Genomic DNA, 72089 nt, shown 5'->3' on the forward strand with positions numbered 1-72089 from the left:
GTTCAATTTTTCTGTCCTTGAGTTCCTACTTTTGGCCAGGCACTATATACAAAGGAAATACAAACCATAATAATATCAAGGTTGGAGGACTTTACAGCATAGCCATGATGCAAACTGGAAAACAAACCATTTTACAAAACAATAAGATAAGCAACTCTCATGGTTATATTCAAGGTAAAATGAGAGCAGAGAAAAAAAAGCAGGCAAGAAAAAGAGATAACATTTGAGTTGAAATTTGAAAGATGAGCGAGTAGGAGTTTTTATACAGACATTTCAGGCAGAGTGAATTATATATGCCAAGATGTAGAGGAGGGGTGTGAGTCAACAGGGCATGTTCGAAGTATTAGAGACATTCAGTATTGCCTATGAGACAAATTGTGTAGGAGGCATGGGGGATGGGATGTGGGAGACGGTGACCTTGGCTGTCATGCTAAGCAGTTTGTTCTTTATCCCAAAGGCTCAGGGAGCCCTTGGAAGACTTTAAGCAGGGAATGATAAACTCAGATTAGCATTTTAGATGGATGGCAGGGCAAGACTGGAGGAAAGGTAGAGGAAAGTAAAGTTGGCCTTTCTCCTTATATCCTTATACACCATTATATTATCTTACTCTAGGTTTAAGACATGTTTGAGGGACTGAATAAGGGCAGTGGTAATGAGATGGAAAGCAGGGAAAGTTAAAGAGTTGCTTAGGAAATACAGTGAACCTAAGTCAGTGATTGGCTAAGGGGAAAGGCAAGAGAGACTGTGTAGTTTTTTTTAGCCCTTACTGCATTCTGTATATTTCTCATTTGAATTGTTTTATTAAACATTGAACTTTGGCATTTCGTATGCTCTCAAATAATCTATTGACCAGAATAACCTATGTGCATTAGTTGAAAAAGTTTTATTTTGAGCTCTATCATCAAATCATACATGGACTTCCACTAAATTTCCATTGGTTTAGATTTGGAGTGAGAGATTTTCTTTCAGAGATCTCTGGAGTACCTCAGAGGTCTGTATTCCTGGTAGACTGCGCTGAGATGACTTGCTTTTCACAAGTTTTGTCCATCAGGTGGGTGGTCTCCAGCTAGCACTCTTAAAACTGTTGAGGTAGTCTTATTTATAAGCATGTAAACTCTTTTAAAATATCTAATTTGTCAGATCAAACACTCCAGGAAGTCTCTGAGTTCTTGTGGTCTTTTCAGCATACCATAAAGATGTATGTTACCTCTGGCAAGATTAGAAAACATATTGGTTAATTGTAAGACATTCTGATTTGAAACAATTAGATCTATGAGATTCCTGTAATTATTAACACATGAAACTTTTTGGCAGTTTTAAAAGAAAATTTTTTTGAGAAAATGCTGTAGTTGGCGTGATTCCTGTTTTTAACTTGTGTTCAACATTCTCCTTTTGTTCCATCCTGAATCGTTGGAGGAGTGCATGATTGAGCCTGTCAATTTGAATATGGTTTTTAGATTTCAGGATATGGTAGAGATATTTTTTCCTCTTTTCTTCACATGACTGTAAGAGTTAAGTAGCTATTTTGGATGATATTTTCGTTCCCATTTTGTGAGGCATTCCACTTACAATATTCAGCTCTTATTCATTCCAATAATAATAACAATGATAATGCTAGCTAACATTTATTGAAATATAGGTATATTTTGGTGCTAGATACATTGTCTTATATGATTTATCTCATATAAGCTTCACAATAAGACTATGAGTTAATGTTATTATAGTCATTTTACAGAAGAAGAAACTGAGGCATAGAAAGTTTGAGAAATTTCTTTAATGCTAAATAGATAATACAAACAGAGCTGGGATTTGAAACCAGTCTGTCTGACTCTAGGATCTTAATCACTTTACTATATCAGACTTTCTACATTTTTTTCTTAAATGTGAGTGTATATATACATAATCTTAGAAACAAACATTTTCAAGACTGGCAATCAGATAACTTCATCTTGCACTTTGTTTCTGGTGTTTCTACCTACGTGTGTAATTTTATAGCATCACTGATTTGCTTAAGGTAAAATTCTATTGGTTGAAACAGTAATAGATGAACATACGTGTGACAAACAGGTAGGGTTTTCCTTAGATAAATAGATTCAAGTTTTAACTTTTACAGGGTTTGGGCAGAAGAGTTCTAAAATGTGCATTTAGCTTAGTGAGAACCTTTTAACAGTGACAAGTCTGAAATTTTCAACCTGTAACCACAGCTCTGTTGAAAACCTCAGGCACTTTTTTCACTTTAAGTACATAAAATTTTTTTAAAAAGTAGGTGTCTTCTGACTGGGGGAATTGCAAATATCCATTTTTATTCAAAAACTTGAATTACAGGTTATATCTTACACATATGAGAAATATGGCTTAATTCCAAAAATTTCCTGAAGTGTTCAAACTCAGAAAGTAGAGAATATCGCTAAAATTCAGGGACATTAGGGATGGAAACTGGCTGCAAGGAAAATTGTGAATTAGGCAGCTTGCTGTCTTGGTTATCAGCCTTTCCAGTGCACACTCTCTCCTTTTTGTCTGGGATAGCAAGTGTCTTTGGGCCTCACATCCACTAAGATTGTCTTCCTGATTCTTTGTAAGTCTGACTTCCATATGATTGAAAATAAATTATGGGTAAGATACCCTTCCAATGATATTTTTGTTGTAAAGAAATAGAGATTTTACCTGAAGAGATGAATATTTAACAAATTTTAGGCAGGAACCAGGAAATAAAGGTAGTTATTTATGCTCATGAGGCCTTCTGGTCCTTCTAAAAAGCACAACAATATTTGTCTATATGTAGAGCTGGCCCTGTCTCTTTAGCTAATTCTTCACTCGTCAAATTAGTAAGTCAACCACATTGAAGTGTCCAGTGTACACAAAGGAGGTCATAGCAATGATTCATGTCCTTTAATTTCAAACTAATGTGAGATAAAGGAACTAAAGATAATAAAAATTACAATTAACACTTGTTTAATGTGTCACAGTTTGCAGAAAACACTTTTTATATGCATAATCTCATTTCATTATTTCTGCTTTATAGCCAACAACACTAAACTTCAGAAAGAAACTGAGCCGGTCTCAAGTCATCTGCAAACTGAGGGCTTGAACCATTGTCACAGCCTCCTACAGTTCTTGGGAATGGTAGGTAAGTAAATATTTATTTTCTTTCTTATTTCTCACTTGCTTTCTGCCTTCTTGCCCCCATTCATTGTTACCTTCCTCTTGTCTTTAAACCTGTCAACTCATCAATTCTCCCTGCCTATGATTTATATGAAATAAAAACCATATAAATGTGTAATATCAGTAGTATCACATAAATTTTTCATAATAATTTGTCAAGAAAACTGTGTGTGAAGAAATTACATATATTATTTATATGTATATAAAAATATATATATAATCCTTAGCAAATATAAGTTCGCGGTGAATATTAGTGAGGGACTGTATGGTGAATGAATGAGTAAATCAACCAATTAGAGCAGTAGAGAAATCTAGGCAAATTGAGAGCTTGTCAGCCCAAGAGAAGTAATGGTGTTGGCATCTGGAAGACTTTTTGGCCTCCCCCCGTCTCCTAATGAATGCCTAGTCACTGTCTAGTGAAGATCTCATTTACTTTGTCCCTTAATGAGCCATTTACTCAAAGACAGCTTTCACAAATAAAGCCTCTAATTTGGAACTGAGTTTCTTATATGTTTTAGTTGTGGGAAGTCATAAAAATTAGGGCAACATCTGTATAATCAGGAAATTGTCATTTTTGATCTTGCTCCTTCCCTCTGCCATATGCTTCATTGTGTTGTGGAGTCTGGAAGGCAGAGGCTGATGCTGTGCATGTGTTGGACAGTAGGATGGTCTCATAGCTTGGGGCCTGGGAAAAGTGACCTTGCAGCTTGGTCCTTCAGCATCATCACGTTGTCTCTATGTGAGGCAGGGATGGGGAGGAAGTGACGATCTGGGGACTAGAAGGCCCAGCGCTATGACTGGGAGTTGGGGACAAGAGACAGGTGAGAGTGTTGTATAGAGCAGAAAGCGCAGAGAGGTGTGTCAAAGTTAAGCAGGCATGACAATCAGACGTGTCACATGAGAGCCAAGAGGACACAGCAACTGAGGCAGATAAGAGTCAGAACACCTGGGTTCAAGGCTCAGCCCCACAGCTCGTTTCCCATATGGACTCAGGCAAGTCCTTTTGTGTGTAACAAACCTCAATTTTCTTGAAGTACAAAAGGATATCGGTATCTTTGCTTCTTGTCATGAAGATGGTCTCAAAATCAGAAGAGATAATGTAATCCACACTTATTTACCAAGACCACTTGAAATATAAAAGGGGATAGATCCCAAAGGAAAACCAGGGTGTCTTACCAGTAGAATTGGCAAAAGATACTGTGCAAGCAAAAACAAAATGTGTTCGCTAGTGGAGAGGACAATAGGGATCTCTTTGGTAGATTTTCCTTATTAATAAAATAATAATGAAAGCAGTGGGTTAGCAAGTGTTCAAAAACTGGTTCCCCTCCTCCCTAAATACATACACTCACATACAATTATATAATTATATATTTATAATATAAAGGATATATAGCCCAAAATTTACAAATAATAATACAAAATACAATACTTTTTATTGGAAATCTCAAGTGACCAAGTGATACCCATAACATACTTTCATTGATTTTTGTCAAATTTTTATATCCATAGCCAACTTATGACTGCAATTGATGAATGAATATAGTTCCAACAGGTATGTTGGTTCACATTTATATTTATGTTAATGATTAAGATGAAAGCAAAACCAAAACCTCGTATGCTCGAACTTCATTTGTCTTTCAAAGACATGGGAGTTCTTTGCTGAATTAGCCTTCACATAAAGATAACAGCCTTCAAATACTGGTACACCTTGGAGATATTATGGGTTCAGTTCCAGACCACTGCAATAAAGTGAGTCACACAAATTTCTCGTTTCCCAGAGAATATAAAAGTTATGTTTATACTACTGTAACCTATTAAGGATGCATTAACATTATGTATAATTAACAATGTCTATACCCTAATTTAAAAATACTTTATTGCTAAAAAATGCTAATGATCATCTGAGACTTCAGCTAGTTTTTTTTTTTTTTTTCTTGAGATGAAGTCTCACTTTGTTGCCCAGGCTGGAGTGCAGTGGTGCAATCTCAGCTCACTGCAACCTCTGCCTCCTGGGTTCAAGTGATTCTCCTGCCTCAGCCTTCTGAGTAGCTGGGATTACAGGTGTGTACCACCACATCTGTCTAATTTTGTAGTTTTAGTAGAGACAGGGTTTCACCATGTTGACCAGGCTGGTCTTGAACTCCTGACTTCAAGTGATCCGCCCCCCATTGGCCTCCCAATGTGCTGGATTACAGGCGTGAGCCACAGCGCTCAGCCTAGTCATAATCTTTTTGCTGGGGGGGGGTCTTGCCTTGATGCTGATGGGTGCTGACTTATCAGGGCGATGGTTGAGGTCATTGTGACAATTTCTTAAGGTAAGATAAGAATGAAGTTTGCCACATCCACTGACTTTTCCTTTCACAGAATATTTCTCAGTAGCATACGATGCTGTTTGATAGCATTTGACCCACAGTAGAACTTCTTGCAAAATTGGAGTCTATCCTCTCATACCCTGTTGCTGCTCTCCATCAACTAAGTTTATGCAATATTCTAAATCCTTTGTTGTCATTTCAGCGATATTCATAGCATCTGCACCAGGAGTATATTCCATCTCAAGAAACCACTTTCTTTGCTCATCCACAAGAAGAAACATCTGTTCAAGTTTTTTTTTTTTTTTTTTTTTTTTTATCATGAGATTGTAGCAATTCAGTCACATATTCAGGCTTCACTCCTGACTCTAGTTCTCTTGTTAATTCACCACATCTGCAATTATTTCCTCCACTGAAGCCTTCAACTCTTCGAAGTCATCCAGGAGGATTAAAATCAACTTCTTTCTGAGTCTTATTAATGTTGATATTTTAACTTCCTTCCAGGAATCATGAATGTTCTTAATCTAGAATGATTAATCATTTCTAGAAGGTTTTCAAATTACTTTGCCCAGATCCATCAGAGGAATCACCATCTCTCAGAGCTATAGTCTAATGAAGTATATTTTTAAATAATAAAATTTAAAAGTTAAAATGACTCCTTGATCCATGGGCTGCAGAATGGATGTTGTTTTAGCAGGCATGAAAATGTTAATTGTCTTATACGTCTGCATCAGAGCTCTTGGGTGACTATATGCATTGTCAATGAGCAATAATGTTTCCAAAGGAATGTTTTTTTTTCTGAGCAGCAGTTCTCAACAGTGGGCTTAAAACAGTAAGTTTTAACATAACAATAAGTTATGCTGTCAATAGACAAGTTGTTATCCAGGCTTTGTTATTCCATTTACAGAACACAAGCAGAGTATAATAGATTTAGCATAATTCTTAAAGACCTATGATTTTCAGAATAGTAAAAGAACATTAGCTTTAACTTCAAGTCACCAGTTGCATTATCCCCTAACAAGAAAGTCAGCCTTTTCTTTGAAGCTTTGAAGCCAGCCATTAACTTCTCTCTAGCTACGCAAATCCTAGATAACTTCTTCTTCTAATAGAAGGCTATGTCTACATTGAAAATCTGTTGTTGAGTAAAACTACCTGCATCAATTATCTTACCTAGATCTTCTGGATAACTTGCTGCAGCTTCTACACTAGCACTTGCTGCTTTACCTTGTGCTTTTAAGTTATGGAGACAACTTCTTTCCTTCAACTTTGTGAACCATCCTCTGCTAGCTTCATACTTTTCTTCTGCCACTTCCTCACGTCTCTCAGCCTTCATAAAATTAAAGAGAACTAGGACTTTGCTCTGAATTAGATTTGGCATAAGAGACTGTTGTAACTGGTTTAATCTTCTTTCCAGACCATTAAAACTTTCTCCATATCGTCAATAAGGCTGTTTTGTTTTCTTGTCATTCACACATTCACTAGAGTAGCAGTTTTTTTTTTCCATTAAAAAATGTTGTGAATACATAATAGTTGTACTTATGGGATACATGTGATATTTTGATACAAGCATACATTGTGTAGTATAATCAAATCTGGGTAATTGGGATATCCATTCTCTTAAACATTTGTGATGAGAACGTTCTAAATCTACTTTTCTAGCTATTCCACAATACACATTTATTGCTAATTATAGTTACCCTATTGTGCATTGGACCACTAGGTCAATTTTTTTCTACCTAACTGCATTTTTTCACCCATTAACCAGCCTCTCTTAAATCCCCTCTCCTTACTACCTTTCTCAATGTCTCGTAACCACCATTCTATTCACTACCTCCATGAGATCAATTTTTTTTGGCTCCCACATATGAGTGGGAACATGTGACATTTGTCTTTCTGTGCCTGGCTTATTTCATTTAACATAATGTTCTTGTTCTCCTTTTCCATCCATGTTGTTGCACATGACAAGATTTCATTCTTTTAATGGCAGAGTAATATTCCATTGTATGTGTATATCACATTTTAAAAATTCATTCATTGATTGATGGGTACTTAGGGTACTTAGGTTGATTCCATTTCTTGACCATTATGAATAGTACTTCTGTAAACCTGGGAGGGCAGATATCTCTTTGATATAATGATTTCTTTTCTTTTGGGTATATACTCAGCAGGGGGTTGCTGGATCATATGATAGCTCTATTTTTAGTTTTTTTGAGGAACCTCCATACTGTCCTCCATAGCAGTTATATTTAATTTACCTTTTCACCAGCAGTGTGTGTGCATTCCCCTTTCTCTGCATTCTCACCAACGTTTGTCATTTTTCTGTCTTTTTTTGATAATAGCCATTTTAACTGGGGTGAGATGATAGCGTGTTGTGATGTTAATTCACATTTCCCTGATGATTAGTAACATTGAGAATTTTTTTACATACCTGTTGGCCATTTGTATGTCTTCTTTTGAGAAATTTCATTCAGCTCTTTTGCCCATTTTTAATGACATTATGTAATTTTTTTTGCGATTGAGTTGTTTAAGTCCCTTATACATTCACAGTTAATTTCCTTCAATAAATTTGTATTTGCATTCACAATTTGGCTAACAGTTTGGCACAAGAAGTCTAGCTTTCAGTCTGTCCCAGTTTTTGATATGCATTTCTCACTGAGCTCAATTATTTCCAACTTTTAATATAAATTGAGAGATGCACAACTTTTCCTTTCACTCAAACACTTAGAGGCCATTGTAAGGTTATCAACTGGCATAATTTTAGTATTGTTATGTCTAAGGGAGTAAGGAGGCACAAGGAGGAGAAGAGGAAATGGCCCATTGGTGGAGTCAGTCAGAACACACACAGCATTTATCAGTTAAGTCCACCATCTCATATGGGTGTGGTTCATGGTGTCCCCAAACGATTACAATAGTGACATCAAAGATCACTGATCACAGATCATTATAACAAAGATCACTGATTACAGATAACCATTGTTATTGTTTAATAACAATTACAATTTTGAAATAGTTCAAGAATTACCAAAATGTGACACAGAGACACAAAGTGAGTACATTTTGGAAAAATGGCACTCATAGATGCTTGATGCAGGGTTGCTACAAACGTTTAATTTGCACAAAATATCCAATATCTATGAAGCGCAATAAAGTGTAGTACAATAAAGTTAAGTATGCTTATACTGGAAAAATACATTCTTTTAATGTGATGGCTAGAGATATGACATTCTTTAATGTTTAATCTGCTTTAGTAATATCTTCTGTATCACTTTGTGCTATAGACTGAATTGTGTCCCCTCAATATTTATATGTTGAAGCCCTAACCCCTGATGTAAATACATTTGGAGATAGGGGCTACACAGAGGTAACTGAGATGAAATTATGAGTGGGGCTGTATTACAAGACACATGAGAGCTTGCTCTCTCTCTCTCTGTGTCTCTCTCTCTCTATCATCCAAGATTACAGAGAGAAGGTGGCCATCTGCAAGCCAAGAAGAGAGCCCTTACCAGAAACCAAACCCTCCTGGACTTTGATCTTGGGTTTTCTAGCCTCTGGAAGTGTGAGAAAATAAATTTATGTTTTTCAAGCCACCCAGTCTACGGTCCTTTCTTTATTATTACTTTATGTAAGTAGATTAATTAATGCACATTCTTAAGTCTAGTTCAGGTTTTGGCAAATTATGATCCTCAGGACAAACCTGGCTCACCACGGGTGAAATTCTGCCATACCAATTTATTTACACCTATATGATATTTGATATATATATTTTATATATAGGATATATTTGATATATATTACATCTATGTGATATTTACATATGACATTTACATATGTATTTAATGCCTTTTGTGAAACAATGGCAGAATTGATGAGTTGTGATAGATATTACATAGCTTTAAACACCTGAAGTATTTGCTATGTGGCCTTTTACAGAAAACATTTGCTGACCCTGGTGTAGGCAATCAGGACTTGTAAGTAGCATTTGCTGATTTTCTTGGTATAAATATTCACACCATGGCAGATTTCAGACTGTCCATATAATATCACTGAACAGAGTTGGGATGAGATGTGCAGTCGTGGTGTTTCCGCCATAGTTAAACTAGATATAAATCACTTCAAAAGCACATACTATTAATGTGTTCTAAAATAATTGGAAATTGATAACTTTGAGTATTTACCTTTGTTTTTAACATTATTAACTTGCAAGTTTATATACTTTTTAATAATGGCTGTGTTGAACAAGTGGTTTGCAAATTTCCCACATAACTAACAGTTGACTCTCATGAGCCAATGTGAGCCAGTTTCAGTTCATCACAGCTCTCTTTAAATTCCAGGTAGTATTTAAGTTTTCTTTTAGAGCTACATTGCAGTAACCTTAAATCTTTATGTTTAGCATAGTCTATAACGTGGATTTTCTGAAACAGAAGAAAAAATATTAATTCAGAAATTTACTTTTGAGTGTTTTTTTAAAGGCACAAATTAGTTTCATATCTTTCTTCTAATTGTTTTCCAAACTTTCCTGATCATAAGTATCACTTGAAATGCTTGGTAAAAAGATAAAGTTGCCTGCCTGTGGAAAAGAAGGGATACAGGAAAAAAAAATTTCTCTCACCAGGTTGCCAAAGATAAAAATAATAGCAAAACTGTAAATCAATAAAAGTGTGGGAAAAACTTTGAGACTGTGTACTTTTAGTGTTAAATTGGAAAAACTCTTCTAGAGTGCTTCAAAATGTGAAATATTCATGGATTTGATTCAACAATTTCACTTTAAAGAGATAATGATACAAATGTGAACTCGATGAAGTGATTTTTTTTTTTTTTTTTGAGATAGAATCTTGCTCTGTCGCCAGGCTAGAATGCAGTGGCGCTGTCTCGGCTCACTGCAACCTCCACCTCCTAGGTTCAAGTGATCCTCCTGCCTCAGCCTCTCAAGTAGCTGGGACTATAGGAGCATGCCACCATGCTCAGCTAATTTTTTGTATTTTTAGTAGAAATGGGGTTTCACCATGTTGGCCAGGATGGTCTCGATCTCTTGACCTCATGATCCACCTGCCTTGACCTGCCAAAGTGCTGTGATTACAGGCACGAGCCACCATGCCTGGCGAAAGTGATGTTTTAATGGAAAAAAATTGGAATAAACCTAAATGCCAGTTCATAAGGCACATGCATACCAAAGAGCCATTCTGACAGGTAACTTACGTTATAACATATACCTTTATTATAATGAAATAGAGTTTGCCTGTGATTATTAACAGTTCCAGGTAAAATCCAGGGCTGGCTGCTGAACTTTTACACTGGGAAGTTTAAAATAGCATACTAGTTGAAAGTGAATGGTGAAGACTTCAAAGAACAATGTACTTCTTACCTGGATTGTTGCTTATTTAGGGTGGTTTTTGGTAGGAAATGCTTGGTGTTATTGATCAATTCCAAATTATCTAACACTTTCTAGGATCCAATTTTGCTAATATAAGTTTTACTACACTTTGCCTTATTTGGAGGCCTAGACCCCTCAAAAGCCTCCAAAGTCAGTTAATCATACTACATTGGCCTCTTTTAAGCTAGAAATTTTATCCTTATAAATGTTTTAAATTCTAAACTGAATATGTACTATGTGTTCTCCCAAGATTGATCATGTCTGTTTTTAGCCCCCTTTTGTCTTGGCCTGACACTGAAGAGACAGTGATCTCTAAGTCCCTTGAGCAGACTTTTTCTGTACTTATAGTGGACCCTTTTTCTCCATCAAAGCATCTTATTAAGGAGAAGATTACACCGCTGATGTATTACCTACCCCACATTTTGTCTTTAAAGACTGAGTCTAAGTAGGTTAGAGGTCTGCTTCTTAGATTGGTAGTTGGGTGCCCTCGGTGCACATGGGATAAACATGCAAAGCTTTATTCTATGAAAAATGATAGTCGATTTGGTTTATATTACAACCAATAATCATTCATTACAGAGTGTATTACATGTTTCTTTTGGCTTTTATGCTAAACCAGGAGAATTCAAAGATATTTTGAAATTGTTGCTAATAGAACTTAGGGATCTTTCACAATTCCTAATCAACACATCTCAACTCAGTCTACAGTAGGTTCATGTTTTCACTCTTCTGTGCCATTAGGGAGTTCATGGAAGCTTTAGAAACGTATTGGGTTGGAGTCCTGATTTCTGCTTTCTAGAGTGTTATACAATCCAGCTTGCTGTTGGATTCCTTTCCCTTATACTTGGCCAGCCCTCCCATGCTGATGTAGCAGCACACATGGACTTACTCCCTGACACCTTCCCATAGCCGCAGAGCTTCCTTAAGATTCACCTGTTAGATCTGTTCAAGGTAGTGCTGATCCCCCATGCAAAGTGTGTTTTCATGCTTGCTTGGGGGCTTTACTGAGTTTTCGAGGCAGACATTGTCTGCATGACTGATGTCCTCCAGTTTTGATTAAAGTAATTCATATAATTCAAATGAACTAATGTGAACATACACACCCAACTCACATTATCTTCCCATTCTTGTTTCATGGATGCTAAAGAGCAACTTAAAGAGATAGGGGCTGTAGCTAGCAGTTGGAGAAACCAATAGAGGAAGCTGGCATCATTTCTTCAGATACTGCTTCTCTGGAAATTGCTAAGTTTAGAGAGGACTTGAAGGGCACTAAAGTTCTTCCATGATTACAGATACCTGCAAGAGACTTAACCTGCCCATCTGTGACACCAGCACAGGTGACAGTCATATCCTCACTCTTATCATACCAGCAACAACTTTTTATTGATTTTTTTTCATGGTTCAGAGAGTAGAGTTTAACTGTTAGACTTATCTCTGTCCTCGTGTTGCTAGGCTATTTGGACTGGAAGTCATAGGAGCAGAAAATCTTGGTAATGTTGAAAAAAATTTCGGTTAACTTTCAAGTATTTCACTCAGTGGGTGAATCAAAAAATCATTTTGAATCTGAAGGTTCCTCACATAATAATTAAGATGACACATTTCAAACTCACCCTTCCTGACAAATGTTTCTTTAAAGAGACACTGATGCCTCATAGAAAACTTGCAAGACATGACACATCAGCAGAAATTGTTTTTGTACAGAACGTTTTCCAAAGATTTTTTCCTGAGTAATCACTGGCATTCCCCCCCTTTTTTCTATAGTCTTTGCAAAACCTTCTGTTACTTCATGCTTGTTGTTTTTTGTGCTGTTAGTAAAGGTTTCATTTTTTAAAGAACTTCCAAAACCACAGTACAGGTGAAATTGAGTTTAAAATAAGTCAGATGCTCTGATTTGAATACTGATTAGGATGAAGCACACTCATCAATAAACATGGAGCCACAATGACCTCAGGAGGACAAGGAGCTTGTGATGTGCATCAATTGTGTTTGGGAAATAGCTTTTACTTATGACTCTGAAGTCTGCTTAAATCCAGGTTTCCAAATGTAAAGGACATGAAGCTTCTACCTCACCCGCCAGCACTGCATCAGACAAAGCGTCTATTTTTGTCAGGAAGTCAAGCAGCATAATAACAACATAGTCATTTCTCTAGATCATCTTTCTCTTTTTCCTACTCCAAATTGCTTTTTAGGGGTTTTAGGAGAGGCTTTGCGTCCTGGATGTGCACTTAAGGAGGCAATGAATCATTATTCCTAAGCCTTATTCCTATTCTATTGCACAGATTTAAAAACAGAAAGAAAAAAATCAAAATGCACTAATTTCCTGTGAGAGGAGTAGGATGGTTTCATGCAGTATGACTAGATATTGATCCCGTAATAGGCTGATGAAGGGCAGTGGCTGGGAATTCAGTGCAATTTATGTGATTGCTGCAAGAAGGGTCGGTTTAGGTGCCCTGCAAAGGAGTCAGGGAGCATCTGATAGCGCCTAGCATTTCAGCCTCTCTTTGGGGAGCTCATGGGCACAACTTTTGTAGTGTGTCCCACTGGGCTTCACTGGCGAACAGAATGTAAGTCAGCTGGAAGCTCTCCCTCATCCTGGAAGCGCAGCTCCAACAGCCTAAGGCTATGTGCCATGGACTAAGATGGATGCCAGCCCCAGGAGGAAGAGGAGTGGGTGTGCAGGTCAGAGTGGGCAGCTCCATTCTGCCCCATTGGTAACTGGATCCCCAAAGGGGATGCTGAATTTGTGCAGAGGAAATCCTTATCTAGAAATTTGTGCCTGCTGGGTGCTGCTCTCCAACTCATGTACCCAGCTCCGGCATTTCTCTCTCGCCCCTTTCCTCTTCTTCCTAGTTGCTGTTACCTCTCTCATGAAAGCTAAGGCGCAGAGCAGAAATTTTCCTTATTTGTTCAAGGAGAAACCTTCCACGATGTGGTAATTTCAGTACTAATTTGAAACTGAAAAAAAAAAATAAAATGGTGGTGGAGAGGAGGTAGGGAAGAGGGCAGAAAGAGATTAAAGAGATTAAAGATTAAAAAAGAGATTAAAAAAGAGAGAAGCCACATGAAGTCAGGAGAAATTCCGGAAAGCAGCAACCCTTGGAGGAATGTACAGCTCTACTGATGCCTATTTAGCCACCCATCTGAAAGATCCCGGCAGGTTAATAAGCTTTGACAACTGGCAGCTCCATCTCATTTTTTTTCACAGCTTTATGAAATACTCTACAGACCCCAGCTTATTGATACTAATGTTGTAACAGCTGCCCTGGCTCACCTGGTGTGTTATCAAACACTGTGTGCTCAGCCCTGCCATGTGCCATGCCCTTGAGCTGCTTCCTATTCTGCACACAGGCCTGACTAGCAGGAGCCATCCTGCACCTCTTGCAGGTATCTAGGGCAAAGCTTTCAGCACAGGTGCCCTCATGTCACTTCCAAATTGGGATCCTGGTGATTTGTTCAGATTTGACACAATTTGGTAGGTTTCAAGGTGTAAAATGTCCTGAAACACAGGTGCTGCGGAAAAGATGTGCTTTGTTTTAGTCCCAGGTGGCTTTTGGCTACATTCTTACGAAGGAAATAACTCATGGGAAAGTAATTAAATGGGTTTGCCTCATTCAGAAAGGGAGAGGTGAGAATATCTTCTTTTAGCAAGTTCAGTAGGCACAATTGGGACACACAAAGTAATGCTTCACACTATAAACACAGCCCTGAGAAGTACATTGACTTACTTTTAAATTTTAAGCATTCTCCAAGACTGAGTTTATGACTGAGTTCTTATGAAACAGCAAATTATATTGGATTTACTAAAAATCACTTAATAAAGAGTGGCTGTGGGGAGGAGACAGTCCTACTAGTGAATAATCTCAATATTGATTTCTGTTTGTGTTTCCTAATGGAAAATAGCTGCAGTGAAATGCAACAAACATTGATGGAGAAACGTCATTATAGCTAGAGGGTGTTATGATAATAAATTAGTGATTATCCTATGATATCAACAGGAGCTGATAGAAGGCGCGCAGGCAAAGAGCAATGGCCAATGGATTACAACTATCAGTGACCTCAGATAGGGTACGGGCAAGTTTGGAATCATCTTAATCTTTCTTGGTGACCCTTCTTTACTATGTGGCTTTTGTTATGAAAATTTGGTGCTTTGACACAGAAATATGAAGACATTTATATGATACACAGAAGTCTGTACTGTGGTACAGTGAATAAAAGAGAATCTAGAGGCTGAAGCATACTTTGAAGGAAGATGGCAAAATGATGATATAATACATGTGCTACTAGGAAGAGCTATACCTCAGGAGAAATTTTTCTCCATGAATAGGCCTCTGTTCTTTCTTGCTCATGTGCTACAGTTCACTCTCTCATGGTGGAACAAGAGGCAGTTCATCTCATAGTTTTTGTTGATTTCCTCATCTGTAGAATGGAAATAACCATATTTGCCCAACTCTTAGGGTCACTATGCAGTTCAGGTGAGGTAATGGGAGAAAATGCCTTTGAAAAGTTATAAAGCCTCCTATAAATAACAGGGACTGCCTTAGTCCATTTGACTACTATGACAGAAATATCTTAGATAGGTAATTTATAAGCAATGGTAATTTATTGCTCTCAGTTCTGGAGGCTGGAAAGTCCAAGATCAAGGCTCCCAAATATTCAGTGTCTAGTGAAGGCCTGTTCCTCATAAATGGCACCTTCTCTGTGTCCCCACATGGCTAAGGGCAAGGAAGCTTTCTGGAACCTTTCTTATAAGGGCAGTAATCCCATTCATGAGGGAGAATCCTCTTAATTGCTTCCCCAAGTCCCAACCTCCCAACCTTCCTGATGCCATCACCTTGGTGATTAGGTTTCAATATATGAATTTTGGAGAAACACAAATATTCAGACCATAGCAGGGACCTTCGTATGAAGATCTGTAATATGTACATTACCTTGAATGTGCCCATCTGAAATGGGGTGAGGCAATATGAGAATGGTTGATGGATGTCTGTTTCCATTCTCAGCCCATAGCAAAGACAGAGTCATGAATAATAACATGCTGGAGCCATTCACTAATCACTAGGTGAATGGTTTCCTGAAGTCTGGAGGGATTGATCATTGAAGAATGAATATAATTTTACCAGATACCTAGAGGAGGTGAGAAGGGGCAGGGCACTGGAGGACCCGTTCACATTTCTGAAAGCTTGGGGTGCTTCTGCTATGAACAATTTCCCAAGCCTTTAGTAAAACAGACCCCTCCTACTTCTCTGTCCCATGTGTACCATGTGTGAGATTTTATAACAGAACTTACACCATATTTTAAAATGTACTATTTACATGTCTGAGGTGCTCTACTCAATTGAGCTCCTGAAAGTTGCAGAGTGTGATTTATTTTTAAATGGCTCATTTCTAGTACAATGCCTGGCATGTGGTGAGTGTCCAATATCTGTTTCTTGAATAAATTCATAAATGGGGTCAAAGGCATGGGAACCTAGAACACAAAATGTGAGACTAGCACATTCATGAAACCGTAGTGCTGCAAGTCTAGTTTGTAGGCTACTTGGGTTGGGGAAAACAGAGTTATGGATAGGAACTCATGGACAATCAGGTTAAAAAGGGAAGAGGGATCAGATTATAAATTTATGTTTAAGGAGTTGGGGTTTAATTTTATGAACCTTAGAATCTATAAGAGTTATTAAGTAGGAGAGTAACAGGATCAGAAAAGTCTGACAGTGAGGAACATGTATGGAAGGGAGAAAAATCAGAGGTGAAGAAACCAGTCAGGATACTATTGCAGTAGCCCTGGGAAAGATGATGGAATGATGGGTGTTTGAATGACAGCAGTAGCAGCTCTCAAGAAAGTAATAGGAAGGGAGAAGAAGGCATAGATTTGACAGCCATTTCAAGATGAAGCTGGTTAATTTCTGTAATACTTCCTCTTGATTGTCATAATACACACCTATGGAAGCAAATTTGGTACACACTGTGTTATGGGTTGCATTGTGTCCCCTACCCCACCCCTGCTCCCAAAGATATATTTAAGTCTTAATTCTCAGTACTTCCCAATGTGACCTTATGTGGAAACAGGGTCTTTAAGAGGTAATCAAATTAAAATGATGTCATTAAAATGGGTCTTAATACAGTATGACTGGTGTCTATAAAAAAGGAAAATCTGAACACGGAGAAAGATATGTCCAAGGGAAGATGATGTGAAGACACACAGGAAGAAGATGGCTATTGGACTGGAGTGATGCACGAACAAGCCAAGGGATGTCAAGGACTGCCACAAACACCAGAAGCTAGAAGGGGCAAGGAAGGATTCTCCCCTAGAGCCATCAGAGGGAGCATGGCCCTGCTGACACCTGTGTCTAGCCTCCAGACTGTGAGACAATAAATTTTTGTTGTTTTAAGCCCCTCAGTTTTCAGTACTTTGTTACAGAAGCCCTAGGAAACTAATGTATATACAATAGTATGTGAAATTGGGGGAAAAAACCTTAATACTGACTCACTGAAATAATTGCTAGTAACATTTTGCTACATTTCCTTCAAATCTTTGTCAAGCCTCTACCGGGAGTAAATGAAAATGCTTGATCTGCCACATATTATCTAGCACTGATTGTCATACTTTGTGTTTATTTTGCTGATTTTATAGGTAAAAATAATTTATGCCCTTTCCCACCAGGGCCCTTTGTATAAAAAATGTCAAATTATTACAGAGGATGAAAATCCCACTTCTCATACCAGTCACTCATAATTCCATACTTTTGTGTCAATTAATCTCAATATTTTAACATTTTCTTTCAGTTTTATGTAAATATTTTCACAATTGAGTTGTTATATTTAAGTAAATTGAATTTTACTTTTAAAAGGAAATATTAAATTATATTTACTTTCCCATGTCATGGAGGCTTCAGAAACTTCCTATTCTATCATCTATTATAATATTCTATTAATAGATGTACCATGACATATTAAGCAACTACTTAATGGGGAGCATTCTTGTTGTTCCCGTAATAAATACCCTTTTACTTTACAGAAATGATCTACATTTCTGATTATCTCCTTGGGACATTTCACAGAAGAGCAATTACCTAGTGAAAAGAAAATGAACAATGATAAGACTCTTGATACGTATTGCCACTTACTGCTTTCTGGGATTGTACCAATTTGTTATCTCACAAGCAGTATATGAGGGAATCTATCTCATCATTAGATGCTTTCATTTAAAAAAACTTGGCTAATTTGACAGAAAAAAAAACACTGTATATTATTGCTCTTTAAAGTTACAATTCTTTCATTAATGGTAAGTCTGAATATTTTCCTATATCTTATTTAGATATTTTCATTTTCTCTTTTTAATTTTTTCACATTCTTTGTACTGCAATTTTAGTCTTTTTCTTATCAGTTTGTTTGACTTTATTATACATTTAAGATATCAACCCTTCGTAATATTGTTGCACATACACACACACACACAATTTCCCTTTAATTCTTTCTTTTATTCTTTTACACAAAGGAGGTAATGAATTTTAGAAAAATAAATTTTCCTATTTTTTTCCATGTGTTTATATTTCAAAGAAATGTAGTAGGGTCTCCTAGGTAAACTAAACTGGGATCCTGTTTGACTGTTTGTGGATCTTGCGAATGGTGCCATCTCATTTGTGGAGCATGTATTTATTAAAACTGATATTTATTTTAGTTTGGGGAATTGGCTAGACAAAGAATGAGAAGGTTATCTTTGTCAGAGCTGCAAGCTCATTGACTAGTCTAGTAGAGAGAATGGAACAACACTGGTTTCCTCCCTGGTCTTGAGACCCAGTGGTAGTTCTAGGGAGTGAAGGGTGAGAAAAAGGATGGGGTAGATTTCTGAGAGGCACTGTGAGAACGGGGTGCCTGTAATGCTGCTTTTAGTTCGGGAAACAGCATGCAGCCTGAGTGGTGTGGAGGACCCTGTCTTCACATGCGCATGAAACCTGACACTCTCTGCTGTCTCAAAGTGTATGGCTTTACGAAACCTGTGGGAGAGGATTCTAGGCAGCATCATTCATTTTCCATGATTGGGCACCATCTACAGTGGCAATTGTGAAGCACTTAAAGATGGCACCATGGGCAGGCCTCATGTCCATAAGGAGAAGCTTATGGGAAGGGCAAACCTTGAAGTTGGTTTGTGAGCACATGCGAGGCTCTCCCTTAGAAAATTATGGATACTGGGAGATCTATGTTCAGAGATTGTAAAGAGAAAAGGAACCTGGGTGATTACACCTACAGGCGGGTGAATCCCAGAACATTATTTACATTTAGAAAACCTTCCACAATTCAGATCCAGTTAATATTGAGAGATATTTTAAATGTGGATTGACAAGATTTAGTGACTGATTGGCCCCAAGAGGTAAGAAAAGGCAGCTTCACAGGACTGTCTATGCTGGAGTTTCTAGTTTGAGCAACTGAATACATTCTTGCTTAAATCTTTCCTGTGGTTCCAAGATGTGTCCAGATAGAGGGTAGGAGAAAGGCCTTGGAAATAGCGAGTTGAGTTAAGAGAAAGATAGTACCAGAAATACTTTTGGAAGTCATGGAATATGGCGAAAAGTTAAAGCCATGAAAATAAATTAGATCAATGATGGAGAATAACATCTATTCATGCATTCATCTTGTCTTTTATTTCATGATTCATTCTTTGGCTTTTTCAGAAAAAAATTTAAATCTGTGAAACACAGAGCATTTAGAAATCTTAGTTTCATTTGTGAGAGATGTTTCAGTGGAGTGAGCAGAGAGAAGCCAGATTGAAGTGGGCTGAGAAGCAAATGAGAAAAGAGGAACCGTGGGCACAGAATTTAGGGTTTGGAAGGAAAGGGAGGAAAGAGAGAACGTTGTAGTCAAAAATGGGAAGCAGAGTCTTGGAAGTGATTTGATTTTGGATGGGAAGAAGGAAAGGAGAAGGATGTATATTTCTTAGAATGAGCATATGTACCAGGCATTGGGCTGAATGCTTTACGTACAGTATCTCATTTAATTATCCCCTAAAATCTTGTGAGGCATGGATTATTACTCCCATTTTGTAGAAGAGAAATTGAGGTTAGAGAGGTTGCCCATGGTCACATATCTAGAAATTAATATCATAGCTAGAAAGATCTGTTGGCTTTATACCTCTCTCAGTGGATACAGAGAAAATGAAAGTTTAAGAACAAGGTGGCTAAACATGGTCACATTTCTAGAAATTAATATCATAGCTAGAAAGATCTATTGGCTTCATACTTCTCTCAGTGGATATAGAGAAAATGAAAGTCTAAGAATAAGGTGGCTGATTGATGGAGAGAAACCCTGGAAGATGTTGAAAGGGAGGGAATCCATATATGACATTACCTTGTGAGAAAACAGCAGGAGAGAAAAAAAAAGAGTTAAATAAGGAGGAAGGAAAGTTTAGAAGAAAGAAATTGAAGAAATTTGTAATTTGATGGCCTCTATTTTTTAGTAGGATATTATGACATCTGTTGATAGATTTTGGAAGTGATTTCAGGGGATTTGGGATAAGATTAAAAGTTTGAAACAGCTGCATGGGGCATAGGGCTAGGCCACAGAGGGGGAAAAGTGATAGAACTGCAGGCTATCACCAAAGGCCTTGAAGTTGAAGCATGTTTAGAATGGGTCTAATTAGCATGTGCATGTGATTATTCATCAGCTCTGTCAGAGGCAAACAAGAATAGATGTCTTAGTTCCTTTAGAAAATACTCCTAATTCATTCATCAGATACTTGTTGAGTGCTAGAACCTGTGCTAAATGCTAGGGATATATGCGCAAATGAGTCAAGGGTCTGTCTTTTGTTAGAACACTGCCTAGGAAGGAAAGTTGACTTTACAGTTACAATATCAAGCTTTAAGGACTGTGTTAAACAACATTGCAGTGGAAGAAGCTGTCTAGGAAGTAGGGAAAGTCCTCAGAGGGCAATTCTTTCAGGTGGGCCTTGAAAGCATTCTAAGAATCTCTTATTTCTAACACTTGACTCAAGTGTTATCTTGGATGACTTTCTCCTTTGTCCTGCAACAATCAAGGAGTTCCAAGTGAGCTGTTTGTTTCTGGCCGTTCCTGAACCAGCCCAAACACGCAAGCCTCTTCCTAAGTACACTTGGCCTTAAAAAGGTGAAGACTCTCCCTTCATGTACTCCTATCTCAGAGACCTGCATTTAGTGTTCACTAGAAAGTATGAAATAGACCAGGTAAGACCTAACTTACGATGTGGAGGGCTAAAGTTAAATAAAGCACTCACTGTGTTTAGGAAAGAGGGAGAATTCACTGAATACCCCAGGGTAACCCAGGAAACTGGAACACATTTCCCTCCACTCTCCTCCGGGTATTTTGCTCCTTAACAGGAGGCTTCTGTTGCCTAAAGTAAATGCTATGTGATGGCTATTTGAGAGTAAGCTGGAGCGGGAAATGTGATTTTGACCGAATGTGGATAGCTAACGTCCTTCAGTGATTTTTATAGCCTTCAGTCAGTACGTTCCAGGCAGAGGCTATAGAACTGTGGACAAACATTCCTCTCTAGGTCAGACAGGCAGAAAACATTCATTCTATCTCATAATAACAAAACATCCTTAAAAGGTGGCCTTGGAATGATGGAGGGAGGCATTGAATTGAATAGCTAGTTCTTCCTTCCTTTAAATACAGTGCTAATATTCTTCTCAAAACTTTCTATATAAAGGCTACAGTATATTTTTTCCTTTTTTCTCTGAGAATGAATATTTTCTAGAATATGCTTTAATGGTGAAACAGACTTCAAGCTTCTCATTTGCATTGTTGTGCTATGTTCTTTCATAGTTTCATGAACAATAACCTCCCACTTCTCCACAGGCTGATGGGATAATTTGCTCTGCTAAGAAGATGAAAACCAAAATGTAGGGTTCTTTTTTTTTTTTTTTTTTCCAGAGTGTTGTTCAATGGAAAAGGTTCCAGCAGTACAGGCAGTGAAGTTTTAGGTGGTTTAGATTATAGCCTGGGATAAAAGATCTTCCAGTAAGGAAGACTACGTACATTGCATGTGATGGATTGTTTTAAACTTAAAATCCTTTAACAATACAGCTGCTTCTCCTGTGGTTTCCTGGCAGTGTTGCTGAGAGGAAACACTATGTCTCCCAGGCTTGGTTTCAACTTTGCCTGCTATTGGAATAATGATGGCAAGGGAAGATTCCCTCTATTCTTCACTTATGATCTGATGTTTCCTCAATTTCCTGTAGGATTTACAGTCATTATGATAAGGGAAAGTTTGACCATGGAAGACTGCCCTTGAGAGAGGAATTTAGCTCTGAGGGTCTTGTGCTTGAGTTTCAGGATTCTGACCAATCCCCTCTTCTTGGGTGCTCCCTCTTGGTGTCAGGGTTGAGAGCTGCAACATGCAAGTCTATCTTCTCACACTGTCCTCTGAAAGCTACATCACAAGGCCAGTAGGAGCATAGAGAAAAATCTGTGCAATTTTGTGATGTCCTGCTTAGAGGTATTGTCTGTGTTCATAATACTGGGTAGGTAAAAGGCTGTTCTGTTCAGCTTTTGCCTCTGAGACTAGTGCAGAACAGATAAAGGGAGACCCTTGACTTGCACCCATCCTTAGTGACTAGTGGTAGGAAGAGACTTGCCTTCATTTCTCTAACACAGTCATTGTTAACTTTTTTTCAGGGGAAGAAATTATGATTCCCCAGGGAACACTTTTATTAGTGCTCACAGGAGAGTCTAGGCAACCCTAGGAAAGCATAATGCCAGAACCAGTAATAAGGGATTATGCTTCAGATTAACTTTGGGTGTTCAAGGTTTGCTTTGCTTGAGTGACTGACTCATGTGGTATTCTAATGGGAGCATTCTGTAATCATTACTGTTGTGCTTTCTATAGGAAATGCCATAATCTTAACAGATGCGATTCATATTTATGGAAATGTCTAATGCTTTCTTTGAGTTTCACTAAGCCCCACACTCTGTAACAGTGAAGTCTGCAGGTGAGCACAGGGCACACCTGGTTTCTCATGCTGCAACTCTTCATTTCCAGTCTTCCCAACCCTGACTCCCTGGGAGAAATGCTGCAGTCAATTTGACACCTCAAAACACCCCCTCAGAACACCAGAGGAGTAGAAGAGATGTAGATGAGGCTGAAGTGACAATACACATTTGTCCTTCTGGGAAAAAAAAAAAAGCTTCTTTAATAGTTAATAACTGATTTTCTTCAGAACTCAGCAAGTCTTCTGAGTGAATTAAATCTGTTGCCCAGAGATTTCAGTTAGAGTAGGCAAGCCTGTGGTAACAAATAGATTTCTGTTCTCTGTTTCTCCTGGTAGTCCTGACAATGCTTCTTTGTAAAAGTTTTGAGGCTGTCATTGTTAGGTACATTAAAATTTGTCTCTGTGATCCGTTGAAATTTTTAGGTGAAATGACCCACTTTATCTCAAGAAGAACTTTGTGTCTTAGAATCTGTTTTCTATTTGTATTTGTAGTTTATATAGCCAAGCCATCTTTCTTTTGATTCGTTCTTATTAGATGCATCTTTCTCTTATCTTTTGTGATGTTTTCCTTTGTCGTTTAACATTCAGACTTTCTTCGTTCATGTTTTAGATGTGTCTTTCGTTCAGTTTAAGATCTTCCTGATTCTTGGTAAAGTGAGTGATCTTTGACTGAAACCTGTACATTTTGGGTATTATGAGATTCTGGGTATTATTTAAAACTTCTGCTTTAGCAGGTCTTTTCTGGCAGTGTTCTGGCAAGGGAAGTGGGGGTGAGGGTGAGACAGCCTTGTTACTGCAGAGTGGGGAGTGAGAGTGGAATTTCAGGTTCCCCATTTGGATTTTGCTTGACACTCAAGGATGGGTGCTCCTTGTTACTGCTGGGCAAGAGCGAGGGCTCTGGTTCCCTGTTACCCTACACTGGTACCTCCATGACTGGGACGTATAGAAGTGCCTTTTTACTACTCCCCACATCTAGGGAAATAGGCGATGGTGAAAATCTTGACTGTCTGCTAAGACTCCCTTACACCATCCCAGCAGGGATGGGAAAGGGCGATTTGGTACCGCAGGTTGGGGATGGAATTCCAGGCTCCCCGTGTGGTTTCTGATGACAGCACAGAGTGGGTGATTCCCTGTTTGTTGCTATCTGACACCACTCCTGCAGAGTGGGAGGCTGGAGTGCTGTATTAGCTTTATTGTAACCCAATAAGGATGGAATTCTAGGCTACCCACTAGTCCTTTGCTGGCATGGATAGGGCCACAGTGTTTTCTGAAGTGTTTGTCTGGAGTTGAACAGTTACTCATTAAAAGTTTTCACCCTGCTGGGCTGCTCCTTTCTTTGACCTTTGGCTAGAGCAAGCCGGTATTTTTGTTGTTGTTGTTATTTGCACTTTTGCTGTTTTCCAATTGCTAGCTTCTTTGGCAAGAAATCTGAGATATATGAAAGAAAAAGAAAACCTAGGGAGCTCTTTATTGTGTTGTCCTGGGTTCTTGAGGTCCTTAGTTGTTCTGCCTTTTTCTCTCCACTGTGTGGGATCATCTTATGCTTGTTTTATATTTAACGCTCAAACTTTTTAGTTGCACTTAGTAGGACAAGAAAGGAAAAGTAAGTCTACTCCATCTTCCTGGAAGAGAAAGTCTCCAACCTGCCTTTTATAAACAGCATTTAGCTTTTGTTTTTTCAAAATCCATTTTGAAGACGTGCGTTGTAAATGAAGCATTTAGTCCTTTTACATTTAATGTAATTACGATGCAACTGTATATACTGTACCGTCATATTTTGGGCTTTCTGTTTGTTGCCTCTCTTGTGTGTTTCTCTTCCTCTTTTTATTTCCTAAGATTAATTTTTCTCCTTTGTTTTTTCATCTACCTGTATAGAAATTATATACTTCATTTCTATTACTTTTTGTAATGACAATATACATGCTTAACTTAACAAAAAAAAGACCTTAGATATGTTAATTCTATTCACCCTTCTGTTTAATTTTTTTTTTTTTTTTGGTGATTGTCTATTTTAATTGTCTTATTTACTATATAACACATTGTTATTGTAGTTTCAAATAATTAATGTTTATTTGTGTTCATCAGTTTCTGTGTACCTCATTTCTTCTTAGTGATCAGGCCATCCCTCTGGGATCACTTGCCTTCTTCCTGAAATGCATCCATTTATGTCTCACTCTGGACTCCAAGTAGGCATATGTAATACTTTCTCATTTTAATTGTTTATGTCTCTTAAGCTTTCTGTTCCATCACTTTATCTTTCTATGCTACCTTTAATCTGGGTAAATTCTTCACATCTTTCTGCCAGATACAAGTTGTCTCTTTATCATTTTTTTGCTGTTAGACCTATCCACTGTGTTTTGAAATTTCACTCATTTAATTTGGTTTCTAGAGATTATATTTGGTTGCTTTTACATATGATTTTCCTATCATGCATATATTTGTTCTGGCTTAAAAAATTTTGAAACATATTAAACATAATCATTTCATGGTATATATCTGTTATCTGAATGAAGTCCTTTTGGATTCTATGTTCTTTCTGCCAGCTCTCAATCATGGCGCCTCTTTTCCTTTTGTTTTTAGTGAATATTTGTGAACGGATGATTTATGTGAAATAAGGACAGTTTATTTTGAGGAGATTTTTATTTGCTTTTGTCTGACAACTAGGGGCAATTCCATTCCAGGTTAACTAATTTTAATGATTAATTTGAAGCTTTTCCAAATACTGAGGCAGTGTGCATTTGTTCTGTGGTCATTTGTGAGGGTTTGGTTTGAGGTTCTAAATTCTCCACGAAGATTTTCCCCCTCTATTTTGAGATAGGCAAATTTTCTTGAAGGCCTCTGGGGTTGAGGGGCAGAGTATTCTTTTTGGTTGCCTATTGTACTTAAGGTTTACCTCTCTGGTGTTACAACTCCTAAAATCTCATGAGTCTAACATTAGGCAATGACCTCAGCATAAAAGGGGGCTTCAGTATTCTGCTTACCTCTTTGAGTTCTCGTTCTTAATTAGGATTTTTTTTTTTTTCTGCTTGAGATTTCTTTTTTTAATTCTAGCCAGCTCATTGTTCCTTTAAGAATGTTTAAACATATTTATTATAGCTAGAATGATTGGTTATTTTCAACAAGAGATTGTTCCAGATGCTTACCTCAATGTATTACAAAAACAGCAGCAAAACCATATTTGAATCTGAATTATATATAGGAATTATATTGGCCCTATTTGAAGCATATTTGTATTGTTCTTTTCATTGGTTTGGATTTTTCTTTATTTTTTCCATCTTAGCTTATGTTGATCCCTTCAGTTATTTTTCTTTTTATTCTTATTTGTCTACTTAAAGCCCACCAATTCTAATACATGAATGTTCTATGTATGTATTTCTTATGTCTGGGACTATGTCATAGTACCTGAAGGGCCAAGACAGTTATTTTTGTCTGTTTGGTTCCCAAAAAATCTTTGATTCAAAATATATTTGGCTAAGAACTGCCTTCCAGAAGGTTATAATAGTATTGTTTAAATAGTATTGCTAAGCCATGATAGCATTTACTTAAAAAAGTAATACAGCATTTTAAAAGATCGCAGTAAGTTGAGTTAGTCTCCTCACTCAAGGAACTCTGAAAGAGTTGATTAAAATCTTAATTTGTAAATCTGTAAAATCTGTTCATATGCAAACACTAGAAATATGTAGGTTTGACTTCACTATAAGATTTTATAGAGGCATGAGATTTGTTCAAAAACCTGAAGTATGAGCCACTTAAACATAACTTAGATGCTTATGTTACTAGAAACTTGATATAACTTCTGAAAGGATGGTTATTCAAAAACTCATTCATCACTTAATGCCTAAAGTTCATTCATCATGAGTACTTTGTGTAATTCTTAAAAAGAAAAAAAAGAAAAACAACTTTATCAGAGATTCAAATTTCTGCAAGGCACATTGTGATATGTCCATATGGTGCATTTTGCAACTAACAAAAGAAGAAGGAAATAACATCCTAATCTGTTTCATTCATTCATCTGCTCTCTTGATGTCACTCAGAAGATTTTCAACAGAAGAGCTTCAGTGATGGTGGAAGCTGCAAAAATAATGTCCAGAATGCATTATTGGATGCAAATTTTAGAGAAGAGAGAGGAGCCTAAGTATTTCTTCCTGTTTTGCTCTGCATAGCTAGGTCTATGTTCCTATCAGAAAGGGAGAGAGGTTTACTGATAATATTTTCTATAGGAAAAAACAAACACAGGGTTTTTATTTTTTGCAGTAGAAGTCTCAGGTTAGAATACTAATTTAGAGTGTTTGGGGACAAACTCTTACAGAAAATGATATAGCTCAAAGTATAGTAAGGCAATTTAGTAAGCATAGTTTGTCTAAACTAGCATGCCCATTAGAAATATAATTCAAATCATATAGGAAATTTTAAATTATCAAATAGTCACATTAAAAAAGGTGAAAATAAACAGATAAAACTAACTTTTATACTATATAATTTTTGCCCAATATACACAAAATAGGATTTCGGGATAGAAACAACATAAACTATTAATGAGATATTTTACATTCTTTTCTTTGTACTGTGTCTTCAAAACCCAGTGTGTATTTTACCCTTACAGCACATCTTAATACCAATATTAGAAATATTTTTCTGCATTTAGATTTCATAAAACATACAGCAGAAAAAGTAGCTTTACATACCTGAGTTGTTCCAGAATTACTTAAAATTTCCCCAAAACTGAAAGCAGTATCAGTTTTTAAATTTAAATCTCAATTAATTAAAATTAAATAAAATCAAAATGACACTAGCCACATTTAAAGCATTCGAGAGCCCCTGAGCTAGAGGTGCCTTTATTGAACAGTATAGCTCTAAGCCAGTGTTAGATCTGAGAAACGAAACCTTATTTGGTACATACAAAAGATGTTTAGACTAATGCTTTGATAATGACTTGGCAAACTTAATATATCTTATATACAATAGCATAATTTATATAAAATATATAACAATTCATGCAGCAATTTTTATGGTGATCTTGTTCTCAAGGCTAAATGTTCTATGTCTAATTTTGGCAGGAGCATAAAGGCAGCCACTTGTTCTAGATGTGCTATTTTCAGGCTAATCAGAGTCAGAACTCATAGTCAGCAACAACAAAGCAAAATCTAGGTTAGGTGTGGGGCCTGGGTCAGAACCTTGGAGGTCAGGGTCCAGGGTGGGGTGAGGCAGTGGCAGGGAAGTCACAGAGACGGGGCTTGCCTTTCACCCCAGAAATACTAAAGCTCAGAATGGTGTTAACCCCTGATTTCTAACTAGCCTGCTACACTGTACTGTCAGGTCTGGGAAGCTAGCTAGTAGGCACCCCAGCAGTCAGTATTGTTTATTAACAAATTGATTAATGAAACAAATAAACATATTGTGTCTCCCAGGCTTCATGTTGGAGGTGACTTACCTAGAATCACCAGATAAGATATTTTGATATTGCATCTCTGCAGATAAAATTTTGAATGACAGAAGAGAATACACATCTGCTAAAATTCCCAATTTGTTTAACCAAGGCTACATAAGATAACCTCATGGAGTGGGGTTACTATATGGAGCAGCAGCAGAAGCAACATATTTTGCATAGCTTTTCCTTTGCCCCTTGTTTTATATGAGGTATGCTGCAGGTGGTGATAATTTCTTCTCAGCTAAGATCTTGCCAAAGTAAAAATGAAGGTGAGGTTTTTTTGCTTTTTTTTTTTTTTTTTTTTTTTTATGAGCCACTGTTCTTTTTACTAGGGCTTATAAAACTATTTTAGAAGAATTACACTAACAATGTTGGTACTTCCATTTAAAAAACGTCTAAAAACATTAGCCAGTCATTTTCAGTTCTTGAACCAACCTAACATCAAGAAGTCCCCTTCCTTGCCAGGGCCCAGGTAACTGCATACATTCTGCTCTCTCAGTGACCTGGAAAGTCCATCTCCCCATAGATATATTGTCCAATTTTGTTGATGTTGTTCCTCTCAGTAATTTCTCTTTATCCTTTGACTAGAATATGGAATGGAAATATGGGGAAAGAAGGTGGGAGAGAACCTTAATTGACAAAGATCCCATTTCCATCACCTAGCAGAATGGGCACTCAAAATATAAAATAAATTAAGCCATAAAAGAAAATTATTTCTCTTGAACACCTAAGATTGTTGACCTAAGATTAACCAGACCTGTTACAAGTGGTAGTTTGTCCAGAATTTCTAAGAATCCTCATTGTCACCCATCTCTGAACCATAGATTTATTATAAACCTGAGTCCAAAGTCACCTAGAGGCAATGGATGTTATTGTGTGAGGGATTTCGTGTGTAAAAGATGAGGAGGATTTAGGGGTCACTACAGATTTCAGTGAAAATTTTCGTATGAAATGTCCTAGATTTCCCTTTTAAAGGAATTTGTAGATATAGGAGAACTGGCAAAAGGAAGGAATGTAGAAGGTGATTTTTAAGCCTATCATGGACTCTGAATTTCTAAAATAGCTAAATCTCTTCCTGGCAAAAGAAGAATCCTTCTAGCAGTGTCAGCTAAACTGCTCCCCCACCCCCGCCCATTGAATCTGCTGTAAGCATACCAGCCTGCGTATATGGGGAGAGGCATTCATTTTATGATTTTTTTTTCATTTCCAGAAATTATTTTTAAATGTGTTCTTCCTCCACTTAAAATAGAATTTGTAAAGCTTTCACTGCTACAGGACAAAGCACCAAAACACTGAAAGAAAATTTGGGATTTTTAAAATCTAGGCTATTGAATGTCAAAAGTCAAGATTGCATAGTAGGTCCTGGCCAAACAACAGATTCGGAAGAATGTGCATTTTATTAATAAGAACTGTTTTTGTCAAACTAAAATCTAGATACACTTTCCAAATGAGAGGCAAGGGTAAGAAAATCTGTAGGGCCATAAGACAATGTAGATTTTGTTGGGTCCTTGTGAAGGGGCATTGTGTTGGCCTATCTTAAACAGAGTCCTGTGCATGAAGTATATAATATGATGACAGTGGCTTGAACAGTGGTGGAAAAGGGTCGTATATGGACATGTTTTAACAAAACAGACAACCAAATTTGCATAAGGATTGGGCAAGTGGTGTTAAAAAAAGAGAGAGAGAGAGAGAGAAAGGAGTCAAGGATGACTCTAAGGTTTTTGACTTGAGTTTCAGCAAGGAATTGCTAACATTTGTGCCACAGAAGGCTACAGGCAGAAACAGATTTTTTTGTTGGTGTGGTTTTGTTTCTTTGGTGAGGGAGTGAAGATCAATGATTTAGTTCTAGGCAAGTTAAAAATGAGGTGGTCATTAGGTATCCAAAGGTAGCTGTTGAGTAGGCAGTAGGCCAGGAGTCAACATAAAAATTTGAGTCAGTGTCATACGGGTAGGGGGTAAAGCCCTGAGACTGGGTAAGTTAGCTAAGAGAGTGAGTGTAGATAGAAAAGAAAGAAAAACAAAGAAACACAGGATGGGACATCCCAAAATTCTGAGGTGTGTGGAAGAAAAGGATCCAGTAAAGAGGATGGAGGAAGAACAATCAGTGAGGTAACAGGAAAACCAGGAGTCTCCTGAGGGACATACTCACCCAGCAGTCCCCACACTCTAACACTTTTATGTTCTGTTGTAATCTTTTTTACTTGAAAAGAGGCCGTTCTATACATAGGAGGAGAAAAAAATGGGAAAATATTGCCAGTCCTCCCTACCCCAACCCCAAAACACTTTGCTGGTTTTCCATGAGAATACATGGATTTGTGGGCTGATTTTGTCTATATAAAACCCTCAGGTCTGATTCAGCATCTGCTCTTGGCAGATCAATCTTTCTGTCTGCTGCCTGCCTTCTCCATGAGTCACTGGTAGAATTTTTTGTGGCTTTAGGAGAGGGCCTCTCATAATTCAAGTCCAAATGATGAATACCTCAATCTTTCATGTACTGGAATTGTCTCATGCTACCATTTCCGGACATTTTTAAAGCTCTGCTTCTTGAACTGTGTCTTGTCATGAAGTTTCCTAACCACATCTCAAAAAAGGATCTCCCATTCTTAATGAACTTTCTGCTTCTAGAATAAACTTGATTTAGTTAAGGCAGATAATACTTCTCATTCTTTTTCCCTTGTAGTAGCTTCTTGTTTAGGTATGTTTGAATTCTGCAAATAAACAGCACATGCTAACAAATTATTACTAAATCTGTTGATTCAGTATCTGAATGCAATATTTAAAAAATAAGATAGACTATTTAGAAAATAAATTAGGATTAGAAGTCACACCATTTTCTAGTATATTATGGAGGAATATTTTATCTGAATGAAAGAGTTATTGAGCCCAATGGCTGAAGTGGATACATCAGAAGCCTTAAAGGTAATCAAATGGATTCTGAGGCTTATGAAAAGTTGACTTCTAGAGAACAGAATGCCCTTTGCTGGCTCAATGATAAGGCAAAACTAGTAACTATCAAAAGCATTCCCTGCCTGTGCAATCCTTTGTATTTCCTCCATGCCTTATTTTGACCTTTTTTGTCCCTAGGGAATAATACATTTAAGAGCTAACATCGTTTTGCAAAAGGACAGAGCCATTTCTCTTCTTTTTATGCACAAATTCAGTTACCAATATATTCAGAACACAAATAACTGACCCTAAAATAGAAAAAACAATCTTTTAAAATCTTTCCTAGTATTAACTATTTGTGTATTACACAGAGGTGTGTCTTTCAATGCAGATAGCAATGTTGTCATTCATTTGAGTTCTGGAAGGAAAAGATTATGTCTCCTTCATGTGATTTCTAAAATACCTAAGCATTGTATTTTATCTCTACTTGAATTAAAATATAGCTTAGTGATGATATTATGCTTGGATACATTAATGCTATTTAATTCTGCATTGAATAATAATGGGTATTTACCTGTCAAATGCAGACAACTTCTCTTTTTTGATCGCCATTTCTAAAGAAGTTAATAATTAGGATGATTTCTGTATCTTTTCTTTGCAGAAATTGCCTTCAAGCCTTAGCTAAATCTTGAGCTGTATCTTGTGCACTGTGACATAGTCTATGGCACTGGAGTCTGACCATTATGGTATTTGCCAAGCAGACACAAAGGTTAATTGAAAATCTGTAATAGCTACAATACTACACGGGCAAAATCCTCATAGCTATTTTCTTCATTTATAAAGGCTTGAGCCTCTCTTACCATTAATGTCAGAAGCACAAATGATTCCTCTGAATGGGATTTTTAGAGCACAGCAATCTGCAAAGAGGAAAGAGTTGATGCATGTGGATTGCTTTCCAGGAGGTATGCAATTTCTTTCACAGGGTTACTTCAAAAATGCCCTCCTTACATTTGCTTACAACATATAAATATGTACTAATAGTGGAGAAAGAAATCAATTGTAAGGCTAATGTGAGGTATAACTAAGTCACATTTAGGTTATTGTATATCTTGCAAATCATCAACTTTTAATTAGGCCTTTCATATTATGTTCTAAGATGAATATTCAGTTTTGTATGTGAGAACAAAAGGTGCCATGACCAAAAAAAAAAAAAAAAAAAAAAAAAGCAAAAAACCAAACAAACAGAACTAAATTGAGAGCTCACAAATCTTGAGCTCACAAATCTTGAGCCTTAGTGTCTTAGTGTTTTCATGATGTTTTATCACATAATACTTGGAGAATTCACCCTCTGGGTTGAGACTGTCCATTGAGACTTGAAAGGCTCTGATTTTGAGATTGTTTGCTTACTGACATTTGATCTTGGCTAAATCATAGAACCAGTTCTGCTCCATTTTCTCATGATAAAAGAAAGAGGATCCTTGACACCTGCTTAGCTCATGAGATGCCATTAGAGTACCTTTGATTAATGTGGTATTGAAGAACATTTTTGATATCTTAAAAATCTAGGAAAAAATCTCTATTACTGTTACGTCATTGCTATTGAGTTTTTGTGTATATAGGAAGAATTTATGTTAGGTCTATACTTGACTCTATAATTCTTTGAAAATCACATGAACTACAATATACTCTTTGTTTTATAAAGAACAACTAATGTAGAATATATGAAGTCAGGAAGAATTGCTACTTGTGGCAGTCCATTAATTAATCAAAGATTTTTCGTATCCTTCTGCTGAAATTTGAAAAGTAATTGCTTCATTTAAAATCCCTAACTAGTTCCTGTCATCATTTTGAATTAGAGCCTTTAACTTCACAGTAGAGAAATTGCCATGTAAATATTTTAAGTTGTAAGTTCCCATCTTAAGCCAACAAGTGATTATCCTTCACAGTAGAGCTACAAATGGTGTCTTAATTAATGAATATCTTAAGTGCCTTTCCCTGTTTCTGTCACCTAAAGGAAGAAGGCCTAAATAGATGAGATAATCTCTCAGAAAATAAAAAAGGAAAACCAAATAAAATACATCTGAGAACTAATCTCAAGTGTGCTCAAGACAGTCTCTCAATCATTCCATTCACCTTGCAATTTGAAACATTGTAATGCTTTTGTGCTATTACTGCCCATTTTGAGTGTTTCCTAGGATTTCCATTTCTTTGTTACTGCTAAGATTATTTTTCATTGTGCTTTTCCTTACAACTTCATAACTGTAGAATTTGTTCCCCTCAGCAGAAACTAGTTCCTTGTTATTTTCCCATCTTCACTTATTTCCAATATACTAGTCAGCCAGGCAACCAGTAAAATGAAAGGCCTGTTGGCATCATTATGTGTGAGAATTTCTATGGGAAAGATTTTCTTTCACTCACTTTTTTTTTATGGTGCCTAAGATGAGGACATGAGGCAAAAAACTCAAATTGGATTTTTAAAAATAAAAATATAGGAAAAGGCACCAGCTCACAAACACAGGAGTCTAAAATGCCATCTTCATTCTCAGAACTGAGGATAGTTCTCAGATTGAATTCAAAGGGTTCTTCTTTTTGGGGTCACCTCAGCTTAGAGAACAGAAGGCAACATATGGAACAGGCTCTAAATCAATTATACCAATCAGAGTTTGTAGTGGAATGGTTTAGAAATAATAAAAATCCAGATTAACTGAGACCCAGTTAACTGGAACTTTCAATTATCCATTTTTTAGTCCGCTTTTTCTCTTTTAGAAGTATGGCTGACTGATGATTAAACAAACTTATAAAGTTAAAAATCCTTTCTTTTAGGCCGGGCGCGGTGGCTCAAGCCTGTAATCCCAGCACTTTGGGAGGCCGAGACGGGCGGATCACGAGGTCAGGAGATCGAGACCATCCTGGCCAACACGGTGAAACCCCGTCTCTACTAAATATACAAAAAATTAGCCGGGCGATGTGGCGGGCGTCTGTAGTCCCAGCTACTCGGGAGGCTGAGGCAGGAGAATGGCGTAAACCCAGGAGGCGGAGCTTGCAGTGAGCCGAGATCGCGCCACTGCACTCCAGCCTGGGCGACAGAGCAAAGACTCCGTCTCAATTAAAAAAAAAAAAAAAAAAAAAAAAAAAAAAAAAAAAAAAATCCTTTCTTTTGTTATAGCAGAGGAAAATAAGGCCTATGGCCTCACAATTACTACCCATTTTTCTGCCTAAATTCAAAGTTCTAGTAACTATCTCTTATCACCTATTTGGATATATCAAAGATCATTATAAAGTCAGTACTTATCTATAATTTTTACAGATATATCTGCTATACTGTACAAAAGGGACTAGACAAGTGACATGAGACCAAGACCTGATTGAAGGTCTACCACTATCTAAGTGGCACTGGGCAAGTGACTTCCCTTCTATATCTATCAAAGTCCTCCTCTGTAGAATAAGGTTGGTTCTGTCCCTTTCAAACACTAAAATGATTTTTTGAATCTGGTAATCACTAGTCTTCAGAATGGTCACTCCACGGCACTACCAGATTCTCAACAAAAATGAGTGCTTTGGCCGGGCGCAGTGGCTCAAGCCTGTAATCCCAGCACTTTGGGAGGCCGAGACGGGCGGATCACGAGGTCAGGAGATCGAGACCATCCTGGCTAACACGGTGAAACCCCGTCTCTACTAAAAATACAAAAACTAGCCGGGCGAGGTGGCGGGCGCCTGTAGTCCCAGCTACTCGGGAGGCTGAGGCAGGAGAATGGCGTAAACCCGGGAGGCGGAGCTTGCAGTGAGCTGAGATCCGGCCACTGCACTCCAGCCTGGGTGACAGAGCGAGACTCCGTCTCAAAAAAAAAAAAAAAAAAAAAAGAGTGATTTTTTTGATTCACAATAGTTAAAATGTATCATGTGCCAGGGAAATTGCATATCTCATCCTTTTTACAGAGAAAACAGCTCAGATAGGCTAGATAACTGAACCCATGTTCACGTTGCCAGTTACAGCATTAGAGTTGGGATAAGGACCCGGGACTCCTGACTTCAGAACTAAGTCTTTTTCACAAAATCAATAGATATATCCCAATGACTCTGTTGTTGAATTTGAAATACTGAAATGGGAAATAATGATTTCATATGAATATAAACTAAAGGTGTACTGAAATACCCATTAAAATCCTATGAATTTGATCTGAAGTTTAGGGATTGCAGTAAATAGGGTAGTTAATTCAACATAAATCAATGATACAATATAATGTGATAGGTTTTTAATAAACATTTATTCAATTTCAAATATACAGTTATACAGGTTGAGCATCCAAATAGGTGTTACTGCTTCTAAATTATGACTTCTTGCTTCATTGTTGGTTGGAATAGTCTTAGAGGATTTTATCTAAAGCCAACAAAACATTTAAAATAATGTACCAGTCTTGATGAAAAATTCTCATCTTTTGAAGGTGGCTTATATTTTGGAATTGGTGAAATCTTGATAAATCTCTTACGAGAAAAGGCTACATCTTCCTTATGTTATATCTCACAATGCCTATCCTAGTGTCTTTTACTTTATAGACAGCCAGTAAACAATTTTTTAAAATTTGATTTTTTTTTTTTATCATACTAAAGTGTGAGTAAGAACTTTGTAAAATTCTCACTTTTTGTGGATTTATATGGCAGGTCAAGGAGAGTTGTTTAGGATAAGACATTATGCTTGCTATTTTGATTATATCCAGGAATATTCTTTTTTGTTTTTTGAGGAGTCTCACTCTCTTGCCCAGGCTGGAGTGCAGTGGCACAATCTCGGCTCACTGCAAGCTCCACCTCCTGGGTTCACGCCATTCTCCTGCCTCAGCCTCCCAAGTAGCTGGGACTACAGGTGCCCGCCACCATGCCCGGCTAATTTTGTTTTTGTATTTTTAGTAGAGATGGGGTTTCACCATGTTAGCCAGGATGGTCTCGATTTCCTGACCTTTTGATCCACCCACCTCGGCCTCCCAAAGTGCTGGGATTACAGGCATGAGCCATCGCACCTGGCCAATATCCAGGAATATTCTTAAACCACTGTTAGCAACTACCAAAACTGAAGTATGTTTTGTCTGATATTTGTATCTGGATCCACAAAGGCAGGTTTCAGGGCCAAGAACAAATACTTGCCCCATAGAAAATGGGTTTCCTCAAACTAAGTATCCAACAATGAATGAACAGATTTTGCAAATGTGATTTGTATACACAATGGAATCCTAGTCAGTCTTTAAAAATCAGGAAATTATGTCATTTGCAACAACATAGAGGAACCTAGAGGACATTATGTTAAGTGAAACAAGCCAGGCCTGGAGACACGAATACTGTATGTTCTCACTTACATGCGGAAGCTAAAAACAGTCAAACTGATAGAAGTAGAGAGTAGAACAGTGGTTCCGGGGGCGGCAGGGGCTGGGGGTTGGGGAGTTGCGTGGAATATGGAATATGTAGAAAGAGGAGATACTGGTCAACAAGTACAAATTTATAGTTAGGAGGAATAAGTTCTGGTGTTCTATTGCACAACAAAATGACTATAGTTAATTAAAATGTATTGTATATTAAAAAAAGAAAATGGGTTTCCTTTTTATTGGAAACATTAAAATATACATTTACTATTTATAGTCTTTTAGGTTACAGACGCATAGTGGCCCTTCTCATTTTCTATGTGACTCATTAGATGAAAAGCATACAATAAGAAATTTAAATTAAAGATGGCTGTTTATGCCAGGAGGTTAGCTCAACTTGTGAAAGTCCTAAGGATGATGTGAGGATGTCTTGCCTTATAATAGCTGCACTTGTGGGTTCTACACCTGTTATGAATAGGCAGTGACTTTGTCTATCTGTGCTCAAATGTCATTCCCAGAAGCAATCTCATGTAGGCCACAGGACACCTGAGCAATTTAAACCTAGGCCTGAGGGACAAGACATTTTCTTTGATTTTACTTGATAACAGTCACTCCCCTTTTATTTTCTCCTGTGCAAAACAAACCCAAATGTATATTTTTTTATGATGGTGTTTTAAATATTTCAAATTATTTATTGCAGGTATGAAGGATTTTAAGCAAAGGTAGAACCCTCAGAGATCCCCATGATCCTAGAAGGACAAGAAGAATTTTTAGGGACAGAGGACATTATGTTATTTGCCACTAAAGGAGAATAACATGATTATTTTGCAAACTGAAGAGTCGTATGCTCATATTTTTCCTCTAGAAGAGTCCAAGCATGGGTACAAGGCTCCCATTAAGGCTAATATTTCTGAAATGGAGCTGGAAGGGTCAGAATTGCTGTGGCCGATAGGCAGATTCTGGGTGTAATTCCTCCTGCCTGTGAATCAGCACATTCTATTATGTTTGAAGGAATCACATTTTGCTGCTCCCGCAGTCTTGCAGCATTTCCAATTAAAAGTGCCTGCTCTACTGAACAGGTTTTGTAAGTTTTCAAAGGACATTTTTGTGTTTATTTTCCTAAATTTGTGTTTTTAGTGTCTTTTTTTGATATTGCCTTTAGCAAAATAGTAATATGGAATGCTTATGTATACTGCTGCCAAAGGGCTTATAGCGGGAGTGTGTGGTTTCTTACATAAATATATATGAAACATTTGTTGGAATCTAGGAAGTTTCACCTGGACCAAAGGCTTTTTGAGGGCAGTGTTTGGAGTGAAGGCATGTAGACTGAGATGAACGTCGATCTAAGACAGATTTTAAAAAGGAATTGGAAATATTGAAGTATAATTCAGGAGAGAGTAGGAGTTGAAGCTGGAAGGAGTGAAATAAAAGGAAGCAGTAACAGATAAAGGAGAGTCTGAAATGAGCAGAGTGGAACAGAAAAGGCCAGATTGTGGGGAGACTTAGGCACCTATCAGTGAATTGAGACATCTGGGGCTGACGAGGTCTGACTCAGTCACTGCAATTATTTTCCCAGATGTTGCAACGGAACACAGGGACATTCAGGCACTTTCCCCAGATCATATGACTGGAGGATGATGGACCTGGGATTCAAAAGCAGGGATCTGAAACAATTTTACTTTCACTGTAAAAAATGCATTTGGGATATGCATCCTGCGTTATACCATCTCCATTTTGATATGAAATTTCTCCATGATCGTACTCTCATTTGTGCCCCTTACTGCCAGCAAAAAAAAAAAAAAAAAAAAAAAAAAAAAAAACAACTTAGCTATTTGTGTTTGATACTGTCTCTTAATCTTGGAGAGAGTGTGGGTATTTTCTGTCATCTACCTTTCCTGTATCATGGGATGATGGCCCGCTGGTGATGATCACACCTTATGACTCAAATTCCTGCAACTCCTTTCTAAGAGTAATTAGCCTGGGACCTTGTTCCTAAGCTCAAACCCCAGGATTTCCCCATCTCTCTGTCTCATTACTGCATCAGCCTACTTCTGACACGAAGAATATATTACCAAAGGTAGCAGAGAGAGCAATAATTTGAATACCTTAAAGAGAAGGAAATAACCTTATTTGCAGGCAGAGGGGACTAAATTAATATTGGGGACCAGCACTATTTCCCTGAGAGATGATTTTTATTTGTTTAACAGTCTTTATGCATAGGAGTGTTATTTATAATAGTTTGCCTTAGAATACCCCTGAGTGCTCTTTCACCTCCTTAATCTATTTGTTTGATTATGTTGACTTGGCAGGAGAAGGTATTTGAACACAGTAATGTTCAAATATTCTTGTTTGAAAAACAAGCCAGCAGAACAAACTATACCTGACTTGTGTTACTATATTCGTAAATCTCCTTATTTTGAAAGTCATAATATGTTTATTACCACTGCCCCTTGATCTCACCCACTCCAAGCTTTTGTGAGAATATAAAGGTTACTATCTGTTAGATACAAGAGAATGCAGTACTGTACATTTATTTCACCAGTTTATTGCCATAATACGAATAATATTAAAAGGAAATTCTGGCCAACAATGGTGAATAGATTGTTAGAAAAACTCTTCAGTAGATAACAATTATAAACTCTGAACAACATTAACACACCACACACACAAACACACACACACACACCCCTATTTAAAGGCGTGGAGGGCAACCCTAAGCAGGCAGCAACTGAAGGTGTTTCAGCCTTAAAAGAGGGCAAGTGCTTACAGTGCAGTCCATATTGATAAACTTCTTTCTCCTGAGGACATCCCATTGAGTGTGGCCTGCAAAGAAGCCAGAACTCAAGGAGAAAGCTGCATTTTTCTCAGCTTGAGGTGTCAGTGGCAGAGTTTGGAGTGCATGAGAGACTGGTAATTAAAGAGGAAACTCCTGGAGCAAATGGAGCCCTCAAATCTGAACATAATTTCCCTAAAATACTTGACTGAACCCTACAGAATGCTTTTAGAAGACTCCAAGCTCCAAGGAACTCAGCAGAAAGCCACAGCTAGAGAGCAAAATGGATTTATTAGGGATTTTAGCACCTAGATGTCACAGATGAGAAAAAGGTTGATGTTTGAATCCCACCAAATTAGAGCACCTTGGTAAAGTATACCAAGCCTCTGCAAGTTCAAAGTGATAAGCCTGTAATCCCACCGACTGTTTGAATACAAGTCAATACTCTTTTCAAGAAGAAAATAGAATTCAGGGTGTGAAATGTTTGATCTAAAATATCCAATATATAATAACAATGATAAGATATGCAAAGACATATGATTCATTGTTGAGGGGGAAAAAAGGCAGTCCATAGAAACAGGCTCCATCATGACCGAGAATTTGGAATTAGAAGACAGGGACTTTGAAGTTGGCATTTTAAATATGATAAGGATGTAAAGAGAAGGTCATAATAGTTTAAGAGATAAGGAAATTCAACTAGAAAAGCATAATTGACAAAACTAACCAAATAGAAAATTAAAAACACAAAACCCACAATATCTGAAATAAAAAATTTACTGGATGAGCTTAACTGTAGATTGGAGAGAGATAAAGAAAGGGTCACCACACTTGGAGATAGATCAATGAAAATTATCAAATGTGAAAAGCAGAGAGAGAAATTATTGAAAAAAAATCCAAAGCTCTTCTAATTTGTGAGACAATATTAAACAGTCTCACATACTCATGATTCGATTTCCGGAAAAAACACAGAGACTTTTCCCTAAAGGACACTCCCTTTTCTGGTTATCAGTAAGGCAGAACCCAAACTGCTACAGTCCAAGTTTGGCCAAAAACATTAAAAATTTGTTGAAAAATATCAGTTTAGAAACAAGAATCTCAGCAATATTTTATATAGAATAAATACAAATAAAACTATATATAGAAACATTGGAGTATTACTGAAAATAGATGAAAAAGAAAAAAATCTTCAAAGCAATGAGAGATAAAAGACACATTGCCTATAGGTAAACAACAATATGATTATGATTGGATTCTTATTAGAAACAGTGGGGACTGGAAGCCAATGGAATGACATTTTTTAAGACCTTGATCAAATAATATTTTTATTTTTAATTTTTTAATAATTTCAACTTTTATTTTAGATTTAGGGGCACATGGGAAGGTTTGTTCCATGGGTATATTGTGTAATGCTGAGGTTTGTGGTACAATTGATCTCATCACTCAAGTAATAAGCAGAGTACCTAAGAGTTAGTTTTTCAACATCCTCTACCCCCTCTAGTTGTCCCCAGTGTTAGTTGTTCCCATCTTTATGTCCATGTATGCCCAGTGTTTAGCTCCTGCTTATATATGAGACCATGCAGTATTTCATTATCTGTTCCTGCATTATTAATTCACTTAGGATAATGGCCTCCAGCTGCATCCATGTTGCTGCAAAGACATAATTTCATTCTTTTTTATGACTGCATAGTATTCCATGGTGTATATGTACCAAATTTTCTTTAGCCAATCCACCGTTGATGGGCACCTAGGTTGATTCCATGTATTTGCTATCGTAAATAGTGCTGCGATGAACATACAAGTACATGTGTCTTTTTGACACAATGATTTATTTTCCTTTGGATACATACCCAGTAATGGGATTGCTGGGTTGAATGGTAGTTATGTTTTAAGTTCTTTGAGAAATCTCCAAACTGCTTTCCACAGTGGCTGAACTCATTTACAGTTCCACCCAAAGTGTATAAGTGTTCCCTTTCCTCTGCAGGCTTGCCAGCATCTGTTGTTTTTGACTTTTTAATAGTAGCCACAGAATGGCATTTTTAATGTACCTAAAAATGTCAATTCAAAATTCTATATCCAGTAGAAACACTTGTCAAAAATGAAGATGAAATCAAGATATTTTCAGATATATGGAAGCTGAGAAAATGCATTGCTAGCATATCTGCACTACAAGAAATGCTAAAGGAATTTCAGGACGGGATACAAGATGCAACTGATCTACAGGAAGAAAGAACACAACTTAATAGTATAGGTATATAAAAATACAAAAGGCTATTATTGTCTTTTTACAATAAAACTGACTGTATAGAGCAAAACCCAATTCATTGTTTTGTGGAGTTATGTATATCTTATGTATGATAACAAAACCAGGGAATCAGGGTTGGGAGGAGGAATTATAAGGTTTAAGGTTTTTTTTGTTTTTTTTTTTTTTTTTTCATTTTCCATGATGTTGTATAATAACTCTAGGTAGACTATGGGGAACTGGGATCATGTAATCCCTAAAGCAACCATTAAAAATAATACAGAGAGTTAGGGCTAAAAAGCCCACAGATAAGATAAAGGGTACTATTTAAAAAATTCTATTAACCCAGAAGGGCAGAAAAGAAGGAACAGAGAAAAAACAAATAAGACAAAAAGAAAGCAAATAGAAAAGCAATACAGTTAAAACCAACCATATAAATAATTACATTAAATATAAATTGATTAAGCATTTGGATTAAAAGTTAATTAAAAATGGACAAAAAACAAAACCTAACAATATCTTCTATACAAGAGGCACACTTTACATCTAGAAGCATAAATAAATTTAGTCAAAAGATAAGAAAAGATATGCCATGTCACATTAAACATAAGAAGATGAGAGTGACTATTTAAGTATATTAGACAGAGTAGACTTCAAGATAAGAAATGTTACCAGAAATAGAGAAGAACATTTTATAATAACAGATTAACTCATCAGGAAGACATAGGAACCCTTAATGTGTAAGAGTCCAATACAGCTTAAAAATGGGTAAAGCAAAAATGGACAGAACTAAAGAGTGAAATTGAAAATGTCAAATTATAACTAAAGATTTTAATGTGTCTCTCTAAGTAACTGATAAATAGACAAATTGTAAGAGTATAGATGATATAAGTAACATTATCAACCAACTCAACCTATTTGACACTTACAGAGCGTTATATACAACAATGCAAAATAGTTATTCTTTACAATTGCAACATTCAATCGAATGTTCACTAAAATAGACCATCTTCATAAAACAAGCCTTAATATAGTTTGAAAGATAAAAAAATTATAGACTATGTTCTCTGTCCACAGAAAAATTAAATTAGCATTTCATAACAATAGATACCTAGAAAAACCCTAAAGACTTGTAAAAAATCACTTCTAAATAAAACATGAGTCAAAATAGAAATCACAAGGGTAACTATAAAATATTTTAACTAGATGATAAGAAAAATACAATATATCAAAATTTTGAACGGAGCTAAAGAAGTTGTTAAAGGGAAACATAGCTTTCAAAGCTTATAAAAGAAAAGAAAAAAGGCTTAAAATCAATGCTTCAGATTTCCTCTTGAAAAACACAAAATGAAGACCAAGTTAAACACAAAGTTCAAGAAGGATATGAAAGAGGTAAGAGTAAAATCAATGAAATAGGAAATGGACAAATAATAGAGAAAAATCAAGAAAGTAAAAAGTTGCTTATTTGAAAACATTAATAAGATTATTATAGGTTAAATATCCTTTATCTGAAATGCTTGGGACCAGAAATATTTTGGATTTTTAAATATTTGCATATACATAGTGAGATGGATTGAGGATGAGACCCAAATTTATTGCAGCTGAAGGGGCTGGGAAAGTCTTTCTTCCCCCTGGGGATGTTGAATAAACTATGTGTTTTGTGCCTGCATTTTGACTGAGATTCATCACCTTAGGTCAGGTGTGGAATTTCTACTTGTGGCATGATGCACTAAAATTGTTTTGGATTTTGGAGCATTTCAGAGTTCAGATTTTCAAATTAGGAATGCTCAACCTGTAAACCTCTAAATCAATTTATTAAGGAAAGAAACACATATTACCAACAGAAGTAATTAAAAAAACAGGATATCACTACAGATAGCATAGATATTAAAATGTAATAAGAGAATATTATAAAGTTATGACAATAAATTTGCAACTTTGACGAAATGGACAAATTCCTTAAAAGCACAACTTGCCAAGGCCAACACAAGAAAAAAAATCTGATAGCCTTTTAATGTTAAAGAAAAACAATGGATAATAAAATTCCCACCAAGAAAAATACAGTTGACTCTTGAACAATACAGGTTTGAATTGTGTTAGTCCACTTGTACAAATGTTTTCTTTTGCTTCTGTTACCAATGAGATAGCAAAAACAACCCTTCCTCTTCCTCCTCTTTCTTAGGCTACTCAACATGAAGACAGCAAAGGCTTTTATGATGATCCACTTCTACTTAATGAATAGTATATATATTTTTATTTCTTATGATTTTCTTAACAACACTTTCTTTTCTCTGTATTACTTGATTGTAAGAATACAGTACGTAATACATATACCATATAAAAAGTGTTAATTAACTGTTTATGTTGTTGGTAAGGCTTCCAGTCAATGGTAGGCTATTAGTAGTTAAGTTCTGGGGAGTCAAAGATTATATGTGGATTTTCTACTGCGGGTGGCACCCGTAACACCCACATTGTTTAAGAGTCAACTGTACAGGCCCAAATGTTTTCACCACTGAGTTTTATAAAACATTTAAGAAAAAAGTAATATCAAACTTACCAAACTCTTTCGGAAAACTGAGATGAGGACACTTCACAACTCATTTTATGAGAATACCACAACCTTGAGACTAAAACATGATAAAGATATTACCAAAAAATTATGGAACTAATATTCTGTATGAAAATTCCAGAAAAGCCCTTGATAAAATATAGCAAATTGAATCAAATGATGTGTAAAGGAGATCATACATGATGATCAATGAGATTTATCCCAGGAATATAAGATTAGTTTAACATTTAAAAATCAATGAATGTAATTTACATCTTGACCAACAAAAAAAATAAAATTGAGTATCTCAAAATATGCAGAACAAAGTATTTGATCAAATTAAACATCAATTCAGGAATTAGGAATAGAAGGGAATTCCCTTAATCAAATAAAAGACATCTACACAAAACTACAACTACAGCTAACTCCACACTTAATGGCAAAACCTGAAACATTTAATTTTAAAAATTGAGAATGAGTGTAGTTTTTCTGCTCTCACCTTTTTTGCTTAACATTGTACTGGAAGGTGTAGCAGTGCAATAACTAAAGAAAAAAAATAAACAGTATACATATTTTAAAGGAAGATGTAAAAATGAATCTATTCACCAATTGTCCACACAGAACACCTTACCATGAAATCTACCAAAAAAAAAAAAAAAAAAAAAAACCCAAGCCCCAAACATACAAGCAAACAAAATACTGGCAAAAACAAAATACGATTATAACCTGCAAATACATTTAGCAAATTCTCAGGATACATGGTCAATATAAATAATAAATTGTATTTCTATATGTTAACTGCAAACAATTGAAAAATTCAATTTTAAAAATTTTATTTTCTAAAGAATCAATAAAAAATAAACATCTTAGGAATAAATGTAAAAAAGGGATATCTAAGACCTCTTTACACTGAAATTTATAAAACTTTGCTGAGTGAAACTTAAGACACTTCAAGTAAATAAAGGAGCCTTACCATATTCATGGATTGGAAGACTAATAGATTTAATATGATCTCCCTCAAAATCTCAGCCAAATTTTTAAATAGAAATAGGCAAGCTGATTCCACAATTTATATGGAAATGAAAAGAACTAAGAGTAGCCAAAACAATTATGAAAAATAACAGAGTTAGAAGACTCAAAATACCTGATATTAACTCTTAATACAAGCTATTGTAATTAAGACAATATATTATTGGAATAAAGATAGATAACTGATCAATGTAACAGAATAGGGAGCCCAGAAATAGGTCTATAATTATACATTCAAATGATTTTCAACAAAAGTACCAGTGTAGTTTAATGCAGATGGGCCACTCTTTTATAGCTGTGGGGCTGGAGCAATTGGATACATGTATCAAAACAAATAATCCTTGATTACTGCTTCATAACCCACACAATAATTGATTCAAATTGGATCAAAGCTTAAATGTATAACTAAAACTATAACGGTTGTAGAAGAATACATAGACAAATATCTTTAACATCTTGTGCTGGACAACGGTTTCACAGACAAAATGTTTGCTTGTCAAAATACATGCTAAGAAAGTAATGACAAGCCACTACAATTGGGAGAAATAGTCTTAACATATATATCTACTATCTGAACTTGTATCCAGAATATATAAAGAACTCCTAAAACTCCATGATATAAAAAAAAATTAAAAATGGGTAAGAGACTGGAATAATTTACAAAAGAAGATATACCAATGGTCAATGAGGGCATACATAGATACTCAACATCATTAGGTGACAGAGAGATGCAAATTAAATCATTCATGGCCCCCAGGATGGCTGAAATAAAGAAGACTAATAACGGAAAATGTTGGCAAGGATGTAAATTAACTTGAACAGTCATTCAATGTCGGAGGGAGTGTAAAATAGTACAACCATTCTGGACAACTTCTGTGCCAGTCTCTTTGAAATAAATATATGACCCAGCAATTCCAATGCTAGGTATTTGCCTAAGATAAATGAAATCATATGTCCAAAAAAAGAATTGTACAAAACTATTTACAGTGACTTTATTCATAATAGTCTCAAAATAGAAACAACCCAAATGCCCCTTTGAGTATGCATAAACAAATCATGACATAGTAATACAATAGAGTACTACTCAGCAATAAAAAATGCTAACTGCTATATATGTAATGACATCTCAAAAAACGTTATGTTAAGTGAAAACGTCAGTATTATATGAAAGGGTACATATGATATAATTCCATTCAAATGAAGTTCAGAAGTAGTAAAACTAAGATATGATAATAGAAATCAGAACAAATGGTTGGTTGTGGGGATTAACTGGCAGGGAGTGCATGAGAATTTTTTGGAGTGATGAAAATGCTTTATAGTCTTGATTCAGGTGGTAGTTACACAGCTGTGTGCATTTATCAAAACTATTTTTTTTTACACTGAAGATTCATGAATTTTACGATATATAAATTTTAAAAAGAAACTTAGTTTCCTGTATGCTCGAACCAGCTCTAGACCTGCATTTGATTAATTAGCTATCCAATTCTTATTTCAGTCTGTGTCCTGTCTAATGTTTATAGATCACACGTAGCACTTTGCTGAGGGCTTCATATGCACTGTGTGGTTTAATCATCATGGCCTCATGAAGTAGGGGTTGTAGGAACGTTTTCATCTGACTGTCCACACCTGTTGTCTGACTTGGGCCTCTGTCACCTGATCCCTATTTCTTGCACTGGCTTTACTCCATTCACTCTAATTCTAAAGTCCGCTGAGTGCCAATCAACCAAAATTTGTTTTCCTTATCAGTTCAATCACAAGGAATGTCAAACTCCTTATTTAAGGGGCTTTCTCAATTGAATGTTGACTTTCTACGGCCCAAATCACTTCATCGTGCTCTGCTTCACCTTTTCTGTTTTTAATGAGGCAGAAATGCATCCTTACTGAATGTGTGTGTTGAGGAATACGGAAACAATGACTTTCAATGGTGGGATGAAAGATTATATGATGCCAGGTGCAGTGGCTCACGCCTGTAATCCCAGCACTTTGGGAGGCCGAGGTGGGCCGATCACGAGGTCAGAAGATCAAGACCATCCTGGCTAACACGGCGAAACCCCGTCTCTGCTAAAAATACAAAAAAACTAGCCAGGCATGGTGGTTGGCGTCTGTAGCTACTTGGGAGGCTGAGGCAGGAGAAAGGCGTGAACCCGCGAGGCGGAGCTTACACTGAGCCGAGACCGCGCCACTGCACTGCAGCCTGGGCGACAGAGCAAGACTCCGTCTCAAAAAATAAAATAAAAAATAAAAAATAAATAAAAGAAAAAAAAAAGAAAAAGTACATGACTATAGAAATTTTGAATATATACTTTTATTATTTATTAATAATAATGACTTAGTTCATGCTCTTTAACACCAAATAGCATCTAATTTATACAACCTAAATATCTAGTAAAAAGAGAAGACTGCCTTTACTGCTATATTTGTAGAAAATTCCAAAATGACTGTATGTTTTCGAAATGGACTGCAGCTTGTTGGGGTGATTTCCCTAGAAGCTGAATTTTAGGAAATCATTAAAGAAAAGAAAGAGATTATAGCTGAGCAGCAAGATAGAAACCTCACAGCCAGCTCCACACAAATGGCTTCTGATACATAGAGGAAACTAGCAATTTCCCATCTCATTGAGGGGGGAAACAGGCAAGTGGTATTACATTCTCCTGCGCCTAATCAGGAGACCAAAATAGGAAAAGTTATGTATTCTCATCAGGAAAGCTGTTGGGTGGTGTGGTTGATGAGGGACAGATTATGACTTTCAAAAGAGGGAAATTTACAAATGTAGTAACACAAAGGTAGTGACAGATGCGGAATCGAAGAACCTCAGGGTAGAGGGAGGCTTTTTAGATGTTGCCTATTAAAATACTGTGTGGGAAGTGAGAAACTTTTCATTCTGCACCAACACATTCATCTAAGGGTATTTGTCTTTGTGATGCAAAGGAAGCAAAATCCTGTGATCCTTAAAATTTTCTACCAAAGGCCTCAATAGTAGATGAAATCACACATTTATTCAGGAATCTAAGGTAAGGGTAACAGAGGGACAGAGGAGAGAGTAAGAAGGCTTGGTGGAGGGAAAGGATAGAGTCTACAATGATCCTATGCGAGTGGGAAAGTTTCTTGAAATCCTGTTTATCTTTAAAAAGTTACATAAATAGCAACACATTTAATATAATCTAATTATTATTAGATAATGCTTTAAATTATTCTCAAAGTTAACTTGCTACATTTGTCATGTGGATTATTTTTTGGTATCCTAGATTAGAAAACTGGATGAATGTACTATCAATGGTCTTGATTCTCCTGCTAAGCTTTCCCATGTTTTAAGAGGACCGTAAGAAGTCCACGTTATTTCTTTTTCTACTATTTCCCTAATGTGCCCAACCTTGGACAAGTGCGGGTGATGGTTGGGAGGGGGATGTGGTAGTGGTAAAGGTTGGAGGGCAGGCAAGCAATAGAGAGTGAGACCCAACTTCTTCCAGTTGTGGGTCCCTGACATCCATGTTTTCCTTCCACTCATCAGTGCTGGCAAGTGGGCTGGTTGAAACAGCATGGAAATATAACTTTAAAATTTATTGCTTAATACTAGTGTCATCCAAAGTTATTGAAAGGAGCTATAGATCAGCAGTCTCGGGATGCTATCTCTAGCAACAGGCTCAAGTTAGCCTTTTATAGTATGTCATATTCCTTTTTTTATGGCATCATTCTTTGCCTGAGACACAAATTCTTCCAAGAGTTCTCCCCAGACAGCTCTTGAAGACAACAGCCATCCATAACTACATTTCATTTGCATCTATATTTATTATTCTAATGTGGGTAGCATAGGTGTGGATGCTATACCAGGGAAAGCAGCAACAGCACATACACAGAGCAGCTTTGCCTGAGCCTTTATGTCTATCTGATCATGTTCCATGATGATTTTGCTTCTCTTACTCTGTGATTTAAAAAATGAAAGTAAGTTCACTGTTCTCTTGTTTTCCTCTCTTTCTTTGGTCTTATTCCCTTGTTACAGCCTGCTTACAGATCTTTTTTCTCTCTTTCTCTCTTTATGCTACCTCAAGGTCAGCATAATTTGAGTTTTTTCCCTGAATTTACTAAGTTAACTTCTATACTTGAACCTTAATGCTTTGTCTTTCTAGCTCTAATATATATTTTCCTTCTCTGATCAATATTTCCACACAACAATCTTACATGGGTTACAACAGCAGCTATAATAATAATAATAAAAATAATACTTTCTATTTGTGAAAGTTTGCAGGTACAGAGTACAGTACTTGTGTGTGTAATATTTATTTAACAAATAAATGGATAATGATATTTAACAAATAAATGGATAATGATAATAGCCAACACATATTGGTCATTTGTTATATGCCAGGCACTCATTACATGTATTTATTTAATGTTTATAACTTTTTGAATTTACAATAATTATCATAGATTGCAGATGAGGAAACAAACACAATTTATAAAGGCTCACAGTTCTCACAGCAGTAATTGTAGAGCTGGGATTTGAACATAAGTCAGTTTGATTAAATATATTGTTCTCTGCTGCCATTAACACTAATTCTAAGTGTATTATGATGGTGGCCATCTTGATTGTTCTCTTTTATAAGGATTTGCTAAAATAGTCAACACTGAGTTCTGGTAATCAAGTATATTTTAATTTCCCTGTGGATTTCTCATTGTAGCATACCAGTAGTCTAAAAATTAGAGATCACTATTAGGAAACCTACTTATGTTAATAGGCAGACAAATTATCAGTTCAGTGTTTACTTGAGCCTTCAAGTAAGAATGTATTCAGAGATTGATGATGCTATTGAATGTGCTGTCATAAAATCATTGCCTTTTACACCTGAAAAGAATATTAGATAATGATGATGATAATAATAATAACAATAATAGTAATGATAATAATAGCTGCCAGGCATACCAAGTTTTCTATATTCTGGATCTTTTGTGATCATTAGATACATTGTTTCATTAAATTCTTAGAATGACACTATGAAGTAGGCTATCATTTTGCACTATGATGATTTTACCAGTGAGAAAATGAACTTGTTATATTTAGATAACTTCCTAAGTGATAATTGGTCAAGCTGAGATTCAAATACTGCAGAGCTTGTGCTCTTAAACATTGTTATTTGTTACAGTTTATTATACCCACAAATTTTCACAGTGCTAAAGTTGATGTTTAGAGAAGTTACTTGGCTTTTGCAGACCCTAAAGCTAGTCAGCATCTGCATTAGTCTGTTTTCACACTGCTATAAAGAACTGCCTGAGACTGGATAATTTACAAAGAAAAGAGGTTTAATCAACTCACAGTTCTTCAGGCTTAACAGGAAGCTTGACTGGGAGGACTCAGGAAACTTACAATCATGGCAAAAGGTGACGGGGAAGCAAGCACCTTCTTCACATGGTGGTGGGAGGGAGAGAGAGAGCAAGGGGGAAACTTCCACACACTTTTAAATAATCAGATCTTGTGTGAACTCACTCACTATCATGAGAACAGCATGGGGGAAATCAGTTCCCCATGATCCAATCACCTCCCACTAGGTCCCTTCCCCAACACTGGGAATTACAATTTAACATGAGATTTGGGTGGGGACATAGAGCCAAACCGTATCAGTGTCTCCCACTGGCTTTTAGTTGAAGATTTTTCCTGTTACTGGTCACATTTTCTTTCACGCCACTTTGCTTTTTCAACAAAACTTCAACTATTGCCATTTTCTTCAATCATTCCTTCAACCAATCCAAAACTGAAGGTTAGGTTTATGCAGAGAATAAGGTATAATAGAGACTACATAGATGAATATGTCCTCTAAGATCTTATAAACTAATAATGATAGAGAAAAAACTATATAAGCAGCTAATTATGCTTCAAAGCAGAAAGAATTATACAGTATATTAGAAATCCAAGCAGTCTTAAGTTAGACTTGAAAAAAGTATTCAGATGATGTAGAATTTGAAATGAGCCTTGAAGGAAGGGTAGGGAGTTTGAAGGTAGGGTATTCTATCCAGATAGTTATGGATGAGAGCCAGCTAGGTGCTGTGAGAGGCGCAGAGGCAGTCCAAGAAACAATCTGTCATCATGAGGAAGTAAATGCTACCTGATGAGGCAAGACTTACATATGTGGTGTGAAAGTGCCCAGCATAGTGTTAAAGAGCTGTAGAAGGTCAGAGACAGATAAATATTTGAGAGCCAGAGTAACCAGCGAAGGTCTATGCAGGGAGCAGAGCCTGAATTGAATCTTGAAACCTTGAAAGATAGGCAGTACTTTTACATGAGAAGTGGGGCAGTGCAGGCAAAGAGAAGGTCCCAGGTACAATCAGGTAAGAGTGCATGAGGGTGTTAATGGCATAGTGAGCAGACACACAATAGTGTGTGTTTGTGTGTGTATGTTTAGGTGGGTGCACACAGGTGATGGCTAAAGAATAACCGTGACAGACCAGAAGCTAGGTAAGTGATGCCAGAAGGCAGTATGACAATATGTAACAAGTAGAGATGGGTGACCTGGTGCAGTGTTCTGCAGACTACAAAATAACGACAGGTCCTGGAGAAGGTTATATAGCCCTGAGTGATCGCAGCTTATGCATCCGTCATGTGAGTGCTGCTGGCTGAGAGTAATCTTGTTAAAATCTTCATCTTTAAATACGATGAGGAAAAATAGTCCATGGCAGTACAAGTTGTTTATTTTTAAAGGCTGTCTTCATTTTTTTAAAATAGAGAAACAATAATATTCTGTTATGTGCAAAATCTGATCAAATACTGGAGAAGTCGGTATCAGCTTACATTACTTTTTCATCATTATTCATTCACACGGTCTCTAATACACTTGCATGAAAATTTAAATAAGATCACTAGTGATAACGAAATTTGAATTCTGGCATACAGAAGTAATGGAGTAGGAGAGACAGCAGAGAGACAAAACTGACTTAGGTTAAGAATCTGTTATGAGGAGTGTTGGGAGCTGACAACCTCCATCTGCCACACTGTTGGCATCTGCTTTAGCATTCACTTTGAGGCCATACTTCCGTGAGCTGCTCCCAGCTGATGCTTGAGCACAGGGCCTGATAATTTCTGCCTAATATGGGGCTTCTATATGTGTGATCTTTGCACTGGCATTTCTCATTGGGTTGGCTCAAACTTTCTCAAAGTCATACTGTGTCTGAGATGCTTCCTCATGAGTCCCTCTTCCTTCCCTGTCTCCTTTTGCAGGCTTGGCCTGAAGGCTTTCCCTGAGTACTTCTACTTCCTATCCCCCCTATCAGTCTCTTGCCCTTGAATTCTTTCTTGGCATCTGTTTGCTAGAGGACCCAAACTTACCCAGCATCTTTGTGATTATATAAATCAAATAAATAGAGCTATAGTTGAGGATAGAGTTCAGCAAACTTTTTCATAAAGAAGTAGCTAGTAAATATTTTAGGCCTGGTGGGCCACACTTGGTCTTGGTCATATGTTATTCTTGATTTTTTCTTACAACCTCTAAAAGTGTAGAAGCCATTTTTAACTTGTGGGCTGTAAAAATCTGGCAATAGTTTGCCTACTCCTGATATAGGGTATAAGACATCTAGTTTTAAAAGTATTTGCTTATTTTCTCCATGTTTCAATTTTACTAACTATAAAGTAAAGCTAGATCTGCCTACTAAGCTCTCAGGGACTCTTTTTTTTTTAGCTTTATCAGTGGCAGTGAATAATTTCAATCTGGCCTCGGAGTCTGAGGAAGGAGGAGACTGAGATGTAGTAGAAATTCAAGAAGTGGAGGGGGTGCCAATGAAAATATGTAGATCTAAGACAGGTAGTCTCTGATGAAGAGAGGAAAATCATAGAAACAGAAAAAGTGAAAGCATCAGAAGCCCTTCCTTCCAAAACTTCCATAAGCCAGCCATGCATGAGAACTTTGAATAAGAGGAAAGGCAGGGCAGAGGTAGAGAATAAGAATAGATGGAGAAAGAAAGGCAAGGAGACAATGAGAAGGACAAGAAAAGGGAGAGAAGTAGAGGCTGTTATTTTATTTTTTTTATTTTTACATAACAAAATGGTTGAGAAAAGATAGAAGAGAAATAAAAATATGCAACCTCCGTGAGTGGAGTAGACAACCTAAAATTTGATTGAAAGGAGTAATTTTCCAGAAGTCATATTTTTCACTGCATAAAAGTAACTCTCTGTGAAGAGAGCAGTATGTAATGGAACCCTGATTAAAGTCAATTATGATAAACTCAAGGAACATATTCTTAATAATTCAGATTTGATGTGAATGTTAGCTTTCAGAAAATTGGTGCTATTTTAATGACTGCCATTAGAAGAAAAAGGGATTTACAGCACTTAATAGAACACTGTACAGAACAGTTCTGTTCATTCCCTCCAGGAAAATGTATCAGGATGTAGGAATCTTTGTTCTCTATTAAATGTCATAGGGGAAGGAACATAAGGTGTGGTTTTAGACAAGAGGATATAAGTATGAAATCAAACCAAAGCGAAGGTCTAAATGGTATTAATTCTGAGGCAGATGCCTGTTGTGCTTAATTATACCATTTCCTTTTTCTGGGCACTTAAGTTGGGGCAATACCTCTGAGTTTTAGCTAGTGAGATGAGGGCAGAAATATCCCTTAAAACATTTCTCTTGATCTCTCTCTCTGCTGCTCTCTACTTCTGCAGTGATCTTGAAGGTCAAGCATTGCAGTTGGAATAGCTACAAGTTGAAGGTGGGCAGCCCGATCAATGCCATGCTATGTCCAAGTGAGAAATAAATTGAAATTAGGCTAAACCAATAATATTTTGTGATTTATTTGCTACTTTAACAGAGGCTAGCCTATAGTGACCAGCAGAGATTCTGCAGGCATGAAGCCATGGTCAATGACTTGCTACACGTAGAGCTCAGGAAAACATTTGCATGTTACATTTGGTAAGCCAACATGGTTAAAGGAGGGCATACAGGGCCGCAAGAATGCCTTCTGTTGAAAAGCAGATTAAGAGGGAAGCAGATGTTGCTGGAGTCATTTCAAGGGTTCAGAATTTGTTTAAAAAGAGCCCAATGAATGATACTTGCCCAGATGAATTCAAGCAAGCCTTTCAAGGCTATTGGAAAAGAAAAAAAATCAGACCTGATATACCAACCTGGATGGCAACACTGAGGCAGCATCTGAGGCCAATTGCTGGTGCTGTTGGGTTCTGGTTGAGATTTTGTTTCCTATTGTTTAAAAATTAGTGAATAGGGAAGGTTTTCCTGAAGAGAAATTATTGTAGAAAATAGAGAGTAGGTAATACAGAAAAGGGTAGATAGCTGTGCAGTGGAGGCCTGATACAGTCAGTTACCTGCTCTGATCTTTCCTGGCCCCTGCTAAAAATTATAATGGGTCCTCTGTCTTCTCCCTAAAGCCCTGTGTTTACCATACTGAATTATTTCCTGTTGCCCAGATGAATCTTCCATTCTCCTAGTTTAATGGCTTCACTTACCTTGGTTTCCCTGATGGACATGCTCTTCTTTCTCGCTTTTCCCTGATGAAATCCCAGCTCTTTTTCAAGGCCTAGATCAAATGCCATCTTCTACACAAAGGATTTCCCGTTGATTCTAGTCTATCATTTTCTTCCTCAGTCTCGTAGAACCTGATAACTTTCTAATACCACTTTCTTTCTACTTGTGCTATAGTTATTTGTATTTATGTCTTTTCTCTCTAACTATTTTATAAACTTCTTGAGATCATGCTGAACTTACTTTTTTGCATGCCACATAGTACAAATCAGAATTTCTGGTCTGAGTGTGTGATACATAAATGTTTAATTGAATTGAAGATAATTGAAGAATAAAAAGAAAAGACTAATTTCTTTTGACATTACTAGGTATGAAGACATATTAAATATGATAAATTAGCAGAATAGTGTTATAAAAACTGAAGTGAGATGAAGGGAAAAATTAGTAGCCAAACAGTTCTTAGTAAATAAAAGATGATACAAATAATGAAATATCATAAATTAATGATGGTGGGGTAGTTACTTTGATATTTGTTTAAAAAATAGGAAAAAGAACAAAATAGGTTTAGATCTTTACCTTATACTGCTTCCAAAACAAATTCCAGAGAGAAATACCGAAATAACACTAAAATAATCAAGCCATAAAACGTAGAAAAGATTAACATCTATTTTGTGTCTACATTTGGAAGGACTTATAGCCATAAAAGCACTGGAAGAAATCATAAAGAAAAAATTATAATAGACTTTCAAAACAAGTTCAAACAACTTTGGTTCTTATAAGCAAACAATACAAACCATAATTTAAAGACAAGCTTCAACTCGGGGGTGGGGGAAACTATTTGCAAGGAATATGATTAAAAACAGAATTTATAACCCTAAAGTATAAAAAACTTACATAACTTAGATGAACAATAGGACTACAACAGTACTTAAACTGATAATTGATCAAGAGAAAAATAAAATGTTCAACTCATTAGAAGTTAAAGAAATGCAAAATAAAAGAACAATGAGAAACAATTTTTGACCTATAGACAATATTGAAGATTTAATGTACTGAATTTTAATGTGGGTCAGTGAGTCATTCATTTATATAATACTAATGGAAGTGAGAATATTCTACAAAGCAATTTAATAATATGTATCAATAGAGTAAAATATTCATAACTACTTACTGATTAATTCCCCATTTTTAAGAATCAATACCTAAAGAAATTTTGCACATAATCATGTTTCTAAAAGTGTTATTAAGCATGGTGAATATTAGCGACAATCTATAGTATATATTCAGCATGAGGAAAATTGGTAAATTTCCCATACAGAAAATCATAACATATTTAGTGAGAAAATTTTATGTAGTCTCTGAAAATAATTTTTATAAAGAGTTTTGAACAATGTGAATAGTTTCTTATGATATGATATTGAACAGAAACATAAGATATAGTATATCTGTGTAAAATTTCATACGGAGAAAAGTTTTTCAAAACATTTATGCTGGTGTTGGCATAATAAATATGGTTTTCTCTTTCATCATTTTCAGATTTTCTTGATAATCATGCAAAGATTTTTAGACAGAAAACTGTAAGCAAAATGTACAAATTTTTGAGACTAATGACTTGAATACAAAACTGGGAGAGTAAGATGATAAAGGACCTACATGTACAAAATAGAATTTGAATTTCAGAGTATTTTCAATGACCTTTAAGAAGGTATGGCATTTAGAAGCACATTCAATTTGCATAGATTGAAGTAATTTTAATAAAGGGATCACTTATGAAACTATAATAGATAGTAAACAATCCAAGGGCGGCTACCAAAATGGGAAGCTGTTTCCACCCCTAGAGCTGAGGTGGCAGTGAGATAGAGTGGTGACCAGAATCAGGAGAGGGTAGCTGTATGGAGAAGGTTGCCTAGCAGGGTCAACCAGTATGCAGAGATCAGGAAGGGGAGCAAGGGGCATAATGACCTCAATTTCACTTGCCTCCTACTTGCCAAGCTCCTGCAGATGCTCTCCATTGGGTGACCCCAGCTGGAAGTCAGAGAGCAAGGGGGACTGTTGGTGCTGATCAGCTTCCCAAGGCACATAGCAGAGTGCAGGGAAGAGAGAAGATCTGAAAGATAAATGAAAATACATCACAGATGCTGTGGGGAAGAAAATAAGAGCTTGTCATGAAGGATCTCATAACGCTTTCTTTACAAACAAATTGTTGGTTGAAGTCAATATGAGTTGGGGAATTGATTAATTGAAGATCTTCCAGTGGAAGAAGCCTGGTCAACAAGGTTCGTTGCATATGCTACACATAGCAAAAGATTTTTGGATACAGCTAATATTGTGGGGGAAATAAAACAGGCTATAGTAACAAACAATTTATAAAGTCTCATTAAAATCAAAGCAGAATAGCAAAGACTTACCAATTTAGGGATAAAAATTTCCTGGAATAGCAAAAATGCTGTAGCTTACAGATAAATATGTGTTTGAATCAGGGAAAGAACTAAGAAGGTTAGGACAAATGATAGTACAGAGGATACAGAAACTGGTGAGGTGAAATTGATGATAATTTGAAAAATTGGAATGTAGCAGAAGTTTATGTAAATTACATACATTTTGGTATCTTTTTGTAAAAAAGAACAAACGTGGAAGTTTGGGAGGTGAAATTTGAAGTTAAAAATCTATTATGGTTTTGTTATTTGTGATTATTTAAATCTAAATTTAATAACAAGTTTTGCAATCTTCCTGTCTGCTTTATTGAGTATTAATGTTCAATGATACTGCATTCATTTGAAACACATTTTTGAGAATTACTTAAGAAGGCGGTCATGTTATAAAAAGCAGAATATGATAGCTTGCCAAAGTTTTTGGATAATTGTTTTAGTGGTCATAGTTACAGTATCACTCTTGGCAAATAAAATGTGGCTGTTTCGGAAAGATGACATTTCCTTCAAAGGTTAAAAATATATTGACAACCTCTGAGATTCAACAGGAATTCATCTTTAAGATGAGGCCCACATAAAAATTTTAGATATTGCCTAATGGCAGAGAGAAAAATGGTTGTCAGAAAACGAAAGGGACACATTTTCTGAGTGGCAATTTTCCTATAACTCTGTCATATGGATAAAGTACGTGCCTTTCTGAAGCAGTCTGGCTGAAGGGAAGGAAGGAATAGTCAGGATTAATGAGATAAATGAAAATAATATTTATTTTGTGAGGCACTCTATTAACATCTTCGAGTGGGCCTGCCAGAATCTTTCCCCAATATCATTATGTGGATGACACAGTTAAGACATTTATTACGTTAACAGAGGTAGAGAATAGAGGTACCCTGCGGAAACATCTTCGGCAAAAATGAAGGGATCTGTTGCGACTCTGCATACATCTGTTGCTCTTCTTTGCCTGATTTTATCTCTGTGTTTGAAATGTTTCACTGTACTTCCCTTCTATTTAGAGCTTGATAAAGGGAAGTTGAAATGCTTAATATGACATCTTTAACTCTCAACAATAAAGATAACCTATGGCTTAGCTAAAATATTAATTTCACAGTAGAACTATTGCTTTTATCAGAGAGAGAAAGAGGAGTGGAGAGGAGAGGAGAGGAGGTCGTAGAAGAGGAGGAGAAGAGAGGAGATTTGTTAGTGTAAGTTGTGACCTAAAACTTAAAAAGCATTTTTAATTGGCCGGACATGGAGTATGTTTGCCTGTTTAATCTTTTTACTTGCTTGTGTATTAAAAAGTATTTTCAAGTTTAGCTGAGTGTCCTCTACACATTCAGGAAAGTAATACTTATGGGAGATAGTCCTGTCAGATACATGTGTGATATATTTGTTAATATACAGTATGACACAAACTTGTATTATACTATAATTTCCCACTCACTTACCCTAAATGCTAACCCACTAATGTTAGTATGAGACCAGCTACGAGACAGTCTTGAACTTATATGCTGCTTCCCTGTCTTGGTCATTTTATATTGAAAGTACCCTACAACATCTACAGATATCTCATACAAAATACACCAATCAAAAGGCCAACAGCATATGTGTGTGTGTGGGTACATTTTACCTTGCCCAGTGTATCCTTTTGGATGTTTTTGGTTCAATCTTCAGATCTGCATAAGTATTGGAGGTTCTCAGGGACCCAGTAATCCCACTCTCCAGAGGCAAACTCTGTTATTAGTATTTATCTTTCCAGTCCCTTATTAGATGCATATTTAAAAGTGTATATGTTCTGTATTATGCATACTGAACTGTAATCTGCTTTTACTCAAGTAGTATGTGGTAAGTCAGTACCTAAACATTTTCTGATCCTTTCAAGTGGCTGCATAATATTCTGTTTTATGGATACACTCTAATTTATTTAAAAAATGATTGGTGAATTCTAGGTTGTTTCAGATATTAGTAATGAAATAATGCCTTTATGAACCTCATAATGACACATACATTTGCATTTTTATTTATTTCCATAGGATAAATCCAAAATGTGGAATTATTAAGACCACCTACATTTAGATTGTTGGGTTGCATTGCAACATTGCCATCAGAGAGCTTGTGCAATTTATATTCCGGGTATGAGGATTAATTTCTTCACACATTTGCTAGCATTGGAATCAATAGCTCTTCTTTATTTTTGCAGGAATAATAGATAAAAAGTGATATTTTATTGTTTTAATTGTTACATTTCAACTAGTAGAAATGTTGATTAAAATTTTACTTTTTAGGCCAGGCACAGTGGCTCATGCCTGTAATCCCAGGACTTTGGGAAGCCGAAGAGGGAGAGGATCACCTGAGGTCAGGAGTTGGAGAGCAACCTGGCCAACATGGTGAAACCCCGCCTCTACTAAAAATACAAAAAAATTCACTGGGCGTGGTGGCCGGCATCTGTAATCCCAGTTACTCAGGAGGCTGAGGCAGGAGAATTGCTTGAACTCAGGAGGCGGAGATTGCAGTGAGCTGAGATTGTACCACCACACTCCAGCCTGTGCAACAGAGTGAGACTCTGTCTCAAAAAAAAAAAATAATAATAACTTACTTTTTAGAAGTTAAAATCCAAGCTGTTTACAAAAAAAAAGAGGGGGGGATTTTTTTCCCCCTAGAGTACACTCATTTTCCTCATTATTTGGGGCAGATGTTAAACAGTATCATTTTTCTCTCTCGTGCCACTTTATGAACGCTTTGTGTTTGCCGGTGTTCCTCCTGTAATGTTGTGCCCAGAGTTACCGATCCTTATTATAATCTGTGTGGACTCTTCCCTTTCTGAAAGAATGCACATTCCTTTGTGGGATTAACCGAGAAGGAAAGGTTCTCTGTCATCTGATGAGATTGATGCTAATCCCGACATGACTCACTGAGTGGAACCTATTTCTTTCTAACTTAATGGTGGTGATTTTTGCAGTTTTGAAAATAAATTCTAATTTAATATTTGCCTGTTACTTGGGATCTTCCCCCCCTGAACAATTTCCTTTGTACAGCAGCGTATATGATTTTATGATTTCTGATTGTGTGAATTTCAGCTGGATCAGAGCATAAATGTCCAAACTCAATAGCCATTAGACAGTGATAGTTGTTAAAACTTCCACCAGACACATTATTTCTCTGTGTGCTCAAGCATGGATTTCACAGTTTAACAGAAGACTTTTTCTGCATGTTATACTTAAGAAATCACATTGAATCTTATGAATATAGTAAAAAGAATGTGTTTAAGATTTAAAGCCTTGTGTCTTACCATTTCAATGTTATAATAACATGTATTGGGGTAGTAAAAATGGCACTTTCTCTGGCTTTATGTGAAACTGATATTATAATATATATGTGCATGAAAGGAATTGATGAGAAATGGAACTGTGAATAAATTTTTTCATATCAGTTATACCTAAGACCATGAGAATATGATTATCTAGAATGTGAATTCTTGAATTTTTAATCACACAGTGGTTTGTAAATTTAAGATCATAACATTCAGTAATTTTCTTCTTAGAACAAGGGTTATTTAATCTGGAAAATGAGGATAATAATATCATTCCTGTCCCACATATAAAACAATGTATCTATAATATAATGAATCTGTATTTCACAAGAAAGCAAATATGCATCCATTTTCGAATCCTTGTTATTACCTAAATCCTGTTTTTGCTGCTTATGTAAAATGTTAAGAATTTTATGTGGCTGTTCTTGATGTTTTGTACTAATTGTATAAATAATCCAAGTACATAGTTCATGTGTCCAACTTCAAAAAGAGATCACACATGGACATCATTGGGGAACAAAAAGTTCAGGAAAAAGATTCCTATTTTGTGTTTTCGTTTTGCCTTACATTCTTCCTTCCCACATTCTCAGTCTGATTTTTAATGCTGTGTCAAGTATATGTATTAAATCAATATCTGAGAGTTGACATTAAACACTTCAAAATAAAAACAACTTCTGCTTTACAGATGGTAAAGTGGAATCACTGTGAGGTTAAGTGACTTTCTGAAGAATGCGCATCCAGTAGGGAAAGAGCTGGGCGTGGAACCCAGAGCTCTTCTGTACCCAAACATGGTCCTCACCTAATCTTCCCTGCTTCCTGGGGCATTTTTGCTCATGTATCAATGTTGTATAAACTGTGTATTTCATGAGTACTAGCTGGTATAGTAAAAAGAATGCTGCACTAAAAGTCAGAAATCTGGAGTTCTAGGTTAAGATTTTTATCTTGTTAGTTCTGTGATCTTAGGCTTTGATGTAAATTTTCCTGAACTTTCTGGAGAATGAGGCTGATAATAATATCTACTTTTCCTACCTATTTTGCAGGAATGATATGTGCACACAATAAAAATTTTATGTATTGTGAAGCTTTCTGAGAAACTATTATTGTTCAAAATTTTCACCGTGCCTCCCTACAGCAGGATTTATACTTCCTCTTTCCACTGATGTATGATTGGGCATGTGCTTTGCTTTGGCCAATAAAACATGAGCAGAATTGCTATGCTTTGTTATAAGCAGAGACTTTTGATTTCTTTTCCCTGACTCTATTTTCTTTTATTTCTGCTTGCAAACCAGCCAATTCTTTTCTGAGCTCATCTCTTTTTTTGTAATTAGTTGCTCAACATAGCCAAGAGTAGCCCATATACAGTATTAAAAAGGCTCCAACTGTTAAAAGATAAAACTGTAAAGGCCTTGCAGCCACATGAGCTAATTAAAACAGACAAAATGAGACAAAAGCAAGAGTGTGGTCCTAAATTCTATTGTTAAAAATCTTCAAATCGACTAAGATGACACCCACGAAATTATTTCGACTGTATAAAATTTCCCGGGGAGAAAAGATCATAACTCTCTCACAGAAGCCGGATATGCTAAATCTAGCATGGAGGTATGTTCTAAAAGAAATTGCTTCTGTGGTTCTTGTCACATAGTGTGACTTGAATCAAATAGTCAAGACATTATTATTATTATTATTATTATTATTATTATTATTATTATTATTTTGAGATGGAGTCCTGCTCTGTCGCACAGGCTGGAGTGCAGTGGCATGATCTCTGCTCACTGTAACCTCTGCCTCCCAGGTTGAAGCGATTCTCCTGCCTTAGCCTCCCTCAGCCTCAGCTGGGACTGCAGGTGTGTGCCACCATGCCTGGCTAATTTTTTGTATTTTCAGTACAGACAGGGGTTTTACTGTTTAGTCACGATGGTCTGGATCTCATGACTTTGTGATCCATCCACCTTGGCCTCCCAAAGTGCTGGGATTACAAGGGTGAGCCACCGCTCCTGGCCGACGTTATGTTTTTATAGGCTAGTGTGACCCCAAACCCCATTAACTCTAAGTAAAAGAGACTCAATTTTCAAAACATAATTTGACTACTGGGCCTATCGTCTTTTATGGGCAGACAACAGGTTGTCAAATTTGCTCAGGTTCCAAGAAGGTCTTATGATCTAATGTCCTCCTTAGAGGTAAAGGAGGATGAGGAAAAAAGAGATCCCATAGGGCAGAACTGATGGCTATTGAGAACAATGGAATAGAGAGCTTCTCCTCCAGGTAGAAACAGAGCCTAATCAAGAACCATTTCCTACTGGATTGGTGTGCGAGGGCTACCATAACAAAATACCATGGACTAGATGGCTTAAACAACAGAAATATGTATTTTTCACAGTTTTGGAAGCTGGAAGTCTGAGATTAGGGTGCTAGCACGGTGATTTTCTGCTGAGGGCTCTCTTCCTGGCTTGTAGGCAGCCACCTTCTCACTGTGTATTCACCTGGCCCTTCGTTGGTGCATGTATGTGATGTGATATGTGTGTGTGTGTATGTGTGGCAGGATGTGGGAGTTGGTGGGGTGGTGAGAGGCAAGTTCTCTTTTGTCCCTTTTTATTAGTACCCTAAAGATGATGTCTCTAAGGAAGGAGTTAAGGTTAAATGAGGCCATAATGGCGGGGCCTTGATCTGATAGGATTAAAATACAATTACACTCGGGGCGCGGCAGGACTTCATGATATGAATTTTGGAGGGATACAGACATTCACTTCATAATACCTACCTTCAAGTTTGGCTACTTACAATGCTTAAGAGCGGAGTTTTAGAATTGCTATACAACAATGGCTGAATGCATCTTTCATTCTTCTTGTTTCTGAAGAGGAGTGCTTATATGATGGGGAGTGGGGAAGGGAGGACTGATAACTTGACTTTTTTGTTCTGGATCTTTGGACCAAGGGAAGCCACACATAGATCTAATGTTGAAACTCTCATAAGAGTTTGAGTCTCATGCTTTGACAAGATGCTGAATCTTTGAATTGTCTCCTCATGGAGATAGGAGGGGAATTATCCTGTTTTGTACATGAACAGAAGATGTTAAATATCTGTGAACAAGAGAGTAGAACCATGATATGACATGACTCAATGTGTTTTCTGTCCTCCCTACTGTGCCTATTCTTGTGTGTCTCCCTGTGGAAAGATTATATATTCCAATCCCATTGATGTCAGATTTGGCAATGAGGCTTGTTTTGTGTGGCCAAGAAAATGTGAACAAAAGTGATGTTTGTCACTTTCAAGTGACAACTTTAAGCCAGAGTGTGCTTCACTGGGAGGTGAACAGCATTCTAGATAAAGGTTACTCTGTCAGACTGAATGCTGTTAAGATAACACTGAGCAGAACCATAATGGGCATGTGGGACGGATGTGGGATAGAGAGTAAAAGCACAATGAAACGAAGCTTTTGTTGTGAGTCACTGAGATTTTGAGATTGTTTATTGGCACATTATAACCCAGCCTTGGCAAGCTGATAGCATCCTGTATGCATATAAGGGATTAATTTACATTAGGTGTATATTATATTTTATTCATGCAAAATGATCAAAGGATTAAATAGATACTATTTTATTTAATTTGCTAGGATCTTGAGGTTAAAATTAAGCTACAGAAAACCATATTTGCATATTGAGAAGTAGCCCAAAGCAGAGGTAAATAACTTATTTTGCTTCAGTGTTAGAGTATTAGTATCATAAGATCCATTAAACTGTTTTAACACAAGTTGGATAAAGAGGGGTTTTCTGCTGCGGGGATGGAGGGCGGGAGGTATTTTTGATGACGGGGGTATTTCTTTGGTTTGGTTCTGTAGGAGGGAGTGAGGGAGGGAGGGGTCTGGAATGGGAAGGAAGTCGGCATGGACGGCATTGTGGCATTGCAGGGTATGCTGGGTCATTCTTTGGAGATTATATCATCTCTTCTCTCTCTCTCTTTCTCCTTCTCTATTTTCTCTTCTATCTTATTCTGCTCTTCTCTCTATTCTCTCTTTTCTCTCTTTCTCTCTTTCTCTCTCTCTCTCTTCTCTCTCCTTTCTCTCTCTCTCTCTTCTCTCTCTCTCTCTCTCTCTCTCTCTCTCTCTCCTCTCTCTCTCTGTCTTTCTTTTTATGTGATGGAATCTTGCTCTGTCGCCCAGGCTGGAGTGCAGTGGGATGACCTTGGCTAATTTTTGTCGTTTTAGTAGAGATGGGGTTTTGCCATGTTAGCCAGGCTGGTCTCGAACTCCTGACTTCAGGTGATCCACCCACCTCAGCCTCCCAAAGTTGGAATAATATCTTCAAATGAAGAGCAGAGATTTTGGAGTTCTTCCAATGAGTATGCCATGACTCTCCAGCTCCTTTACTTTATTGTGTTGGGGGATAGTGCACTATTTTGGCTTCCAGAGATAACAAACATGCTGACTGTACCCAGTCCCATTTTATTATAATAAATTTAGGATGACTTCAGCAACATCTTCTATAAACTGGCCAAAGCTATTAAAAGGCTAAATCTGCTTTTTCCTAATTTAAATTCAGTTGACGCTCCAGTCTGAGATCTCTAGCTTATCTGGTCTTCATTAAGAGCCTGTTAAACGATGGCAAAAGTATTACATTTTGGACATTTACACCATTACATATAATATTAATTCCCCAAGTGTACTAATTAGCTGATTAGAATAACTGTTCTTTGTATATATATCATTTCACTGACTCAAGAGCCTGCATTTTGACTAGCATTAGGAATGGAGAAAAAAATAATTTTTGTGTTATAAAGGAAAGAGTCATCCAAGCATTCCATGGTCATCAGTATTCTTTTGAGAGTTCCCTCAACTAAAATTCTTTCAGTCACACCTTGTCTTCAATCACTCAAAAGGACCTGAGTGCTCATTAGTAGGCTTCTCCAACCAGTTTTTGGTGCTGGGCATACTGTTAAAGGAGGGAAATGTAATGAACTCACTCAGCATTGCAGATAGGATCAATTGATCTTCCAGGCAGCAAATACTTGATCAGCTCTTCTCATACTTACACACATCTTTAGGTGGAGATGTCTGAAATCAGTGAACAGCAGCAACTTAGCCAAGTAAGATACCAACAGAATGTGCTATAATTATAAAGACATTCTATCTGCCTACATTAAGACCCAGAATAATTTGTGGGCATGAGGGCTCAGGCTAATTAACAAGATTGTTTTTTATTCTTCAATAATTCTAAAGTCATATACCCTCTGTTATCAAGTGAATGCAGAATAAGATCCCAATGCAAATACTTAAGTTTGTAGATATAAAATACAAATATTTGCTTAAAGTTTATATAATGTAACAAAAAGAAAATTGAGATGGTTTTGTTATCAACACAGAATGATTCCAATTTATTACTTTGGTGCCCAGGACTACTGAGTGTAACATGATCATTCATAATAGCTCACACTGGGAGATCTGAGTGGTGAGAAAGCTAAGTATTCTGGGAGTCAGGCCACTGAAGTACTGCAATGAAAATATTTGAAAATAGGTGACTTCCTTTATGAAAATAGAAAATAAAGGCTATTTCTAGCATGAATAGTGTATTATTTGAAAAGTCTAAGTCTTTGTTTTCTGAATATTGCCAATAGAAATGCTGATAAAACTCATGGAAATTTCCAAATATGGCACCCAAACCTTTAATATTATACGTTACATACTTCCTTGTTTTGCTGTTTATTTAGATTTGTGCTTTATTTTCATTTTAATCAGTTTATGCTCTTCAAATATTTGGGGAAGGTAAATCCTTATTGTCAAATCTTCCTGCAGTGTAACAAGGATAATTTAATATTCTTGTTCATATTTATTCAATACCTAGTTCTCTCTAAGTGCTTATTCAGTTTTAACAATCAGCTTATGTGTTGGTAACAAATTTCTGTTGATCACTCACTTGAGTAATTTCTTGCACAATGGCATGGCTAAGACTTATATTTATTTTTGTGCTCATTTTCAGTGTTGATATCCCTTGCTGTGTAAATAAGACCATTGTTAAGGAAGAGTACAATTTTTCATAGGTGTGTGTTGAAGAAAGTTTAAGTACTTGCCATTGAAAAACACCATTAAGACATTATTAACTAAGAAACTGATACTCTGATGTTGCTAGTATAGGATGTAGTATATATATATATATATATATATACACACACACTTAGTAAAGGATATATTCATATAGGATATCCTAAAACATATCCAGTATTTAATCTAGTATAGAAGTCTGGGAAAATATTGAGAAAAAGATAATCAAATATGAAGATATTTCAAAATGATTTTAACTTGATTTATAAATAATTGGGAATGTATAGTAACATAAGAAATGATTATGTGTAACAGAGTATAAACCTTTAGATCTGAGAGTCCTCAGAAATTACCTTGTTCAGCTCCTAAATATGAGAGATGAGGGAAAATGACCCAGATGTATCCAATGCCACAGTGCAAGGGAGTGACAGATTTGAAGTCTGAATAAAGAACTCAATTACTAATTAATGCTCTTTCACTTGAAAATGACTCCTTGGGTTCTTAAAAATGATAACTTAGTAAATTTCTTAGGAAAATATCAGGACACAATCAGTGTTTTTTTTCCTTGTCAGATCAGATGAATATTGATTGGCATTATGACCCAGCAAAATGGTGACGGTGCTTGAACTACATTCTAAAATTTGTAGTTTCAGAGAGAATTGGTGGGAATTAGTATCTAATTGTCCAAAGACAGGTGTGATTATCTGAAGTTCTTTTTATCTGGCTTAACTCATCTTTTGTTTCTATGTGTAATGTCTTTTCGTCCATTTACTGAACAAAAGGCTTGGATAAAGAATCTTATCAAAATCCTTTTATTCCATTATTTGTGATATGTGGGAATGTCTATTACAATAAAGTGAGTGACAGTTATTTTTCAATATAACCTGCCTATGCTGACTCCCTACTCCATTGCAATATATGTCTGTGTTAGGAGAGCTTGATTAATATAGTTCCCATTATTTCTCCGGTTCTTTATTCATTTTACTTAGGGCAAATGAGGGTAGTTTACCTGATTAGAGAATTTGGGAAAAAGAAGCTCATTTCTGCATCAGTTCCACCTTTTTTTTTTCTCTTCGGGGCTAGCTGGCCCAGGAAGAAAGAATTCTCCACCATGCCAGCCAGAGAGAGGAGAACTTCTATTGTTTAGTGTTGCCTGTAACAAGGTGGTAAAATCTGCCTAATTCTTGGGTTTAGTTTGCAGGTTACTCATGGTTCTCAAAATAACCTGTGCCCTCTAACTCAGTCTCATGGGTAATAAATGTATATTTTTATCTATCTTTCTTCCTCATCTAAGTTTTCAATTTAGCAAAAACGAGGACCCTACTCAGAGATCTCAACAAATGCTGCCGGCATAGATCAACAAAATCATAACTCACAAAAATATGATATCTTAAAATTAGCTTAAAAATATAGGGAGAAGTAAACTCCCATTTTCCCCCTTTTCAGTCAATTATATTAGTGAACTCTTGAGTGAGTGAGCCTCTGAGGCTGGTTATATATGAAGAGATTTCGCACTGGGACACCTTCTTGGTGCTGCAGTCCCTATCTGGTTCTGTATGATGAGATCCTTCATTTCCTAACTTCTGAAAGTCTATGCTGAGCCTTCTCTCTCTTGGGAATCCATCAACCTTGTACATCCAGTATTGCATAGAATCCTGATTATCTCACACCTGCAAGCTTCTTCCTGAAAAGAAGCTCACCATTTAATTTTTATTTACTCCTATGCCCATGTTTTCTCTCCTTCCCCTAAAACTGTGTTCTCATTGGAGTTTCTCTCTCTCTGTCTTTCTGCCTTTCTTATACATTTCTATATTTCTTCCCTCAGATCTCCACACTCGCATATAACATACACACGTATCTATATCTCTGTATAGTATAGTCTTACATTTTGTACTGTAGAAAATAATGAGTGATTTGCAGTGAATAACTCATCCACTTTGCCATGTATATCTCTATTTCTATAGAGATATATATATCTGCTATTACTCTTTAGACTCAACGGAGAAGAGTTACTGAAACTGACAGCCTAGAGAAACTGACAGCCTACCTCACTTCACCCTCAACCGTTGAAGAGGGAAGTCAATAATACAAACGGAGAGCCCATTGCAATTTGCCAGACTGCAGTGCTTGATGTTGAGGTATAGTTGCAAATTTAATTTTTTGAGAAGAAAATACGTGCTACTAAGTATTTGATGAGCTTCAGTGAAGAGTCATCTTTCTTTATCTGTTGCACCTTCTTTTTCTGACTACAACTTTTAATATTTTATATCCTGTAAATCTTCACTTGGAGTATAGTGAAAAGCAACATTTGAAATTTCTTTCCTTTGGAGCCATACTGTTAGAAAAGGAGAGATTTTACAAAAATTTAGAAAATGGTCAGTGCCTCATTTGGCAAAGCAGTATGAAGTGATAGGAATTGTTTCTAGTATGCTGAATGGCAGACCAAATGTAAGAGTGTTGAAGGAATCTTGTTTATAAGGTCTTGAAATTCAGATCATCTATTGAGGTCAAATTAAACTAGCTTAACAAGTTTTAACTGCAACACTGGCATTACTCAGCTTCAAGGACAGGGACTAAAGTCAATTAAAACACTGAGGCAAAGTTCACTGCCAATCAACTGTGTTGAGAGGATGTCAAGTAAATTGCTCTGTGATGGGCTGAAGAAAGAAAGGCAACAGAGGACCTCTGCTAAGCAGAGCTCAGTTCCAGTCTGTATTAGCTTCAAACATTTGAGAAACAACTTAGATCAGGTTGATGTGAGGATAAGTGGGTGATCAAGAAAAATATCCAATTGATTGAGAGGTGAATGCAGAGCCTAAAGCTGTATCTGTCCTAATGGGGAGGAAGAGAGTTTTAAAAATTAATCTTTGGTTTCATTTAACATATTAGTGCTAAAATATCAACAGGAAATGAGCTACTCACTATGTGTTGACATTTCAGGCCATGAAGGTACTGGAGTAACACAAATATACCCTTCAAATGCTGATACAATTGAGTGACATTTACATGGGAGAAAGACGTTGAAACCGTATTTTCCCCTCTCTTAAGGTTATGCACCAAGTTTAGGGCATTAAATAATGGCCTTTTCTAAGGAGTTTTTAATTTATAATGTCTAGTTTTGCTCCAAGGGCTTGTTGAACATTAAGACTAGTATCCAAATTGACCCCAGGACCTGAGGGCTTTCAGATCCTCTTTAATGATGATAAAGCCCTCTCAGGGCAGTTTTGTGTAACCTTTTATCAACCTTAACCAAAAGGATAAGCTGAAGCTGAGTCATGTCTCAGAGCTGATGATGACAAACAACAGTGGTTCCAAAACTTTGTCATTTTATTTTAATATTAGCCAAATTACAGAGCAAACAGTTCTTTATGCATGTAATTATTTCCTTCCAGGACAGAGGTCACATATAGCATCCTTGGAGCTCAAATAGCTTATACATAGGTTTTGTTTGTCCTTTTCAGTTTGATAAACATTGAGATTGTTTAAAAAGTTCTCCAGACCTTCAGATTATTTTGAAAAAATGAGAAGCCCTGGTACCACTCTTGCCACTTCCCTCATGGCAATGGCTTGATGAAGTTGAGTTGTGTTGCACGTCCTATCAGAGAAGCTACTTTCCTGGGTGGCACCACTCCCTACCATGTGGTCCCATGTGTTAGACCAGCTGCCTTACTTACTTTACCTGAGTGGCCTTGTAGATACTTGAATTTGTGACCATGCTTTTGACAATGTAGCACTCATGACTGCCTGGTCTTCAAATTGTCTCCTGTAGACCCTTTGTCTATCTTGCCAGTAACATCAATTTCCTATATATTTCAAAAATAAAATACTAGGACAGATGAAAAAAGTCAATCCTTATTTCCCTCACCAGCAACTGTGTCAGACTTTGCCATCTTGACCATTTTTATTTTAAAAATTTACAGCATCTGTCATATTGGTGTGGTGGGGGGTGGTGGAGAATGTGAGAAGATTAAATAAGAAGAAATTGGTGTACTGACATTCTTCTTTGTGTAATATAAGATTAGCTAAATAAGTAGAAGTTAGGAAATAGGAATATTTACTTGGTATAAAACAGTATTCATGTTGTCCTTTGGGTTTCTGTCTCGTATTCTAACAGTGCTTTGATATGTTGGTCTTTCTCTTGAGATCTAACTAACCTGTGTCACTTGGCTGCCTCTCATCTCTCTGGCAATGTGTTACATTTAAGGATTAAATTTCAGTGGATATATGTGTGAACACCTTAGGCAAGCTGCTCTATGGGGAAGGAACTCTCCTAACAGTCTTATTTTTCTTTGACTTACCAAGTAGCAAAACTCTGACTTGCTGCTCTGGTTCAGTGAGTGGAATAAATTAGGGTTAGGCATATCTGTATTGAAATTCCAGTATTGATAGTGACCCAGTGTTAAACTGATACCAATTTATTGCCTGTACTACATTATTCTTATTTTTTAGTTTTTAGTTGAATCTTTAACATTCTGTTCAACCAGACATTGATCAACATGATCTTTAATGTATGGATGAGGAAGGAATGTTAATTGCCCTTTCTTTTTGTCTTAGAAACACATAAACACATACAATGAGTATGAAAGCATCCTAATCTTATTGTCATCTCTTTTAAAGAGGACTTACACCTAATACTTCCTTACAAAAATTAACATGATTATAGAAGTTACCCCTCCAATTTAGACATTTTCTGGTCTGATTTCAAGATTTCAGATAACACCAAAACCTGAAGATGATAAGATAAAGTATATTCCCACACATTAGAAATTTGATTAGTTACTTGTTAATATTATATTTTGGAAAACAATGGTGGTATTTATTGAGTTTTGCAATATGTATTGTAGGATGGTTGGCGACGCAAATTGGGAGACTTAGTAGATGAAAATATCTTGATCATTTGCTTAAAACCCAAATTTACCCTATAGGGGAATAAAGCCAGAGACAGCATATTCCATGAGACACAAGTAAATCTGAGAGGAAAGCAAATAGTTTGCACAGTAAGAAGCAGAATTTTTTAAAAGTACATTCCAAGGTTGGAGATGTATAAATACCTTGAACATGGAGACTAGTTTTTTTCATCTGTGAATCTCCAGGGCTGAGCCCCATGCTGATCTATGGGGAAGCACTCAGTAACTGTCAGGTGAATACCTTGAATATAGTAGTGTGGGGAATTAGGCTGCTGCTAAGATTTCTAGGGACAGACAAGCCCAGTGGGAATGCTTGTCTCCCAAGGACCTGCCACTAATAATAAGTGTCCTTCAGACAATGTAAAAATGATATGGAAACATGTTACTGTTGCTGTAATAAAATATGCTTGGTAATTTAAAGACCAGTTGAACTCAGTGAATTTTAAGAGACCCAGATATGGGCAAGCCTTAAAAACTCTGCTGGCTGATGCAAAAGCAACTAGAAACTGAAGATACAAAAAATATTTAAGAAAGAATAAGGAATTGCTCATTTTCTTTTTCTAGGATAAATTAGTGCTGGAAGAGCACAGAATTTTAGAGCTCTTGAATGTACGTTCTAGCATAGTGCAAATGAATGTTAGACATGATACTAAGGATAATACTGATTAAAGGCTTTGCACATCAGTGATAGAGTTCTTTATGATCTAGATTAGTGGCTTTCAAAGTTTTCTGAACACTAGGTATATCCCCTTAGATAGATGCATACACATATAAGTGAAAAAAACATGATTATAGAGGGTTTCTCCCAACCAGAGACATTTTTTAGATTGATTTCAACATTTCAAATAAACTCATGATCACACTCACCCAGTTGCTCTGTGATAATTCTTTTTCCTTCTCTTTTAGAATT

Source organism: Rhinopithecus roxellana, chromosome 4 (genome assembly GCF_007565055.1).
Source record: "Rhinopithecus roxellana isolate Shanxi Qingling chromosome 4, ASM756505v1, whole genome shotgun sequence".
NCBI classification, from domain to species: domain Eukaryota; kingdom Metazoa; phylum Chordata; class Mammalia; order Primates; family Cercopithecidae; genus Rhinopithecus; species Rhinopithecus roxellana.